This window comes from Pristiophorus japonicus, chromosome 22 (assembly GCF_044704955.1).
Source record: "Pristiophorus japonicus isolate sPriJap1 chromosome 22, sPriJap1.hap1, whole genome shotgun sequence".
Lineage (NCBI taxonomy): Eukaryota > Metazoa > Chordata > Chondrichthyes > Pristiophoridae > Pristiophorus > Pristiophorus japonicus.
This window is the reverse complement of record NC_091998.1, coordinates 51,662,378-51,734,466: the sequence shown is the minus strand read 5'-3', so window position 1 is coordinate 51,734,466 and position 72,089 is coordinate 51,662,378. Positions and strand designations below refer to the sequence as shown.

The 72,089-nt window shown below is 47.4% G+C and overlaps 1 protein-coding gene across 1 annotated transcript; it reads right to left on the bottom strand.

Annotated features, from left to right (window-relative positions):
• Positions 1-19,924: 19,924 nt before the first annotated feature.
• LOC139234763 (bone morphogenetic protein 10-like) lies at positions 19,925-29,406 on the bottom strand. Its single transcript, XM_070865454.1, has 2 exons — positions 28,944-29,406; positions 19,925-20,865 (listed from the first exon to the last, which is right to left on the bottom strand). Exons 1-2 carry the CDS (start codon positions 29,404-29,406, stop codon positions 19,925-19,927), a joined length of 1,404 nt encoding a protein of 467 aa, XP_070721555.1.
• Between the last annotated feature and the right edge of the window lie 42,683 nt (positions 29,407-72,089).

The following is a 72,089-nucleotide window of genomic DNA, read 5'->3' as shown; positions in this document are numbered from 1 at the left end:
TGGAGTTCAGTACGTGAAGAATAATTTCAGATGGACACGCAGGAAGCCTTGGAGTCAGAAGGTTGTGGGTTAAAATCCCACTGCAAAGACTTGAGCACAAAAATCTAGACTGACACTCCCAGTGCAGTGCTGATGGAGTGCCACACTGTTGGAGGTGCCGTCTTTCGGATGAGACATTAAACCGAGGCCCCGTCTGATCTCTCAGGTGGATGTAAAAGATCCCATCGGCACTATTTCGAAGAAGAGCAGGGGAGTTATCCCCCGTGTCCCGGCCAATATTTATCCCTCAATCAACATAACAAAAACAGATTATCTGGTCATTATCACATCGCTGTTTCTAGGAGTTTGCTGTGCGCAAATTGGGTGCCACGTTTCCCACATTACAACAGCGACTACACTTCAAAAAGTTATTCATTGGCTGTAAAGCACTTTGAGCCATCTGGTGGTCGTGAAAGGTGCTATATAAATGCAAGTCTTGCTTTAATCAGCTGGGTCTTTGTGAAGTAAATTTGATCTATAGCTGTTGTTCTTTCCCTCTGTTTTCCCTGGCATGTCCTGTCTCACCCCACCTGTGCTGTCGAGGCTGCTTTCGATCACTCAATCCCTGCAGGCAGTACACTCGAGGTTCACTCGCTGCCGACTGCCCTTGGGAGTATAAATGATCCAAACTGCTTTGTTCTACCTGCAAGAGGATATACTTGCCTTAGAGGCGGTGCAACAAAGGTTCACTAGATTGATTACTTGGATGAGAGGGCTGTCCTATGAGGAAAGATTGAGTAGAAAGGGCCTATATTCCCTGGAGTTAAGAAGAATGAGGGGTAATCTCATTGAAACGTATAAAATTCTTCGAGGCTTGACAGGGTAGATGCAGGGAGGATGTTTCCCCTGGACTGGAGAGTCTAGAACCAGGTGTCACAGTCTCAGGATAAGGGGTCGGCCATTTACGGGCCATATAGCCTACTCCTGCTCCTGTATCTAATGATCTCTGTCATGTTCATGACAGAGATTGATTGGTTTTTGTTGGGTAAAGATATCAAGGGCGATGGAGCAAAGGAGATGGGGTACAGATCAGCATGATCCAATTGAATGGTGGAACAGACTCAAGGCATTGAATGACCTACTCCTGTTCTACATAACTGGCTCGAAGGGTTGAATGGTCTCCTCCTGTTCCTCTGTAAAGGGCTTGAGGGGATGAATGGCCTCCTCTTGTTCCTGTGGTAACAGGCTTGCGGGGCTGAATGGGCCTCCTCCTGTTCCAATGTTCCATAATGATGTAAAATGTCCTACTTCAGAGAAAAAGATTTTATATATAGCTCTCCTCCCTCCTAAGCCACAGGTTGGAATCGAATTGAGGGGTGCAGATGGTTTATAGATAGAAGAATCAATATGTGGGAGCTTACACACTGGAATCTGATTGAAAGATATGGATCATTTATCTGTATCTTTTTTTTAAAGTGTCTGTACACATGCATTTCCTGTACACAAAATGTTATCAAGATTTTTTGTCACACTTTTACATCAACATTTATCATCGAAATTGCCATTTTCCTCAGTTCCCCCAGTGATACTTTTTCCAAGAGATTTTCATGCACTATCCATAATAACATACTGAACAAAATTTTAAAATACATATTGCCGAATGACATATTTAAATCCCCCCAATTGTATGACAGCCGTGGCTCAGTGGGCAGCACACTCGCCTCTGAGTCAGAAGGTTGCGGGTTCAAGTCCCACTTCAGGGACTTGAGCACAAAAATCTAGGTTGACACTCCCAGTGCAGTGCTGAGGGAGTGCTGCACAGTCAGAGGTGCTGTCTTTCGGATGAAACTTTAAACTGAGGCCCTGTCTGCTCTCTCAGGTGGATGTAAAAGATGCCATGGGACTATTTCTAAGAAGAGCAGGGGAGTTCTCCCCGGTGTCCTCGCCAATATTTATCCCTCAATCAACATAACAAAAAACGATTATTTGGTCATTATCACATTGCTGTTTGTGGGAGCTTGCTGTGCGCAAATTGGCTGCCGTGTTTCCCACATTACAACAGTGACTGCACTCCAAAATACTTCATTGGCTGTAAAACGCTTTGAGACGTCCGGTTAGGGTTAGGGTCGTGAAAGGTGCTATATAAATGAAAGTCTTTCTTTCTTGGTGTACTCTGGGCAACGTTCCCGCTAAGCTGTGCAGACGCACAGCAGTTTTTCCGCACATGCACGAAAATTTGCAAGTTAAAGAGACCCCCCCTTCAAAAAAAAATTAGAGGGAATCTTGACTCTGGGTCCTTAGCACAATGTGCGAGTAAATATGGGGACATCATTTCCATTGGGTTGTTGGTAAATAGTCTACAATCTTTAAGGAGGAAGCTTTCTTTCCAGCGTGCAATTGAATAGTGGGAACACCCATAAACAAACGGATAGCTGAGCAACATATACAGTGTCAAGAGCAATGGACAACATCTCAACATAAAAACAAATCCTGACCTTAAACAAACCTCAGATTATAGTTGGATCTGGTCGGAGAAAAACACACCACAACCAAAGCTCCATTGCCATCCAATTATAGAATTTCTATTTATTCTCGTGTTTTGTCAGATTCAAACACTGTCCCCCCACCCCTCCAGACAAACTCAGCTGTGCGTTTGAAATGATTGAGCCGTGTGCTGTTAGTGCTGCTATGCCTGAACCTTAACCCGGCTTGTGGGAACACCCGGCTACCAGCAAAATATTTACTTTGTACAGTTCTTTTCCTTAAAAGGGACACGGTGATCTGGAGAGAGAGAGCTTTGTGTTGGTGTTAATTCGGTACTGGCTCCTGACTGAGTGTTCAGGCTGGATTCGATGGAGCAGCTCCATCATGGATTTAACTGAAAAACGCTATTGTGCAGATATTTCTTCCTTCGATTGTTCCCAACGCCCCCAATTCTCCCAACGCCTCTCCTCTTTGTCAAGGGTCACGAAGCATAAAGTGTACCTGAACGCAGCAGAGTGTAGCGTGTACCTGGACACTGCATAATATAAAGTGTAGCTGGACACTGCAGAATATAGAGTGTACCTGGACACTGCAGAGTGTAGCGTGTACCTGGACACTGCAGAATATACAGTGTACCTGGACACTGCAGTGTAGCGTGTACCTGGACACTGCAGAATATAGAGTGTACATGGAGACTGCAGAGTGTAGAGTGTACCTGGACACTGCAGAGTGTGGAGTGTACCTGGACACTGCAGAGTGTAGCGTCTACCTGGACACTGCAGAGTGTAGCGTGTACCTGGACACTGCAGAATATAGAGTGTACCTGGACACTGCAGAGTGTAGAGTGTACCTGGACACTGCAGAGTGTAGAGTGTACCTGGACACTGCAGAGTGTAGCGTGAACCTGGACACTGCAGAGTGTAGAGTGTACCTGGACACTGCAGAATATAGAGTGTACCTGGACACTGCAGAGTGTAGCGTGTACCTGGACACTGCAGAGTGTAGCGTGTACCTGGACACAGCAGAATATAGAGTGTACCTGGACACTGCAGAGTGTAGAGTGTACCTGGACACTGCAGAGTGTAGAGTGTACCTGGACACTGCAGAGTGTAGCATGTACCTGGAAACTGCAGAATGTAGAGTGTACCTGGACACTGCAGAATATAGAGTGTACCTGGACACCAGAGTGTAGCGTGTACCTGGACACTGCAGAGTGTAGAGTGTACCTGGACACTGCAGAGTGTAGCGTGTACCTGGACACTGCAGAGTGTAGAGTGTACCTGGACACTGCAGAGAGTAGAGTGTACCTGGACACTGCAGAGAGTAGAGTGTACCTGGACACTGCAGAGAGCAGAGTGTACCTGGACACTGAAGATTGTAGAGTGTACCAGGACACTGCAGAGTGTAGCATGTACCTGGACACTGCAGAGTGTAGAGTATACCTGGACACTGCAGAATATAGAGTGTACGTGGACACTGCAGAGTGTAGAGTGTACCTGGACACTGCAGAATATAGAGTGTACCTGGACACTGCAGAGTGTAGAGTGTACCTGGACACTGCAGAGTGTAGAGTGTAGCTGGACACTGCAGAGTGTAGAGTGTACCTGGACACTGCAGAGTGTAGAGTGTACCTGGACACTGCAGAGTGTAGAGTGTACCTGGACACTGCAGGGTGTAGCGTGTACCTGGACACTGCAGAATATAGAGTGTACCTGAACACTGCAGAATATAGAATGTACCTGGACACTGCAGAGTGTAGCGTGTACCTGGACACTGCAGAGTGTAGAGTGTACCTGGACACTGCAGAGTATAGAGTGTACCTGGACACTGCAGAGTGTTGCGTGTACCTGGACACTGCAGAATATAGAGTGTACCTGGACACTGCAGAGTGTAGAGTGTACCTGGACACTGCAGAGTGTGGAGTGTACCTGGACACTGCAGAGTGTAGCGTGTACCTGGATACTTCAGAGTGTAGAGTGTACCTGGACACTGCAGAATATAGAGTGTACCTGGACACTGCAGAGTGTAGCGTGTAGCTGGACACTGCAGAGTGTGGAGTGTACCTGGACACTGCAGAGTGTAGCGTGTACCTGGACACTTCAGAGTGTAGAGTGTACCTGGACACTGCAGAATATAGAATGTACCTGGACACTGCAGAGTGTAGAGTGTACCTGGACACTGCAGAGTGTAGAGTTTACCTGGACACTGCAGAATATAGAGTGTACCTGGACACTGCAGAGTGTAGAGTGTACCTGGACACTGCCGAGTGTGGAGTATACCTGGACACTGCAGAGTGTAGAGTGTACCTGGACACTGCAGAGTATAGAGTGTACCTGGACACTGCAGAGTGTAGCGTGTACCTGGACACTGCAGAATATAGAGTGTACCTGGACACTGCAGAGTGTAGAGTGTACCTGGACACTGCCGAGTGTGGAGTATACCTGGACACTGCAGAGTGTAGAGTGTACCTGGACACTGCAGAATATAGAGTGTACCTGGACACTGCAGAGTGTAGAGTGTACCTGGACACTGCAGAGTGTGGAGTGTACCTGGACACTGCAGAGTGTAGCGTGTACCTGGACACTGCAGAATATAGAGTGTACCTGGACACTGCAGAGTGTAGCGTGTACCTGGACACTGCAGAATGTGGAGTGTACCTGGACACTGCAGAATATAGAGTGTACCTGGACACTGCAGAGTGTAGAGTGTACCTGGACACTGCAGAATGTAGCGTGTACCTGGACACTGCAGAATATAGAGTGTACCTGGACACTGCAGAGTGTAGCGTGTACCTGGACACTGCAGAGTATAGAGTGTACCTGGACACTGCAGAGTGTAGCGTGTACCTGGACACTGCAGAATATAGAGTGTACCTGGACACTGCAGAGTGTAGAGTGTACCTGGACACTGCCGAGTGTGGAGTATACCTGGACACTGCAGAGTGTAGAGTGTACCTGGACACTGCAGAATATAGAGTGTACCTGGACACTGCAGAGTGTAGAGTGTACCTGGACACTGCAGAGTGTGGAGTGTACCTGGACACTGCAGAGTGTAGCGTGTACCTGGACACTGCAGAATATAGAGTGTACCTGGACACTGCAGAGTGTAGCGTGTACCTGGACACTGCAGAATGTGGAGTGTACCTGGACACTGCAGAATATAGAGTGTACCTGGACACTGCAGAGTGTAGAGTGTACCTGGACACTGCAGAATGTAGCGTGTACCTGGACACTGCAGAATATAGAGTGTACCTGGGCACTGCAGAGTGTAGAGTGTACCTGGATACTGCAGAGTGTAGCGTGTACCTGGACACTGCAGAGTGTAGAGTGTACCTGGACACTGCAGAGTGTGGAGTGCACCTGGACACTGCAGAGTGTAGCATGTACCTGGACACTGCAGAGTGTAGAGTGTACCTGGACACTGCAGAGTGTAGCGTGTACCTGGACACTGCAGAGTGTAGAGTGTACCTGGACACTGCACATTGTAGAATGTACCTGGACACTGCAGATTGTGGAGTGTACCTGGACACTGCAGAGTGTAGAGTGTACCTGGACACTGCAGAGTGTAGAGTGTACCTGGACACTGCAGAGTGTAGCGTGTACCTGGACACTGCAGAGTGTAGAGTGTACCTGGACACTGCAGATTGTAGAGTGTACCTGGACACTGCAGATTGTGGAGTTTACCTGGACACTGCAGAGTTAGAGTGTACCTGGACACTGCAGGGTGTAGAGTGTACCTGGACACTGCAGAGAGCAGAGTGTACCTGGACACTGCAGAGTGTAGAGTGTACCTGGACACTGCAGAGTGTAGCGTGTACCTGGACACTGCAGAGTGTAGAGTGTACCTGGACACTGCAGAGAGCAGAGTGTACCTGGACACTGCAGATTGTGGAGTGTACCTGGACACTGCAGAATATAGAGTGTACCTGGACACCGCAGAGTGTAGAGTGTACCTGGACACTGCAGATTGTGGAGTGTACTTGGACACTGCAGAATATAGAGTGTACCTGGACACTGCAGAGTGTGGAGTGTACCTGGACACTGCAGATTGTGGAGTGTACCTGGACACTGCAGATTGTAGAATGTACCTGGGCACTGCAGAGTGTAGAGTGTACCTGGACACTGCAGAGAGTAGAGTGTACCTGGACACTGCAGAGTGTAGAGTGTACCTGGACACTGCAGAGTGTAGAGTTTACCTGGACACTGCAGATTGTAGCGTGTACCTGGACACTGCAGAGTGTAGAGTATACCTGGACATGCAGAGAGTAGAGTGTACCTGGACACTGCAGAGAGTAGAGTGTACCTGGACACTGCAGAGTGTAGAGTGTACCTGGACACTGCAGAGTGTAGAGTGTACCTGGACACTGCAGAGAGTAGAGTGTACCTGGACACTGCAGAGTGTAGAGTGTACCTGGACATTGCAGAGTGTAGAGTGTACCTGGACACTGCAGATTGTGGAGTGCACCTGGACACTGCAGAGAGTAGAGTGTACCTGCACACTGCAGAGTGTAGAGTGTACCTGGACACTGCAGAGAGTAGAGTGTACCTGGACACTGCAGATTGTAGAATGTACCTGGACACTGCAGATTGTAGAATGTACCTGGACACTGCAGAGTGTAGCGTGTACCTGGACACTGCAGAGTGTAGCGTGTACCTGGACACTGCAGATTGTGGAGTGTACCTGGACACTGCAGAGAGTAGAGTGTACCTGGACACTGCAGAATGTAGAGTGTACCTGGACACTGCAGAGAGTAGAGTGTACCTGGACATTGCAGATTGTAGAATGTACCTGGACACTGCAGATTGTAGAATGTACCTGGACACTGCAGAGTGTAGCGTGTACCTGGACACTGCAGAGTGTAGAGTGTACCTGGACACTGCAGATTGTGGAGTGTACCTGGACACTGCAGAGTGTAGAGTGTACCTGGACACTGCAGAGTGTAGAGTGTACCTGGACACTGCAGAGTGTAGAGTGTACCTGGACACTGCAGATTGTGGAGTGTACCTGGACACTGCAGAGAGCAGAGTGTACCTGGACACTGCAGAGAGTAGAGTGTACCTGGACACTGCAGATTGTAGAGTGTACCTGGACACTGCAGAGAGCAGAGTGTACCTGGACACTGCAGAGAGCAGAGTGTACCTGGACACTGCAGAGTGTGGAGTGTACCTGGACACTGCAGATTGTAGAGTGTACCTGGACACTGCAGAGAGCAGAGTGTACCTGGACACTGCAGAGTGTAGAGTGTACCTGGACACTGCAGAGAGTAGAGTGTACATGGACACTGCAGATTGTAGAGTGTACCTGGACACTGCAGAGAGCAGAGTGTACCTGGACACTGCAGAGAGCAGAGTGTACCTGGACACTGCAGAGAGTAGAGTGTACCTGGACACTGCAGATTGTAGAGTGTACCTGGACACTGCAGAGAGCAGAGTGTACCTGGACACTGCAGAGAGCAGAGTGTACCTGGACACTGCAGAGTGTGGAGTGTACCTGGACACTGCAGATTGTAGAGTGTACCTGGACACTGCAGAGAGCAGAGTGTACATGGACACTGCAGAGTGTAGATTGTACCTGGACACTGCAGAGAGTAGAGTGTACCTGGACACTGCAGATTGTAGAGTGTACCTGGACACTGCAGAGAGCAGAGTGTACCTGGACACTGCAGAGAGCAGAGTGTACCTGGACACTGCAGATTGTAGAGTGTACCTGGACACTGAAGAGAGCAGAGTGTACCTGGACACTGCAGAGAGCAGATTGTACCTGGACACTGCAGAGTGTGGAGTGTACCTGGACACTGCAGATTGTAGAGTGTACCTGGACACGGCAGAGAGCAGAGTGTACCTGGACACTGCAGAGTGTAGAGTGTACCTGGACACTGCAGAGAGTAGAGTGTACCTGGACACTGCAGATTGTAGAGTGTACCTGGACACTGCAGAGAGCAGAGTGTACCTGGACACTGCAGAGAGCAGAGTGTACCTGGACACTGCAGAGAGTAGAGTGTACCTGAACACTGCAGATTGTAGAGTGTACCTGGACACTGCAGAGAGCAGAGTGTACCTGGACACTGCAGAGAGCAGAGTGTACCTGGGCACTGCAGAGTGTGGAGTGTACCTGGACACTGCAGATTGTAGAGTGTACCTGGACACTGCAGAGAGCAGAGTGTACCTGGACATTGCAGAGTGTAGAGTGTACCTGGACACTGCAGAGAGTAGAGTGTACCTGGACACTGCAGATTGTAGAGTGTACCTGGACACTGCAGAGAGCAGAGTGTACCTGGACACTGCAGAGAGCAGAGTGTACCTGGACACTGCAGAGAGCAGAGTGTACCTGGACACTGCAGAGTGTAGAGTGTACCTGGACACTGCAGAGAGCAGAGTGTACCTGGACACTGCAGAGTGTAGAGTGTACCTGGACACTGCAGAGAGTAGAGTGTACCTGGACACTGCAGATTGTAGAGTGTACCTGGACACTGCAGAGAGCAGAGTGTACCTGGACACTGCAGAGAGCAGAGTGTACCTGGACACTGCAGAGTGTAGAGTGTACCTGGACACTGCAGAGTGTAGAGTGTACCTGGATACTGCAGAGTGTAGCGTGTACCTGGACACTGCAGAGTGTAGAGTGTACCTGGACACTGCAGAGAGTAGAGTGTACCTGGACACTGCAGAGAGCAGAGTGTACCTGGACACTGCAGAGTGTAGAGTGTACCTGGACACTGCAGAGTGTAGAGTGTACCTGGACACTGCAGAGAGCAGAGTGTACCTGGACACTGCAGAGTGTAGAGTGTACCTGGACACTGCAGAGAGTAGAGTGTACCTGGACACTGCAGATTGTAGAGTGTACCTGGACACTGCAGAGAGCAGAGTGTACCTGGACACTGCAGAGTGTAGAGTGTACCTGGACACTGCTGAGAGCAGAGTGTACCTGGACACTGCAGAGTGTAGAGTGTACCTGGACACTGCAGAGAGCAGAGTGTACCTGGACACTGCAGAGTGTAGAGTGTACCTGGACACTGCAGAGAGCAGAGTGTACCTGGACGCTGCAGAGAGCAGAGTGTAGAGATTAACATTGAACAGACAATGTACTGTGTGCCCCTTGCTAACACTCTACACTCGGCGGCGGGGGCAGGGGGAGAAATTTGGCTGCCCCTCTGTTGCGCTGTTAATCCAGGCGGAGCGGTAATTTTAGCGCCTTGAAAAAGTTCGCGCCTTCCGCCAAGCAATTTATCAGAATCGGTCGAAGAGCTGACAGGGACAATAAATCAGCCGTTGCACATCAGAACTGCCGGTGGCTGGGGGGATGGGGGCTGATAACGAAAGTTTGCTCGGTGCATTTTGCGAACCCATTGTGCATGAGCGGAACTGTGAGTCAGATCCCGGGAAAAGCCGAGTCTTAAAGGCACAGCAGAGTAACGCACGCATTAAAGTTTTCAAACTCACTTGTTTTCAAGCTGCCCTGATCTGTCTGTCTGCCGCTGCAAACTGTGAGGCTCACACACCGTGCTGTGTGTAAACGTTGCACTGACTGTGACCTCCGAGGGAAGCGCTTCCTCACCCCTTTAAGTAGCCGCCAGTTAACGACTCTGCAATCCCGGACCCACTGTTTTTCCAGACGGTGTTATTGGCGGGCGCTCAATGAGGCGGCCGCACCGAATTTACCGACCGGGGCGCGAGCGCGGGCGTTGCACCTGGAATACGCCAGGATCGGAGCAATTGTCAGCAGCCGGGCGCTACTGGTTTGTGCCCCCGGTGAGCCTCCAATGAATTTTCGGTCGGGGCGCTAAACGCTGCACTCCCGGTCGGTAACGTCTTACGCTCCCATTAACGCCCCCTCTGGCTGCTAACAGAGGCGTTAGACAACCGAAAATCCAGCCTTTGATCTTTAAACGTATAAATAACTGGGGAATTTCCTGTGGCTTTGAGTCTACTCCCAGTTTCAGGGAAGGGGGAGTTTTCGAGCCTGGAGCTGTCGGCTGCAGTTTTGGGGAGCAAGGTTGGTTTTGCATATAATCCACCAGCGACAGACGGGTGAATGATACTCCCTGCGTGGCATAAATGACATTTAATACCGATTCTCTCTCAGTAAGGGAGTCCCACTAGGGTCTGATTTACCGGACAGTATTGCACTGATGTGTGTGTCTCATACGTTTTGCAGAATGCTCACTTACTCAGCATTTCCACATTTTCCTTGCCCTTGGTATTGGATCATGTCAAGCATCGATTCAGAAGGACCATTAAGGTTGGAGTTAAAAATAAAGTCACCACAAATGTGTGACTGCATTTCCGAACTTCACAGACAAATACTTCGTGACTTTCTCACCCTACCCCCATCCTCTCGCCAACACCAGTGAGCAAGCAAGAGTTATCGGCCAATGTCAACATGGGAACGGCGCTGCCCAGACAATTGGGACGGCTTCCAGACAAGTTGGTGTGCGTTAACACTTCAGCTGAGGCAAGGCACAGGGAACAGCAACACCGCAGAGCTGGAGAGACTATATTGCAGCCTGGCGAGAGGAGCAAAAGCCACCACAGGACACAGGCGGAGGCAACAGTCAATAGCCAGGGGGCAGAGATTTAAAGTATCCTGCTACCAACTACTTTAAATCTCTGCCCCCTGGCAATTGACTGTTGCCTCTGCTACCAACTGAGAGGGGAGTTGAGGAGAATGTTTTTTCAGCCAGAGGGCGGTGGGGGGTCTGGAACTCAGTGCCTGTCAGGGTGGTAGAGGCAGAAACCCTCACCACATTTAAAACGGACTCGAATGTGCACTTCAAGGCTACGGATCAAGAGCTGGAAAGTGGGATTAGGCTGGATCATCACCATCATCATCATCATAGGCAGTCCCTCAGAATCGAGGAAGACTTGCTTCCATTCTGAAAATGAGTCCTTACGTGGCTCAACAGTCCAATACGAGAGTCACAGTCTCTGTTACAGGTGGGACAAATAGTGGTTGAGGGAAAGGGTGGGCGGGGAGTCTGGTTTGCCGCACGCTCCTTCCGCTGCCTGCGCTTGATTTCTGCATGCTCTCGGCGATGAGACCCGAGGTGTTCAGCGCCCTCCCGGATGCACTTCCTCCACTTAGGGCAGTCTTTGGCCAGGGACTCCCAGGTTCAGTGGGGATGTTGCACATTATCAAGGAGGCTTTGAGGGTGTCCTTGTAACGTTTCCTCTGCCCATCTGGGGCTCGCTTGCTGTGAAGGAGCTCCGAGTAGAGCGCTTGCTTTGGGCGTCTCATATCTGGCATATGAACAATGTGGTCTGCCCAGCGGAGCTGATCGAGTGTGGTCAGTGCTTCAATGCTGGGGATGTTGACCTGGTCGAGAACGCTAAGGTTAGGCTGGATTGCTCTTTGTCGGCCGGCACGGACAGGATGGGCTAAATCACCTCCTTCCGTGCCGTAGAATTCTATGATTCACAATGAACAGTCATGCGGGGTGAGAGGGGTTAACCCCCCCCCCCACCCACCCCCGCTCCACAGAACACGGGGAGAGGCAACAGTTCAGCAATAACATCCCTGGGGGGTTCTGGGCCACGATTGGGAGTGGATGAGGCGGGGGAGGGGCCGGAGAGGCTGAAAGCTTCCATTGAGGAGCCTTGGGGCAACAATCATAAGAACATAAGAAATAGGAGCAGGAGTCGGTCATATGGCTCCTCGAGCCTGCTCCACCATTTAATACGATCATGGCTAATCCAATCGTGAACTCACGTCCACTTCCCTGCCCGCTCCCCATAACCCCTTAATCCCCTTATCAGTTAAGAAACTGTCTAACTCTGTCTTACATTTATTCAATGTCCCGGCTTCCACAGCTCTCTGAGGCAGCGAATTCCACAGATTTACAACCCTCTGAGAGAAGAAATTCCTCCTCATCTCAGTTTTAAATGGGCGGCCCCTTATTTAAGATTATGCGCCCTAGTTCTAGTCTCCCCTATCAGTGGAAACAGCCTCCCTGCATCCACCTTGCCAAGCCCCCTCATAATCTTATACAGTTCGATAAGATCACCTCTCATTCTTCTGAATTCCAATGAGTAGAGGCCCAACCTATCAATCTTTCCTCATAAGTCAAGCCCCCACATCTCCGGAATCAACCGAGTGAACCTTCTCTGAACTGCATCCAAAGCAAGTATACCCTTCCGTTAATATGGAAACCAAAACTGTACGCAGTATTCCAAGTGTGGCCTCACCAATACCCTGTACAACTGTAGCAAGACTTCCCTGCTTTTATGCTCTATCCCCTTTGCAATAAAGACCAAGATCTATTGGCCTTCCTGATCACTTGCTGTACCTGCAGACTAACCTTTTGTGTTTCATGCACAAGTACCCCCAGGTCCCGCTGTACTGCAGCACTTTGCAATCTTTCTCCATTTAAATAATAACTTGCTCTTTGATTTGTTCTGCCAAAGTGCATGAGCTCACACTTTCCAACATTATACTCCATCTGCCAAATTTTTGCCCACTCACTTAGCCTGTCTATGTCCTTTTGCAGATTTTTTGTGTCCTCCTCACACATTGCTTTTCCTCCCATCTTTGCATCATCAGCAAACTTGGCTACGTTACACTCAGTCCCTTCTTCCAAGTCGTTAATATAGATTGTAAATAGTTGGGGTTCCAGCACTGATCCCTGCGGCACCCCACTAGTTACTGATTGCCAACCCGAGAATGAACCATTTATCCCGACTCTCTGTTTTTGAACCATTTATCCCGACTCTCTGTTTTTGAACCATTTATCCCGACTCTCTGTTTTTGAACCATTTATCCCGACTCTCTGTTTTTGAACCATTTATCCCGATTCTCTGTTTTAGCGGCCTTGGGGGTAACAGTCCTCAGAATCAAGGCAAGTGGTGCATTACCAGTGTTTCTGTGCCGGGAAGCTGCCTCTGCAGTATTTTGTGAATTCGTGGACTGAATAATTGGATATTAAAAAAAAGACAGAAAACATTTTAATTTTTCTTTTAAATGATTTTTAAAAATCAAAACAGTGCACATAACACAGATAATGATGCTTTCTATACACAGAATAAAGAGCTCTCATGTTACATCTTTGATAAATCATCCCAATGCACACAATTCACATTTAATAACTTACAGTTCATAATTAACAAGTCTTAAAAATAAAAACACAATAAATATTTGATGCTTTATAAACAGGCATTTCCTCACAGAGTGTGCTGGGTAACAGGCTGATTAAATGAGAATAGGTTAGAAATTACTGTTTGAGCTTAATGCATTTGTAGGATATCTCTTTGTACATGATTCTCACCAGGCATTGACCAGTTTAAAATAAATGTGATATGGCCACCAAATTTGTATTGTGTCCACTTTGTCCTCAATGAGCAGAGAAAAGGATTTGCATTTATATAGCGCCTTTTCCGGTCTCAGGACGTCCCTAAGCGCTTTACAGCCAATGAAGTACTTTTTGAAGTGTAGTCGCTGTTGTAATGTAAGAAGCGCAGCAGCCAATTTGCGCACAGCAAGCTCCCACAAACAGCAATGTGATAATGATCTGAATTTTGTGATGTTGATTGAGGGATAAACATTGGCCAGGGCACAGGGGATAACTCCCCTGCTCTTCTTCGAAATAGTGCCATGGGATCTTTTACATCCACCCGAGAGAGAAGACGGGGCCTCAGTTTAACACCTCATCTAAAAGACGGCACCTCCGACAGTGCGACGCTCCCTCAGCACTGCACTGGGAGTGTGAATCTCTTAGGTGTGGGGTGGGAAGAGTGCGGAAGTTGCACAGCATCGCGATGGATGACCCAGGAGCGTTCGGAACTGAGATCCATCTGTGGTTCCCAAGTTCAAGAAAGTACCACACACAGCTCTGTGAGCTGCTGTTGGCCATATCAGCGGACGACACATCACAGAGTCGGAATGGTTGCAGGTTCAAGTCCCGCTCCAGGGACTTGAGCACAAAAATCTCGGCTGACACGCCCAGTGCAGTGGCATACCTCTGTGCTCTATTGTAACGCTGGTGTTAACTCTGATAAAATAGTGGATAAAAAAGGTATTGTACAATTGCATTAAACATTTGTTCGCTGACTATCAGCAGCAGTCATTTCAAAGGCTATTGGTGTACCCCTGAATGAGTTTCACTGTGTGAGCAATTTCACCCCATGCAACATGCATCAATGCAAGGACAGTTTAGAAGCCAACATTCCAGGAGTTCCTTTAACTGCAGAAAATAACCATTGATTGAGCACAGAGGTTTGGAGTTTCCATTAAAATAGGCTCCACCATTTATTGTAATTGCATCTCTTCAAGGAATGCATCCAGAAGGAAAGAGTGTAGCAGAAATAATGTCTGCTAAAATCTGTGTAATTATATTCGCAAAGGTTGCAATTCCCATTGTAAATTGGGGCGTTCCTCCCACCCCCAATGCTCCCAGATTCATATTTTACAAATTTAAAGGATAAGTACCTGAAGAAAAAAAATGTGCAGGGCTACGGGGAAAGGGCCGGGGAGTGGGACCAGCTCAAGAGCTCTTGCAGAGAGCCGGCATGGGGGCTGTAACCATTTCACAATGCTGTGAAAAACCTCGAAAAAGTTTTTCTCCCCTTTGAAATGAGCATAAAACAACTCAACCTATGCCAGGAGTGCACCAATATTCCCGCTCAGCATCCAGCGAGTAGCGTAGAATGCCAAGGTTTGAAATAGACACAGTTGAGATTACTTCGGGCTGGCTGTTCAATGAAGGGCCTAGGGTCAACTCGCGCAATGCTGTGCAGAGGAGCTCTCCGCAAGCTCGTCTCTTATCACCCAGGGGAGATAGCTCTGGCCTACTTGTGCGGAATCGCTGCGGCTCAGTGCAGTTGGGACCAGGAGAGCTCACGTCAATAGCACTTCTCCAAGAATCTGACAACTTTGTAGTTCAGTATAAATAAAGTGACAGGGGCCCAATGCTTGTCAGCTCTCACGCCTCCTTATCTTGGGGCTTTAAGTTACCACATTGGCAGGGTTTGGGACGAGCATGTGACAGTACGGAATAGACTGAAAACTGGCTCAAGGGACTGTGCAGAAACAGCTGGATAAGGCGTTAAAAAGAGGTACTATCCAAATAAAAAAAAACAATATCCCAGCCGACTTAAGCAATCATATCTATTCAGCATATCCTTATAAGCATTCTCAAGACATTGCAATTAATACATTCAATGACTCTGGGCCACATTGAAGGCTGTTCTCTGGTTTGGGGAGGGGGCGCGGAGATGCAGAATGTCCATCCACTGCAAACGTCTTAATTTGCATCTGTCCACAGAGACGGGAATAATGCAACTTTAATACTAACGGTTTAAAGGAGCCCGTGTCACTGATTGGGGAGGACAGGAAGATACAGAGAACACTTTCCTCACACAATCAGCATTTTTGGGGACGGAATCGGATTTATCATGCAATGATGTGTTTTTCACACCTTTCCTTGATTCCGCACCCCCACAGTTCTTTTCCAAGATTGAGCCCTTTTAGTCTGATATTCAAATGAGATTATAGCCAAGATTAAAGTTTGGAGTTACAGTTTGGAGTAACACACTTTGACGAGCAAGGAAATAACAGACTTTACAAAAATTGCCGACCCCTTTTATTGCAATGACCAGGAGGCTATTTGGACAGAGCCCAACAGTTGTTGATTTTGAAGACAAATTGAATCTTTAAAAGAGAATAAAACTTCAATTAAAATGGTTCCTTTCAGATAAACACAGATTTCAAACATTATTCTGGCTTGAGTTTCAACATTCATAAACAAAAAAACTTGCATTTCTATAGCGCCTTTCACGACCATCGGACGTCTCAAAGCGCTTTACAGCCAATGAAGTACTTTTTGGAGTGTAGTCACTGTTGTAATGTAGGACACGCGGCAGCCAATTTGCGCACAGCAAGCTCCCACGAACAGCAATGACCCGATAATCTGCTTTTTTTTAAGCGATGTTGATTGAGGGATAAATATTGGTCCCAGGACACGGGGAGAACTCCCCCCTGCTCTTCTTCATAATAGTGCCGTGGGATCTTTTACACCCACCCGGGAGAGCAGACAGGGCCTCGGTTTAACATCTCATCCGAAAGACGGCACCTCCGACAGTGCAGCGCTCCCTTAGCACCGCACTGGGAGTGTCAGCCTGGTTTTATGTGCTCAAATACCTGCAGTGGGACTTAAACCTACAACCTTCTGACTCAGAGGCGAGGGTGTTGCCCACTAAACCAATGCAGACACATGAAATGCAGGAAATAGACAGTCACTTGCTGAAGGGAGGCGACTGAAGAGCTGAACAAAACAAAGGTGAGGGATCCTTGAATTAACAGCGGAGAAGGGGGATATTGGCTTAGTGCAGAGGCAGAGGAGAGAAGGATTTGCTTTCTCCGGTTCCAAGCGGTGGTCTAACCAATGGTACAAACTGCAGGTAATTATTCAGGGACACCGATATCCACCAGTGCCTCAGTCAAGATCATCACCACTTTTAAAGGAGTGAGGCTCACCATCACACTGCTTTTTTCTAAAAACAAACCAGAACCCACGTATAAAGTTCGCAACACAAAAAAAATAGATCTCTTTGTAAAACTTTAAACAAGGAATGGTGGTGGCAAGGAGTGGCTTGAAGGAGTCACTGAGCCCAGTTATGGAAGGGAGGGGGCACTGATGGCAGGAAACACCTTCAACCAATTTATCCCTCCAAACCTGGACCCGGATGGAACAACACTTGCGTAAAGAGTCACTTTCCTTCAATGGACAGAAATATGTTCAATGAAAACTGGGGGGCGGGGGGGGAATCATTCTTTTATTTTTTTCCGTTACTTTTAAAGGGGCACTGCCGGCGAGATTCTCTCTTTCGAAGAGATGCTGCGATATACCTTTAAAAGGTCGAGTGCTGGTGAGGGTCTCGCCCTTGAAAAGGCCTCACTGTCTCCTGAAGTTGGGCCAAATAATAGTAAAGTTGTCCCAAATAATGGTAAAGTTGTCCTTTAAGAATCAAAATATTACCGCTTTGTTTAATGCAGAGCAGTCGATGCACGGATAGGTGTTTTATCTTTACAAATATATACAAAAACAGCACAGATTAAGATCACAGAAACCCTTTCAGAGAATCAAATTAACTTACATGTGGCAGTCGAAGGGAAGTGGCTGTAATGTCCTCATAAACAGAACCTAACAGAAGAGAATACCGTCTGACTTTGAAGTTAGTCTCGGTAAATTAGAAGATGTGAGCGTTGTTACTTTTATACTGTATAATATTCCTCAAAGGTTTCATTGTCAGGCAAGGACGCCTTTGGGGTCCCTCAAGGATCTATCCTTGGCACATTCCTATTTCACAGCTGGTCCCTTGGCGACATCACGACATTTCCACATGTACTCTAACCACACCCAACTCTGCCTCACCGCCACCTCTCTCCACCCCCCACCCCCCTCCACTGCTTCTGTGCTGTCAAGCTGAGAGACTGATGTCCAGTCCTGGATGAGGCTAAATTTCCTCCAATTAATCATGGTGGGAGGGGATACTGAAGCCACTTTCTTCAGCCCCCCACCACGAACTCCGTTCTGTGCTCACTAATTCCACCCCCCTCCCTGCTCACCGTCTCAGGCTGAACCAGACTGTTCACAAACCTGCCCTGCTATTTGACCCCAAGCTGAGCTTCCCATCCCATATCCTCTCTGTCACAAATTCCACTTGCTTGCACCTCCCTACTAATCGCCCGTCTCCGCTCCTGCCTCAGTCCATCCTGCTGCTGAAGTTCTCATCCACACTTTCTACTATTCCAATGCTCTCCGAGCCAGCCTCCCACCTTCCACCCGACATAAACTTGAGCTCATTCAAGACTCAGCTGTCCGTATTCTACCTCGCATCAATTCCCATTTCACTCCTCACCCCTGTGCTCGCTGACTTGCACTGGCTCCCGGTCCAGCAACGCCTCCATTTTAAAATTCTCATCCGCTTGTTCAAATCTTTCCACGGCCTCACTCCTCCCTATCTCTGTAACCTCCTCCAGCCCTGTAATTGTACCGGAACACTGCATTCCTCCAACTCTGGCCTCTTGTGCATTCCTTTGCTCAGGCGCTTGGTGGCCATGCCTTCAGCGGCCTGGGCCCAAAGCTCTGGAACTCCCTCCCTAGACCTCTCCACCTCTCTACCTCTCTCTCCTCCTTTAAGACGCTCCTTAAAACCTACCTCTTTGACCAATGGTCACCTGTCCTAATGTCTTCTTCTTTAGCTCGGTATCAATTTTTGTCTGATTACGCTCCTGTGAAGCGCCTTGGGATATTTTACGACATTAAAAAGATATGATATGAAAGCAGATTGTTGCTGGGATCCATCTCATTATCTCTGTAGTCATACCTATATGTGTTGTCCTTTGTATGTTTGAGGAGCTGGCCTGGAACTAGGCAGGCATGTCTGTAGGTTATTACTCTCAGAGGGTTATAAATCTGTGGAATTCGCTGCCTCAGAGAGCTGTGGAAACTGGGACATCGAATGGATTTAAGACAGAGATAGTTTCTTAACTGATAAAGGATTAAAGGGTTATGTGGAGTGGGCAGGGGAGTGGACCTGAGTCCATTATCAGATCAGCCACGATCGTATTAAATGGCGGAGCAGGCTCGAGGGGCCATGTGGCCTACACCTGCTCCTATTTCTTATGTTCTTATGTTTGCACATATTGATTGTCACTGAGAGCAGTACTGGTTGGGGTATCAGGCTTAAAAAGTTAATGGAGACCTGTTAAGATTCGTGATTTCAAATCTGCAAGGCAATTGTCAGATTGAAGCAACCCAAACTGGACTTAATGCCACCCCATTGCCACACAGATGTGATCAGTAGCTGTTTTTCCAGCTGGTGCAGCTTTGCATCCCCTTCAGATCAACACAGGTTCCAAACCATGTGCGATTGCAAGGTAACTTGCTTCGTCCGTCACTAAGCATGGAAACGGGGACAATGACAAAGCAGCAGCAAGTAAAACAATTCAACAGTCCGTTTGCCGAGAGATCGGTGAGAGGTTGGGCAATTGGCTATTAGAATATGGAACACGAGTGAAACGTAACTTATCAGGACATTTAAAAATTCATTTCACATTTTAAAAATATTCAAGGGCATTGGGAAAAGTGCAGACACTTGTGATTGGAGGAGATGACTCCAATGTGGAGCACAGGTACAATGGGCCGTGGCCTTCTTCAATGTTGCAACTTCTGGGGAAAGCAACATATTCCCCAATATTCTTCCTGCTTCTTTGTAATTGTCTGTGGAACTTTCCCAGAGCATATTGAGAATTCCCATTGTAGCTAGTTTCTGTGACCTTATAAACAATTTTTCTTCCAGCAACTGAAACAGCAAACACCAGTGTCCATTATAAATCTAGAACTCAGCTGTACACAGATCCTTAAATAAGCATCTTAAATAGGCAGATCAAAAATGTACACATTTACAACCATATTCATTAAATACTTTGACATTAATATATATTAGAGTTATTTTCTGATCACTCTTCTGTACTATCTACAGCCGCACTCTGCCACAACCATACCGTCGTAATCAAACTTGTACGTGACCACGCCTGCATCATCCAGATAGAGCATGGCAATGGGGTCCAATTTTGTGGGGACACAGCAGGCTTTAGCTGCCATTTTGGGGTTGTGGATATTCACCAGAGTCTGAACAATGGCGTGTTTGGTTGGTGTGACTTGCTCAGTCAACGGGTAGAAGCAAGAGCCTTTGCACTCGTACGCCTCATATCCTGTTGGGGCTATGATCCAGGAATCCCAGCCGATCTCCTTAAATTCCACGTAGAGGGGGCTCCTTTTGCAGTAGTTCCCCCTGGCATTCCGTCGGATCCTCGAGGAGGTGTCATAGAGCATGTTTGACCGCCTTTGCAGCATGGCTTCTTCGTTGATGCCAACATTGCCAGCATCGATATTCCTGAAGGCCACATCTTGCTCGTGGTCAATCATCTGTTCCAACTCTTCAATGGCCTCTTTCTCGATGCTGTTTCTATCATCAGAGAACACTATCAGCAGAGGCACGTGTTTAGTCTCTGGTTTCATGTCAATGTCAAGCTCTCCATCTTCACGCTTTTCTTCTTCCATATTTTCAATGTGCACTTCAAGTCTGTGGGTGGTCCTCTCAGATTTTGACCACCTCAGGGTGGCTTCAGTCACATCAAAGGTCTCCCACCCACTGTCTCTGCCGTAAATTTGTCTCTTTGCCAATTTTACTTGACCAGAGTGGTCTTCTTTCGAGCTCCCTTCATCTTCCCCTTCATTCACTTCATAGATGATGACCTTCCTGTCCACTCCCTCGTATATTCTTCTGTCCGTGTCTACCAAGGTGTATAGTCGGAGTTCAGCCATGGTGATTTCTTCGTGGCGAGGCACCGATACATTGAAGAGCAGAGAATGTATCCTCACGCCATTGGTTTGGTTGGAGTCTGAAATGTCTGAAAAACCACAGAAAGAGTTAGCCAACAATTGAAACCATTACACGTGCCTCAAACTTGAGATCTGAATTTGATCAAGCTATTTAGAAACAAACTTTGGGCTGCAGGAGGTCATTGGATCTTTCACTTATTCAAGAACCCTTCAGTCAGTTAAATGTACAAACGGTATATTGTATATTCGATTATTGTGCCTAGTATGATATTTTGAGGAAAGCAACTTGTATTTATATAGCTACTTTAACATAGTGAAACATCCCAAGGTGCTTCACAGGAGTGTTAAAAGACAAAAAGAAAAATTTGACATTGAGCCACATAAGGAGAAATTAGGACAGATGACCAAAGCTTGGCAAAGAGGTAGGTTTTAAAGAGTGTCTTAAAAGAAGAGAGAGGTAGAGAGGTTTAGGGAGGGAATTTCAGCACTTAGGGCCTAGGCAACAGAAGGCACGGCCACCGATGGTTAAACGATTATAATCAGGTATGCTCAAGAGGGCAGAATTAGAGGAGCGCAGAGGGTCTGGAGGAGATTGCAGAGATAGGGAGATCAATTTAACTCTAGTCTATAGTCACCGATAACTGCAACAAAAATCACACATACTCACTGGACCACTGAAATTTGGGATTGTTGTAGACTTATGTCAGGAAGCATTCCTGATGCAAAGAGTGGTAAAAAAAGAAATAAAGACTTGCCTTTTATGACCACCAGATGTCCCAAAGCGCTTTACAACCAAACAAGTACTTTTGGAGTGTAGTCACTGTTGTAATGTGGGAAACACGGCAGCCAATTTGCGCACAGCAAGCTCCCACAAACAGCAATGTGATAATAACCAGATTCTCTGAGTTTTTTTTTAAGTGATATTTATTGCGTGTTAAATGTTGGCCAGGACACCGGGGAGAACTTCCCTACTTTTCTTCAAAATAGTGCCATGGGATCTTTTACGTCCACCTGAGACGGCAGGCAGGGCCTCAGTTTAGCGTCTCATATGAAAGGCGACACCTTCGACAGTGCAGCACTCCCTCAGCACTGCACTGGGAGTGTCAACCTTGAATGTTGTGTTCAGTTCTCTGGAGTGGGACTTGAACCCACAACCTTCTGACTCAGAGGAGAGGGTGCTTCCCACTGAGCCACAGCTGACACCAGTAGGGCAGTGGAGACAAAAATAATTCAAAAGACATTTCAATGCTGTGATTGAGAGGGGTTACTGCTGGTTTCTTAGGAAGGATGGGCCAAATGGCCGTTGTCCTCTGTATGTGCCTTTGTGGGTTAGCATTATGTTGGTCAGTCAAAGCCTGCTGTTCGATGTCAAGTTGAACTCCATCTATAATGTGGAAAGTTAGATGTAAATGGCTTTTAAATGGTGAGAGATTGGGAAGTGTTGGTGTCAGAGTGACCTGGGAGTCCTTTTACACAAATCACTGAAAGTTAACATACAGGTACAGCAAGCAATTAAGAAAGCAAATGATATGTTGGCAGTCAGTCGAGGAGGCGGGAGCTCGGAGCAGCGCGAGTCCGGGGTCGGCGAGAGGCCTATAAAGGCCAGCGGGAGTCGAGCAGTTCGAGCAGTCAGTCGAGGAGGCGGGAGCTCGGAGCAGCGCGAGTCCGGGGTGGGCGAGAGGCCTATAAAGGCCAGCGGGAGTCGAGCAGTTTGAGCAGTCAGTCGAGGAGGCGGGAGCTCGGAGCAGCGCGAGTCCGGGGTCGGCGAGAGGCGTGCCAGTGCAGCTACAGGGAGAAGGCAAAGAAAGAAACAAAGGTGACGTCACAGCCTAGGGGGTAAGTGATTGGCTGGTGATTGGTGAGTAGTTTTTCTTTTTCTTCTTATATCAGTCAGTAACTTTTAACATTGTTGTTGCCAATTTAAGGGTATCTAAGGGTTAAGTCATGGCAGGAGAGCTCGGTCGGGTGTTATGCTCCTCCTGTACCATGTGGGAACTCAGGGACACTTCCGGTGTCCCTGATGACTACGTGTGCAGGAAGTGTATCCACCTCCAGCTCCTGACGGACCGCGTTGCGGAATTGGAGCTGAGGGTGGATTCACTCTGGAGCATCCACGATGCTGAGAATGACGTGAGTATCACGTGTAGTGAGTTGGTCTTACCGCAGGTGAAGGGTCCACAGCCAGATAGGGAATGGAAGACCAGCAGGAAGAGTAGTGCAAGGAAGGTAGTGCAGGGGTCCCCTGTGATCATCCCCCTGCAAAACAGATACACTGTTTTGAGTACTGTTGAGGGGGATGACTCATCAGGGGAGGGCAGCAGCAGCCAAGTTCATGGCACCGTGGCTGTCTCTGCTGCACAGGAGGGCAAGAAAAAGAGTGGGACAGCAATAGTGATAGGGGATTCAATGGTGAGGGGAATAGATAGGCGTTTCTGCGGCCGCGACCGAGACTCCAGGATGGTATGTTGCCTCCCTGGTGCAAGGGTCAAGGATGTCTCGGAGCGGGTGCAGGACATTCTGAAATGGGAGGGAGAACAGCCAGTTGTCGTGGTGCACATTGGTACCAACGACATAGGTAAAAAAAAAGGGATGAGGTCCTACGAAACGAATTTAAGGAGCTAGGAGCTAAATTAAAAAGTAGGACCTCAAAAGTAGTAATCTCGGGATTGCTACCAGTGCCACGTGATAGTCAGAGTAGGAATCGCAGGATAGCGCAGATGAATACGTGGCTTGAGCAGTGGTGCAGCAGGGAGGGATTCAAATTCCTGGGGCATTGGGACCGGTTCTGGGGGAGGTGGGACCAGTACAAACCGGACGGTCTGCACCTGGGCAGGACCGGAACCAATGTCCTAGGGGGAGTGTTTGCTAGTGCTGTTGGGGAGGATTTAAACTAATATGGCAGGGGGATGGGAACCAATGCAGGGAGACATAGGGAAACAAAAAGGAGGCAAAAGCAAAAGACAGAAAGGAGATGAGGAAAAGTGGAGGGCGGAGAAACCCAAGGCAAAGAACAAAAAGGGCCACTGTACAGCAAAATTCTAAAAGGACAAAGGGTGTTAAAAAAAAAGCCTGAAGGCTTTGTGTCTTAATGCAAGGAGTATCCGCAATAAGGTGGATGAATTAATTGTGCAAATAGATGATAATAAATATGATGTGATTGGGATTACGGAGACGTGGCTCCAGGATGATCAGGGCTGGGAACTCAACATTCAGGGGTATTTAACATTCAGGAAGGATAGAATAAAAGGAAAAGGAGGTGGGGTAGCATTGTTGGTTAAAGAGGAGATTAATGCAATAGTTAGGAAAGACATTAGCTTGGATGATGTGGAATCTATATGGGTAGAGCTGCAGAACACCAAAGGGCAAAAAACGTTAGTAGGAGTTGTGTACAGACCTCCAAACAGTAATAGGGATGTTGGGGAGGGCATCAAACAGGAAATTAGGGGTGCATGCAATAAAGGTGTAGCAGTTATAATGGGTGACTTTAATATGCACATAGATTGGGCTAGCCAAACTGGAAGCAATATGGTGGAGGAGGATTTCCTGGAGTGCATAAGGGATGGTTTTCTAGACCAATATGTTGAGGAACCAACTAGGGGGGAGGCCATCTTAGACTGGGTGTTGTGTAATGAGAGAGGATTAATTAGCAATCTCATTGTGCGAGGCCCCTTGGGGAAGAGTGACCATAATATGGTGGAATTCTGCATTAGGATGGAGGATGAAACAGTAAATTCAGAGACCATGGTCCAGAACTTAAAGAAGGGTAACTTTGAAGGTATGAGGCGTGAATTGGCTAGGATAGATTGGTGAATGATACTTAGGGGGTTGACTGTGGATGGGCAATGGCAGACATTTAGAGACCGCATGAATGAATTACAACAATTGTACATTCCTGTCTGGCGTAAAAATAAAAAAGGGAAGGTGGCTCAACCATGGCTATCTAGGGAAATCAGGGATAGTATTAAAGCCAAGGAAGTGGCATACAAATTGGCCAGAAATAGCAGCGAACCTGGGGACTGGGAGAAATTTAGAACTCAGCAAAGGAGGACAAAGGGTTTGATTAGGGCAGGGAAAATGGAGTACGAGAAGAAGCTTGCAGGGAACATTAAGGTGGATTGCAAAAGTTTCTATAGGTATGTAAAGAGAAAAAGGTTAGTAAAGACAAACGTAGGTCCCCTGCAGTCAGAATCAGGGGAAGTCATAATGGGGAACAAAGAAATGGCAGACCAATTGAACAAGTACTTTGGTTCGGTATTCACTAAGGAGGATACAAACAACCTTCCGGATATAAAAGGGGTCAGAGGGTCTAGTAAGGAGGGGGAACTGAAGGAAATCTTTATTAGTCGGGAAATTGTGTTGGGGAAATTGATGGGATTGAAGGCCGATAAATCCCCAGGGCCTGATGGACTGCATCCCAGAGTACTTAAGGAGATGGCCTTGGAAATAGCGGATGCATTGACAGTCATTTTCCAACATTCCATTGACTCTGGATCAGTTCCTATGGAGTGGAGGGTAGCCAATGTAACCCCACTTTTTAAAAAAGGAGGGAGAGAGAAAATAGGGAATTATAGACCGGTCAGCCTGACCTCAGTAGTGGGTAAAATGATGGAATCAATTATTAAGGATGTCATAGCAGTGCATCTGGAAAATGGTGACATGATAGCTCCAAGTCAGTATGGATTTGTGAAAGGGAAATCATGCTTGACAAATCTTCTGGAATTTTTTGAGGATGTTTCCAGTAAAGTAGACAAAGGAGAACCAGTTGATGTGGTATATTTGGACTTTCAGAAGGCTTTCGACAAGGTCCCACACAAGAGATTAATGTGCAAAGTTAAAGCACATGGGATTGGGGGTAGTGTGCTGACGTGGATTGAGAACTGGTTGTCAGACAGGAAGCAAAGAGTAGGAGTAAACGGGTACTTTTCAGAATGGCAGGCAGTGACTAGTGGGGTGCCGCAAGGTCTGTGCTGGGGCCCCAGCTGTTTACATTGTACATTAATGATTTAGACGAGGGGATTAAATGCAGTATCTCCAAATTTGCGGATGACACTAAGTTGGGTGGCAGTGTGAGCTGCGAGGAGGATGCTATTAGGCTGCAGAGTGACTTGGATAGGTTAGGTGAGTGGGCAAATGCATGGCAGATGAAGTATAATGTGGATAAATGTGAGGTTATCCACTTTGGTGGTAAAAACAGAGAGACAGACTATTATCTGAATGGTGACAGATTAGGAAAAGGGAAGGTGCAACGAGACCTGGGTGTCATGGTACATCAGTCATTGAAGGTTAGCATGCAGGTACAGCAGGCGGTTAAGAAAGCAAATGGCATGTTGGCCTTCATAGCGAGGGGATTTGAATACAGGGGCAGGGAGGTGTTGCTACAGTTGTACAGGGCCTTGGTGAGGCCACACCTGGAGTATTGTGTACAGTTTTGGTCTCCTAACTTGAGGAAGGACATTCTTGCTATTGAGGAAGTGCAGCGAAGATTCACCAGACTGATTCCCGGGATGGCGGGACTGACCTATCAAGAAAGACTGGATCAACTGGGCTTGTATTCACTGGAGTTCAGAAGAATGAGAGGGGACCTCATAGAAACGTTTAAAATTCTGACGGGTTTAGACAGGTTAGATGCAGGAAGAATGTTCCCAATGTTGGGGAAGTCCAGAACCAGGGGTCACAGTCTGAGGATAAGGGGTAAGCCATTTAGGACCGAGATGAGGAGAAACTTCTTCACCCAGAGAGTGGTGAACCTGTGGAATTCTCTACCACAGAAAGTAGTTGAGGCCAATTCACTAAATATATTCAAAAGGGAGTTAGATGAAGTCCTTACTACTCGGGGGATCAAGGGTTATGGCGAGAAAGCAGGAAGGGGGTACTGAAGTTTCATGTTCAGCCATGAACTCATTGAATGGCGGTGCAGGCTAGAAGGGCTGAATGGCCTGCTCCTGCACCTATTTTCTATGTTTCTATGTTTCTATGTTTCTATGTTTATGACAGAGGATTTGAGTATAAGAGTAAAGATGTCTTACTTCAATTATATAGGGCCCTGGTGAGACCGCACTTGTAGTATTGGGTACAGTTTTGGTCTCCTTACCTAAGGAAGGATATACTTGCCATAGAGGGAGTGCAGTGAAGGTTCACCAGACTGATTCCTGGGATGGGAGGGATTGTCCTATGAGGAGAGATTGAGCAGACTAGGCTGATATTCTCTAGAATTTAGAAGAATGAGAGGTGATCTCATTGAAACATACAACATTCTTACAGGGCTTGACAGGGTAGATGTAGAGAGGATGTTTCCCCTGGCTGGGGCGTCTAGAACCAGGGGTCACAGTCTCAGAATGAGGGGTTGGCCATTTAGGACTGAGATGAGCAGAAATGTCTTCACTCAGATGGTGGTGAATCTTTGGAATCCTTTGCCCCAGAGGGCTGTAGAGGCTAGTCTTTGAGTATATTCAAGACAGAGATCAATAGATTTTTGGATATTGAGGGAATCAAGGGTATTGGGGATAGTGCAGGAAAGTGGAGTTGAGGTAGAAGATCAGCCATGATCTCATTGAATGGCGGAGCAGGCTCGAAGGGCCGAATGGCCTATTACTGTTCCTAGTTCTTATGTTCTTAAAGTTTGGCAATATATCGTCCCAGAGCTGGGCGCCACCTATCCTCAGTGTCGTTGTTTATCAGGTTGCCCAGCAACGTGGGTAGGATGCAGGACTGGGAGGAAAAGGAGCATTTGCCCCCCTTCAATCAAACAAATTATAATTTATAGTGTCGGTAGTTTCTGCTGCACAGTGTGCACATTGCATTCACTGTAGTCGCGGTTGGCTGCAATCCCTCCCTACTTCCTCAGTTCATTTCCCTCTCCTGACTGGTATACTTTCCCCATGAATCGTGCAAGGACAACATTGACTGGACACAAATCCCATTAGTGATGTTACTCAGCACACCAGACACCCCAAAGGCGTGCGTTCGGAAAGTGGCGACGCTCTGCAAGCCCATTCTCTGCGATCGCCCAAACCTTCGAAACAGGTCGAGAGGGCTGTTATTTTTTGTTGGAAAGCTGCCCTTGTTCCACGTCGCTGCAGAATTCGAGGTCCATAAATCTAATCCAGGGAATTGCGTGCATGTGTACATTGTGACTTTCCCCCCCCTCTCTCTCGCTCTCTCTCCCGGCTGGAATGGGAGGGGATTTCCCTGCTAGAAACACCAATATTTGCTTTAACAAGGTAAGAAACTCCAGCTGTATTATTCGCCGCATTGCCTTGCCCAGACCGAAAAATTTAGGCTGTTTGAAACCACTAACTTGTCTAAACACCGCCGCCTCGACACAAATAGCATTTCAATACAGTTTATGATTGTTTCAATATTTCTATCGATTAATTTATTTTTGCATTAAAACGGCAGAGGCGAGAGGGGTGAAGAGGTCCCCATCGATAACACCACTATATAACCGCTACTTGGGGGTTCCTAGAGACCAATGTTTCATTTTCCTGACCCAATATTAAGGCAGTTATCGACTTTACTCCAAAGGAGAGAGAGATTTAATTTCGAATATTAAAGACTTTTTTATCAGTACAACGGCAACAGCTAATCCGCCTCCAACTTCATTGTAAATGGAAATAATCTAATCGCTCTTGCCTTGCATCGTTCTTTCTACCCACTGTATCTTCCAGACTTAACATCAGAACTTTCCAAAAGTAAATGCAAAATCGATCTAATGTTAGGAAGCATTTTTTTCCATTTAAATGTTGAATTGCATTTTTTTGCAATATTGAAGTGGTGTAAGAAACAGACAGACAAACGCACCGCGAGTGCTCGCAGCGCCCATTGAAAGTCTTGATCAACTCTTGTGCACGGTTATTTTAGAAAAGTATTTTGCAAACACCTTGCGTTCGATGCAGGTATGGGAAAAGGCTGGGAGCGAGCAAGATGGGTTCAGATCTCAAGCTGGTTCCAGTTTTGCACCGTTGCAATCTGCGTTGCAAAAACGTGGGGGTTTCAGTTTTGGGAGAGACCTGACCTGTGAGCCCCAGTCTCTACCAATGACCCGATCTCAACAGTGCTTTCTTCCAGAGCCCAATCGAGAACAAGAGGCTTTGGACCTGGTGTGTGGGAGCGAACTGCACTATCTGCGGTCAAAAGAGTTGCCTACCTTCGTTCTTGAAGCTCCTCACGATGTTGGAACGCGGCATCGAGGTCTTGTCGTTTGCAAACCTGTTGTACAGGTCGATCATGTACTCAGGAGGCTCCACTTTCGCCGCGTCGATGGCTGGGCTTCCAGACACGTTCAAGCTCTTGAGCAACTCTCCTTTCATGTTCGCCAGCAGGGTGTTAAAATCGACAGGGTCTTCCTCTTGAACATCGTCCTCCAGGAGATACCTGTCCTGGTCTTCGGTTGCTTCTGCCCGGTTATCGATTGGACTGCTGACTGCCAGAGGCAGCACCGCGCTCAGGCAAGCAAAGAGCTTCAGTGGCAAGAAATTCATTATTGCTTCTACTGTGGGTGTGTGTGTGTTTTGTCTCCTCTCCTTGACCATAAACAATCTGGACTGTGTTTGACAGTTGCTCAAGCGCTGGTGTTTTATGCTCTTCAGGGAGGACCAGCCTGGTGTCATTCCAATGTAATGCTGACAATTTTTGGAAAACCTTCCCTTACGTCTGTGGTCTCTCACTGTCCAAGGGAGCCCGCTCCCAGTAATTGGCCAATGTTGTCTCACATGGCATTTTTTTTCCCCTTATCTATCTGCTTTATGCACTGCAACCAGTTTATGTTATCTTTCAATCCTCTCTCTTAATGAGCATTCTGTAAACATGCTCTCATTCAGTTCCTGGCTAATGGAGAAGACGATTCCCATGCTTTGGGGAGGCACTGCCCCCTTCCCATGTCAAGCCCTTCTTCCTAACATTTAACTCAAGGAGGTTAGATCAATTCTCTGCACAATTGTCATCTTCTGAAAGATTAACATCTGAAAAATCTTGAGCAGCTGGCAAATACTCTTCAAATTGTTTTTTTTTAATTCTCGAAAAAAAAAACAGGGGAACAATGAGTTCAATTTGTTAACCTTAAAGCCAGCAGCAACTGCCAGGACTGTGATAAGGAAGCAATGCCCTGTTTGAAACTTGTGCAGCTTCAAAACTCCCAACCAGCAACAATTTGAAAGCGCAGCTTGTTCCTAATGAGCGCTTTCGGAGCCAACATTTCCTGAATATTTACACGGTCAGGTCTGAACGATAACATGGGAAAGGCCCCATGTGAGGCACCGAAGAGGTGTCACCGAGGAAGGGATCCTTGGGAAATGATCAATTAGCAGCGAGATTGAAGGAAATACTTAACTTCATCTCAACAAAACAGTCCCTGATCACCACATACACTGCACATTTGGTGCAGAGTACAACAACAGCAGCTTGCATTTATTTAGCGCCTTTAACATGGTGAAACGTCCCAAGGTGCCTCACAGGAGTAATATAAGACAAAAGATTTGACACCGAGCCACAAAAGGAGAAAATAGGGCAGGTGACCAAAAGCTTGGTCAAAGAGATAGATTTTAAGGAGCGTCTTGAAGGAGGAAAGAGAGGCGGAGAGATTTAGGGAGGGAGTTCCAGAGCTTGGGGCCCAGGCAGCTGAAGGCATGGCCACCAATGGTTAAGCGATCATGATCAGATGTGCTCAAGAGGGCAGAATTAGAGGAGCGCAGACATCTCGGGGGGTTGTGGGGCTGGAGGAGATTACAGAGATAGGGAGGAGCGAGGCCATGGAGGGATAGAAGGATGAGAATTTTGAAATTGAGGCATTGCTCAAATAAGGAAAGCCAATGTAGGTCAGCGAGCGCAGGGGTGATGGGTGAGCGGGTCTTGGTGCGAGTTAGGACACGGGCAGCCGAGTTTTGGATCATGTTTACGTAGGGTAGAATGTGGGAGGCCAGTACAGTGTTTTAATAAATAGATGAAACACAAACACGGAAATTTAAGCAACAAACAGCGGGGTTTTTGCTGCAAAGTATCAGCCCAACAAATTCCTTGGGTAAAAACACGATTAAAAGTGATCCACCAGTGATAACTTATCAAAAAGAGAAATTGTCCGGATATCGTATAGTCATAGAATTTTAAAATATTATTTTTTTTTTTCTTGAATCTTGGTTGGGATGGGATGTTTAATGAACCGGATTCTGATTGCTATTTGTTCTTTTGATAATTGGCCAGCTTATCCTTGTCATTATTAAATCATAAAAGCATCAAAACAAGCTTCCATCCAAAGGAACTGGGTCTGGGCCAAGGTTGTATGGCTTCTGATTCTTAAAGCATATATTTGGATGGACATGCAACCATCACACTGGGTTATGCAGGAATGTTTTGAAAATGTAGACATGAGACACAAGCAGCTATCAAATTCTGCGCAAAGTGTATATGGTGTCACAGAGGAAGGAATCCTTGGGAAATTATGTATTAGCAGCGAGGTTTATGTAAAATTAAACAGAATATTGGATACCTGGGAGTTATCACACCGAGGGGTTTGGATAGTTTAGACATAGATTAATAGGTACTGGGAAGTGAGTTACAAGCTGTAATGTTGTGGAGGAGCTTGATATTACTTAATATTTGAGACCCAGGTTAGAATCTAATCAAGGAGTGCAGCTAGTTTATAGATAGAATGATGGATACCCGGGAGTGAGTCACAGGCTGAAATCTAATTGAGGGGTTCAGTTTATATATAGAATAATGGATACCTGAGAGTGAGTTACGGGCTGGAATCTAATCAAAGGGTTCAGAGGGTTTTAATATAGAATAATGGACATCCGGGAGTGAGTTACAGGCAGGAATCTAATCGAGGGGTTCAGGGGGTTTATATATAGAATAATGAATACCTGGGAGTGAGTTACAGGCTGGAATCTAATCGAAGGGTTCAGAGAGTATTAATATAGAATAATGGATACCCAGGAGTGAGTTACAGGCAGGAATCTAATCGAAGGGTTCAGGGGGTTTATATATAGAATAATGGATACCTGGGAGTGAGTTACAGGCTGGAATCTAATCGAGAGGTTCAGGGGGTTTATATATATAATGATGGATACCTAGGGGCAAATTACATGTTGGAATCTGATCAGTGTTTTGTTTACCATGTACAGTTATCAGCTGCTGATCCATGCCGTACGGTCGGGTTTGGTGCAGGTCGACGATCCGCTGGAAATGTATGTTTTCTGGACGATTCCTCCGGAACCGCCCATCTGCCATCCAGGTTCCGCCTAGCGTGGGATTGGTCGCGGAGGGATCCACCGGTGTGACGTCATGCTGCCCGCCCATGCCGGATGACGGGACCCGGTGGTAGCGGGTGGCAAAAAGGTAAGTGCCATCTGGGGGCCGCGAAGAAATGGGCGCAACCAAATTCGGCCCCTATGTCTGACCCCAAAAAACAGAATGGCCCCTCATTTGGAGCATGTTTCTCATGCACAAACGGATTGGAATGAATTTTGTTTCGTGGCAATTTATTCAAATTTAACACACTTGGTATGTCATACATATTTCAGCCAGGTTTTTCAATGCTGGGATGTTTAAATTTTTTTTAAACGTGATTTAAGTGTTGTGGTACCATTATTAAAGAAGCAGTAACAGGACATTTGGAAAAACATAATTCAGTCAGGCAGAGTCAGCATGGATTTATGAAGGGGAAGTCATGTTTGACAAATCTGCTGGAATTCTTTGAGGATGTAATGAACAAGGTAGACAAAGGGGAAACCAGTAGATGTGGTGTATTTGGACTTCCAGAAGGCATTTGACAAGGTGCCATCGAAAAGGTTATTGCACAAGATAAACGTTCACGGGTTTGGAGGTAATATATCAGCATGGATAGAGGATTGGCTAACTAACAGAAAACAGAGAGTTGAGATAAATGGTTCATTCTCGGGTTGGCAATCAGTAACTAGTGAGGTGCCTCAGGAATCAATGTTGGGACTCCAACTATATTAACGCTTTGGAAGAAGGGACTGAGTGTAACGTAGCCAAGTTTGCTGACGATACACAGATGGGAGGAAAAGCAATGTGTGAGGAGGACACAAAAAATCTGCAAAAGGACATAGACAGGCGAAGTGAGTGGGCAAAAATTTTGCAGATGGAATATAATGTTGGAAAGTGTGAGGTTATGCACTTTGGCAGAAAAAAATCAAAGAGCAAGTTATTATTAAAATGGAGAAAAATTGATAAGTGCTGCAGTATAGCGGGACCTGGGGGCCCTGGTGCATGAAACACAAAAGGATAGTATGAAGGTACAGCAAGTGATCAGGAAGGCAAATGGAATATTGGCCTTTATTGCAAAGGGGATGGAGTATAAAAGCAGGGAAGTCTTGCTAAAGTTATACAGGGTATTGGTGAGGCCACACCTGGAATACTGCATACAGTTTGTTTTCATATTTAAGAAAGGATATACTTGCTCTAGAGACAGTTCAGAGAAGGTTCACTAGGTTGATTCTGGGGATGAGGGGGTTGACTTATGAGGAAAAGTTGAGTAGGTTGGGTGTCTATTCATTGGAATTCAGAAGAATGAGAGGTGATCTTATCGAAATGTGTAAGATTATGAGGGGGCTTGACAAGGTGGATGCAGAGAGAATGTTTCCACTAATAGAGGAGACTAAAACTAGGGGGCATAATCTGAGAATAAGGTGCTGCCCCTTTAAAACTGAGATGAGGAGGAATTTCTTCTCTCAGAGAGTTGTAAATCTGTGGAATTCGCTGCCTCAGAAAGCTGTAGAAGCTGGGACATTGAATAAATGAGATAGACAGCTTCTTAACCGATAAGGGAATAAGGGGTTATGGGGAACGGGCAGGGAAGTGGACCTGAGTCCATGATCAGATCAGCCACGATTGTATTAAATGGTGGAGCAGGCTCGAGGGGCTGTATGGCCTACTCCTGCTCCTATTTCTTATGTTCTTATGTTCTTATAATTGGCATGTAAACCAGTGGCGTCGCACAATAGAAGCCAATTATTCTGGATTTGCAATTTGCCAACTGTTGCATTTCTTTATCACACGGCATGTGGCGATCTCAATTAATGGGAGAATCAGAGAGATTTACAGCACAGAAAGAGACCGCCATTCAGCCCATCGTGTCTGTGCCAGCAGCGTTGAGGTGCTGGGAGGATGAGGCAATCATCTCGAGCAATTGCTGTGCAAGGGAGTCTGGACAGTGAAAGTTCTCTGGGAATACGGGCAATTAAACTTCGTCTATTCAGGTGGGAAAGAGCCATAAAACATCAACTTGAAGCGTAGCAGGGAGATCATTCAGGCAGCACAGCACTTCCCATATAGAGACTGCTAAACATCAATGTGACCAAAGAACAAACTCAAACAAATCAAATCCTTCAGAAAAGTTGACGAAGGCAAATAAGCCCAATGGTAACAGAAAATGTCTACCCAGAGTAGGGTTCCCATCATACTGTAAACAGCGGAGATATGGGCAATAATAAAGAGAGCTGTAGGTGTGTGACAACATATCTCATAAGAAACATAAGAAATAGGAGCAGGAGTAGGCCATACATTCCCTCAAGCCTGCTCCGCCATTTAATATGATCATGGCTGATCTGATCATGGACTCAGGTCCACTTCCCTGCCCGCTCCACATAACCACTTATCGGTTAAGAAACTGTCTATCTCTGTCTTAAATTTATTCAATGACCCAGCTTCCACAGCTCTCTGAGGCAGCGAATTCCACAGATTTACAACCATCTGAGAGAAGAAATTTCTCCTCATCTCTGTTTTAAATGGGCGGCCCCTTATTCTAAGATCGTGCCCTCTAGTTCTAGTCTCCCCCATCAGTGGAAACATCCTCTCTGCATCCACCTTGTCAAGCCCCCTCATAATCTTATACATTTCAATAAGATCACCTCTCATTCTTCTGAATTCCAATGAGTAGAGGCCCAATCCCCTCAACCTTTCCTCATAAGTCAACCCCCTCATTTCCGGAATCAACCCAGTGAACCTTCTCTGAACTGCCTCCAAAGCAATATAGCCTTTCTTAAATATGGAAACCAAAACTGCACGCAGTATTCCAGGTGTGGCCTCACCCTCTTTAACTGTAGCAAGAATTATACTGTAAACAGCGGAGATATGGGCAATAATAAAGAGAGCTGTAGGTGTGTGACAACATATCTCAGGAGACTATCGAGCTTAGAATGGCAGCACAGTAAAGTTGGTCAGATGACAACTGTGCACAGGCGGGACAGCGTTGAAGGAAATGCTTAACACAGGGCAGCTGTGCCGGGAGTTGTTGAGAAATTAATGGCTTGTGTCGGCAAAAGTTGCTGAATATATGGCATGGTATAATTGGAAAGTATTGCACTTGATTTTAATGCTATGTTAGCAACCATATTTGTAGATTATATAATATAGTGAGTGATCATCATCATCATCATAGGCAGTCCCTCGGAATCGAGGAAGACTTGCTTCCACTCTAAAAATTAGTTCTTTGGTGACTGAACAGTCCAATATGGGAGCCACAGTCCCTGTCACAGGTGGGACAGATAGTCATTGAGTAAAAGGGTGGGTGGGACTGGTTTGCCTCACGCTCTTTCCGCTGCTGTTCTTGATTTCTGCATGCTCTCGGCGATGAGACTCGAGGTGCTCAGCGCCCTCCCGGATGCTCTTCCTCCACTTAGGGCGGTCTTTGGCCAGGGACTCCCAGATGTCGGTGGGGATGTTGCACTTTATCAGGGAGGCTTTGAGGGTGTTCTTGAAACGTCTCCTCTCCCCACCTTTGGCTCGTTTGCCATGAAGGAGTTCGGATCAGAGCGTTTGCTTTGGGAGTCTCGTGTCAGGCATGCGAACAATGTGGCCTGCCCAGCGGAGCTGATCGAGTGTGGTCAGTGCTTCAATGCTGGGGATGTTGGCCTGGTTGAGGATGCTAACGTTGGTGCCTCTGTCCTCCCAGGGGTGAGGAAGTATCGTGTTAGCATGTCGTTTTTCCTATTGAGAAAATCACATGGTTATTTGAACCAATCTGGAAACCAGGACATCTGTTATGCTTTACAGACACATTTCAAGGGTGAACCATGTTAAAAGTAAGACTTTTGATTTAAAAGCGAGATATTTATTAATTATTTCATAGCTAGATGTTGAATTAAGCTCATTTTTTATAAAAAAACTGCTTCACATAAATCTGTTTTGCAACTCATAAAACTCCCGTGAAGCACCTTGGGACATTTCACTACATTAAAGGTGCTATATAAATACAAGTTTTGTTGTTGTTTGCAACCATGCAGCCCCTGCAACTGTTGATGAAGGAAAAGGGGAATCATCCTAAAGGAAGATTGCAGAGCAGAGCGGGATTATCTGGGAAGAACCCCAATCCTCAAGCAGAGGCAGATGAGAATAGAATTGATAAGTATCCATAATAGAGGAAGACCCAAGTCTAGGTCGGCAAGGATTTGGTCACTTGTGGATGGAACCTGATGGGTATGAGCTCCAATTTTCAATGATGTACCAATGCTGCACTAGAAGTATCTTTTGTGGGTATTATTCAGTTAGAGGTTTATCAGAACTCTAATTCACTCTTTATCAAGATTCAAAAATTGAAGATAGGACATCAGTGAGCATATATCTGAATTCTATCTGAAGCCCATGGTTCATAGAATAGGTGGGTTTATCCCCATGCTCCGTGTACCTCAGATTACTCAATATTAACAGTCAGTGGAGGTTTCTCAAGCTGCTACTAAGCGAACACTCAAGTTGGAATTACAAGTTGCTGAAGCAGTGGGAATAGATTTAAGTGACCTTGTGACAGGTCTTCTTTTGAAATTGCCTCAATTAAACACCTCGCCAATTCCTCCAACTTGAACTTTAACCGAAGCCCAAATCTTGAAAAATCTACCCTTTCAGAACTCAGTAAGGAATGGATCAGCAGGGGAGTAAACAGCTGTAAATAGTCACTGAGGATTAGCAAAATAAGGAAGGATTGGGCAAAGTGACTGATCGTGGATGGTGGGACAGAACCACCGAGTGATTCGGAATGGTGGGATAGACCAGCCAGAGGATGGAAAATAGGATAGTCATACTGCAAGAAGAGAGACGGAAGTATAAAACACTTTCTTGGAAAATCATAGAATGGTTACAGCACGGAAGGAGGCCACGCGGCCCGTCGAGCCCGTGCCGGCTCTCTGCAAGAGCACTTCAGCCAGTCCCACTATCCTGCCCTTTCCCCGTAGCCCTGCAAAAAAAAATTCTCAGATACTTAGCCAATTCCCCCTTGAAAGCCATGATCGAATCTGCTTCCACCATCATCATCATAGGCAGTCCCTCAGAATCGAGAAAGACTTGCTTCCACTCTTAAAATGAGTCCTTAGGTGGCTGAACAGTCCAATACGAGAGCCACAGTCCCTGTCACAGGTGGGACAGATAATCGTTGATGGAAAGGGAGGGTGGGACAGGTTTGCCGCAGGTCCCTTCCGCTGCCTGCGCTTGATTTCTGTATGCTCTCGGCGATGAGATTCAAGGTGCTCAGCGTCCTCCCGGATGCACTTCCTCCACTTAGGGCGGTCTTTGGCCAGGGACTCCCAGGTGTCGGTGGGGATGTTGCACTTTATCAGGGAGGCTTTGAGGGAGGCCTCCACCACCCTTTTAGGCAGTGCATTCCAGATCATAACCACTCGCTGTGTAACATTTCTTTTTCTTATGTCGCCATTGATACTTTTGCCAATCACCTCAAATCTGTGTCCTCTGGTTCTCGTCCCTTCTGCCAATGGGAACAGTTTCTCTCCATCCACTCTGTCCAGACCCCTCATGATTTTGAGCACCAAAATAGGTGATGGAGCTGGAGGGTCAGAGGTGGAGGGAGAAACATTATTAGATTGACAACAGCTCATAAAGACATAATGACTGATCAGAGGCTGAGGGATAAACACTGAGGTGACTCGCAGGCTGATGAGTTGTCTTGTTTTTCTGCCCCACCAAACCTGACCAGTTGGAGGTTGGAAATTTCCATCGCGATGCTGAATAATTGGGTCAGTTATCTGAATGACCAATAAAGATGTATGAGCTGGCTGGGTCAATGATCTTTCTGGTTGCTGGACTCATGTCCTCACGTGTGGAGGAGATTTCAATATTTGCATTATGCACATAACTTCCTGTCCAGGGATTTCATGAGTTTGACCCTGATTTTCCCAAATCCACTTTCACTTGTTGGTATCACACACCCAGTGACTTGGACTTGAGCGGATTGGGCACAATTTCAAAATTTGAAGATGACAGAAAGCTCGGGAGGCTAGTGAACAGTGAGGATGATTGTGATTGACTTCAAGAGGACAGAGACAGCCTGGTGAAATGGGTGGTGTTGCTATTTTGTTGCCCAAAACTCACTGTGGGTTTGTAGACAGTTTACTCGGTGGGTATTTAGTCACTTCAGTCGCAACAATTTGGTGGGACTTTTGAGTATTGAAAGAAAGTCGTCGACAAACATTACGTTTAAGCCAAATAAACTTTATTGCCCAATTATTCGACTTGTTCCCTAGACACTCAAATTTAAATTTTGTCGGAAAAGTTTTATTTCTCAGAGTCCCTGTTCGGATGCCAATTTGTTGCTATATTTTCGCTGTGACTTTGTGAACTCAGGGTCAGATTGACTAGTAGTTTACCACAGTACTACAATAATTACGATGTTCTTGTCCACGCTCCAAAATAGCGACCAGGGTTTTGATGATGTGGATAGAGAACTGGTTGGCAGAGAGGAAGCAAAGAGTAGGAATAAACGGGTCCTTTTCAGAATGGCAGGCAGTGACTAGTGGGGTACCGCAAGGTTCAGTGCTGGGACCCCAGCTATTTACAATATACATTTAATGATTTAGACAAAGGAATTGAATGTAATATCTCCAAGTTTGTAGATGACACTAAGCTGGGTGGCAGTGTGAGCTGAGAAGAGGATGCTAAGAGGCTGCACGGTGACTTGGACAAGTTAGGTGAGTGGGCAAATACATGGCAGATGCGGTATAATGTAGATAAATGTGAGGTCATCCACTTTGGTGGTAAAAACAGGAAGGCAGATTATTATCTGAATGGTGACAGATTAGTAAAAGGGGAGGTGCCACGAGACCTGGGTGTCATGGTACATCAGTCATTGAAAGTTGGCATACAGGTACAACAAGCGGTGAAGAAGGCAAATGGCATGTTGGCCTTCATAGCGAGAGGATTTGAGTATAGGAGCAAGGAAGTGTTATTGCAGTTGTACAGGGCCTTGGTGAGGCCACACCTTGAATATTGTGTCCAGTTTTGGTCTCCTAATCTGAGGAAGGACATGCTTGCTATTGAGGGAGTGCAGCGAAGGTTCACTAGACTGATTCCCGGGATGACAGGACTGACATATGAAGAAAGACTGGATCGACTAGGCTTATATTCACTGGAATTTAGAAGAATAGAAACATAGAAACATAGAAAATAGGTGCAGGAGCAGGCCATTCAGCCCTTCTAGCCTGCACCGCCATTCAATGAGTTCATGGCTGAACATGAAACTTCAGTACCCACTTCCTGCTTTCACGCCATACCCCTTGATCCCCCGAGTAGTAAGGACTTCATCTAACTCCCTTTTGAATATATTTAGTGAATTGGCCTCAACTACTTTCTGTGGTAGAGAATTCCACAGGTTCACCACTCTCTGGGTGAAGAAGTTTCTCCTTATCTCGGTCCTAAATGGCTTACCCCTTATCCTTAGACTGTGACCCCTGGTTCTGGACTTCCCCAACATTGGGAACATTCTTCCTGCATCAACCTGTCCAAACCCGTCAGAATTTTAAACGTTTCTATGAGGTCCCCTCTCACTCTTCTGAACTCCAGTGAATACAAGCCCAGTTGATCCAGTCTTTCTTGATATGTCAGTCCCGCCATCCCGGGAATCAGTCTGGTGAACCTTCGCTGCACTCCCTCAATAGCAAGAATGTCCTTCCTCAAGTTAGGAGACCAAAACTGTACACAATACTCCAGGTGTGGCCTCACCAAGGCCCTGTACAACTGTAGCAACACCTCCCTCCCCCTGTACTCAAATCCCCTCGCTATGAAGGCCAACATACCATTTGCTTTCTTAACCGCCTGCTGTACCTGCATGCCAACCTTCAATGACTGATGTACCATGACACCCAGGTCTCGTTGCACCTTCCCTTTTCCTAATCTGTCACCATTCAGATAATAGTCTGTCTCTCTGTTTTTACCACCAAAGTGGATAACCTCACATTTATCCACATTATACTTCATCTGCCACGCATTTGCCCACTCACCTAACCTATCCAAGTCACTCTGTAGCCTCATAGCATCCTCCTCGCAGCTCACACTGCCACCCAACTTAGTGTCATCCGCAAATTTGGAGATACTACATTTAATCCCCTCGTCTAAATCATTAATGTACAATGTAAACAGCTGGGGCCCCAGCACAGAACCCTGCGGTACCCCACTAGTCACTGCCTGCCATTCCGAAAAGTACCCATTTACTCCTACTCTTTGCTTCCTGTCTGACAACCAGTTCTCAATCCACGTCAGCACACTACCCCCAATCCCATGTGCTTTCATTTTGCACATTAATCTCCTGTGTGGGACCTTGTCGAAAGCCTTCTGAAAGTCCAAATATACCACATCAACTGGTACTCCTTTGTCCACTTTATTGGAAACATCCTCAAAAAATTCCAGAAGATTTGTCAAGCATGATCTCCCTTTTACAAATACATGCTGACTTGGACCTATCATGTCACCATTTTCTAAATGCGCTGCTATGACATCCTTAATAATTGATTCCATCATTTTACCCACTACTGAGGTCAGGCTGACCAGTCTATAATTCCCTGCTTTCTCTCTCCCTCCTTTTTTAAAAAGTGGGGTTACATTGGCTACCCTCCACTCGATAGGAACTGATCCAGAGTCAATGGAATGTTGGAAAATGACTGTCAATGCATCCGCTATTTCCAAGGCCACCTCCTTAAGTACTCTGGGATGCAGTCCATCAGGCCCTGGGGATTTATCGGCCTTCAATCCCATCAATTTCCCCAACACAATTTCCCGACTAATAAAGATTTCCCTCAGTTCCTCCTCCTTAATAGACCCTCTGACCACTTTTATATCCGGAAGGTTGTTTGTGTCCTCCTTAGTGAATACTGAACCAAAGTACTTGTTCAATTGGTCTGCCATTTCTTTGTTCCCCGTTATGACTTCCCCTGATTCTGACTGCAGGGGACCTACGTTTGTCTTTACTAACCTTTTTCTCTTTACATACCTATAGAAACTTTTGCAATCCGCCTTAATGTTCCCTGCAAGCTTCTTCTCGTACACCATTTTCCCTGCCCGAATCAAACCCTTTGTACTCCTCTGCTGAGTTCTAAATTTCTCCCAGTCCCCAGGTTCGCTGTTATTTCTGGCCAATTTGTATGCCATTTCCTTGGCTTTAATACTATCCCTGATTTCCCTAGATAGCCACGGTTGAGCCACCTTCCCTTTTTTATTTTTACGCCAGACAGGAATGTACAATTGTTGTAATTCATCCATGCGGTCTCTAAATGTCTGCCATTGCCCATCCACAGTCAACCCCTTAAGTATCATTAGCCAATCTATCTTAGCCAATTCATGCCTCATACCTTCAAAGTTACCCTTCTTTAAGTTCTGGACCATGGTCTCTGAATTAACTGTTTCATTCTCCATCCTAATGCAGAATTCCACCATATTATGGTCACTCTTCCCCAAGGGGCCTCGCACAATGAGATTGCTAATTAATCCTCTCTCATTACACAACACCCAGTCTAAGATGGCCTCCCCCCTAGTTGGTTCCTCGACATATTGGTCTAGAAAACCATCCCTTATGCATTCCAGGAAATCCTCCTCCACCGTATTGCTTCCAGTTTGGCTAGCCCAATCTATGTGCATATTAAAGTCACCCATTATAACTGCTGCACCTTTATTGCATGCACTCCTAATTTCCTGTTTGATGCCCTCTCCAACATCACTACTACTGTTTGGAGGTCTGTACACAACTCCCACTAACGATTTTTGCCCTTTAGTGTTCTGCAGCTCTACCCATATAGATTCCACATCATCCAAGCTAATGTCTTTCCTAACTATTGCATTAATCTCCTCTTTAACCAGCAATGCTACCCCACCTCCTTTTCCTTTTATTCTATCCTTCCTGAATGTTGAATACCCCTGAATGTTGAGTTCCCAGCCCTGATCATCCTGGAGCCACGTCTCCGTAATCCCAATCACATCATATTTGTTAACATCTATTTGCACAGTTAATTCATCCACCTTATTGCGGATACTCCTTGCATTAAGACACAAAGCCTTCAGGCTTGCTTTTTTAACACCCTTTGTCCTTCTTGAATTTTGTTGTACAGTGGCCCTTTTTGTTCTTTGCCTTGGGTTTCTCTGCCCTCCACTTTTCCTCATCTCCTTTCTGTCTTTTGCTTTTGCCTCATTTTTTTCTCCCTCTGTCTCCCTGTATAGGTTCCCATCCCCCTGCAATATTAGTTTAACTCCTCCCCAACAGCACTAGCAAACACTCCCCCTAGGACATTGGTTCCGGACCTGCCCAGGTGCAGACCGTCCGGTTTGCACTGGTCCCACCTCCCCCAGAACCGGTTCCAATGCCCCAAGAATTTGAATCCCTCCCTGCTGCACCACTGCTCAAGCCATGTATTCATCTGCGCTATCCTGCGATTCCTACTCTGACTAGCACGTGGCACTGGTAGCAATCCCGAGATTACTACTTTTGAGGTCCTACTTTTTAATTTAGCTCCTAGCTCCTTAAATTCTTTTCGTAGGACCTCATCCCTTTTTTTACCTATGTCGTTGGTACCAATGTGCACCACGACAACTGGCTGTTCTCCCTCCCATTTCAGAATGTCCTGCACCCTCTCCGAGACATCCTTGACCCTTGCACCAGGGAGGCAACATACCATCCTGGAGTCTCGGTTGCGTCCGCAGAAACGCCTATCTATTCCCCTCACCATGAGAAGGGATCTCATGGAAACATATAAAATTCTGATGGGATTGGACAGGTTAGATGCAGGAAGAATGTTCCCGATGTTGGGGAAGTCCAGAACCAGGGGTTACAGTCTAAGGATAAGGGGTAAGCCATTTAGGACCGAGATGAGGAGAAACTTCTTCACTCAGAGAATTGTGAGCATGTGGAATTCTCTACCTCAGAAAGTTGTTGAGGCCAGTTTGTTAGATATATTCAAGAGGGAGTTAGATGTGGCCCTTACGGCTAAAGGGATCAAGGGGTATGGAGAGAAAGCAGGAATGGGGTACTGAAATACATGATCAGCCATGATCATATTGAATGGTGGTGCAGGCTCGAAGGGCCGAATGGCCTGATCCTGCACCTAATTTCTATGTTTCTATATTTCTATGTCACCCAGTTGCCCATTTCAAAATCGTCGTACACTTGGAGCAGCTCACGCTAGAGGTTGAAGTGATACGCCACTCTAGCTCTTTTGTAGCCCGACCTGCGGAGTTGTTCTCTCGCAGGTCAGGGTGCCACAAACATCGGCAAGACCCAGGTACAGAGGAGTGGGAAGGTCGGGGCAGATGAGCGGCGAGTGTTTGTGGCGAGATGCGGTGAATGTTTATGGCGGAGGAGTGGCGTGAGATCGTGGGCGGAGGTGCGACAGATGAGGGTAGGGGGCCCAGAAGAGCCGAGGGCCCAGGGGCAGCACCGGCCAGCCCACACTGCGATATGTGTGCCTGCTAGGTCTGTGCAGCAGAGCAGGTCTCCAGTCGTCTTGGGTAATCCTTGCCACTGGATAAAGGCCTAGCTCTGTCGAGCCCGTGTGGTGGCTGGTGTGCAACGGTCACCCCCCGTAAAAAAAATTCACGCACAGGCATCTTCCACCCTCTCAATTGGAGTTCAGGACTGGAACATCGGGTCCTTCATCGAAACATCTGTGACCTTGTGGAAGCAAGTCACCCTCTTACGAGGGACCGCCGATGATGATGACAACAATTGCGATTCAGGTCTTTGAGTGTCGAGAATAATTGAAACAATTCTCATCTATTCCAATGAAACACTTTTATAGCAAATAGTAAAATTCAAACAAGCAAACCACACAAGCCTCACACCTTGTGTACTATCTTACCCGTTTAAACAGCGGTGATCAGTCTTCGCTCTGGTGTCCCGCGTGACGTTCCTAACTTGAGGTCCCTGCTTCTCGAGGTGTTGCTCCAAGGCTCTCTCTGCTTGACCAGCCCTTTCTCTCTACTTTTATATCATTGTTAGACTTAGTCTACATGTCCCAACCTGCCCATGGGATGACTCATTTCTGAGGCCATAGCCTTCCAGAACATCGTGTGGTAGTCACAAGGCATCTCACGTTTTCTTTGACGCCCTATGATTAGATGAAGGTTGGCGGCCTTCGACTTTCCGTTTGTTTGCTTTTGATGTTAATGTGATTGTCGTGTCCGGTTCCGTTGTGACTTGTTGTCCCGTATATGCGACATATCTTGACCCTATAGTGGCTGCAGTATTTTCCACAGACGGACACGTGAAATTTAACGCAGAAAAGTGCGAAGTGATACATTTTGGTAGGAAGCACGAGGAGAGGCAATATAAACTCATGTGTACAATTCTAAAGGGGGTGCAGGAGCAGAGAGACCTGGGGGTATGTGTCATGTATCTTACATTATTATATATAACTGTATCCTAACATGCTATACATGACTGTAATAAGATATGACTTGTAACCACCAGCATACCTTACCACCAGGGGTGCACTTGCAAGAGGCAGGTATATAATAGCGAGGTCTCAGGCAAGTGCAGCATTCCAGAGCTGTGAAATAAAGGTGCAGGTCCAGAGTGACCTTGACTTTACTACATGCCTCGTGTGAATCTGTACTGAGGGGACAGGACTTTACAGTATGTGCACAAATCAGTGAAGATGGCAGGGCAGGTTGAGAAAGCATTAAAAGAAAAGCATACGGGATTCTGGGCTTCATAAATAGAGGCACAGAGTACAAAAGCAAGGAAGTTATGATGGACCTTCATAAAAACACTGTTTCGGCCTCAACTGGAGTATTGTGTCCAATTCTGGGCACCGCACTTTAGGAAGGATGTGAAGGTCTTAGAGAGGGGGCAGAATAGATTTACAAGACTGGTTCCAGGGATGAGGGCCTTCAGATAGAGGGGAGAAGCTGGGGTTGTTCTCCTTAGAGCAGAGAAGGTTGAGAGGAGATTTGATCGAGGTGTTCAAGATCATGAGGGGTCTGGACAGAGTAGATCGAGAGAAACTGTTCCCATTGGCGGAAGGGTCAGGAACCAGAGGACCAGAGGTAGAAACATAGAAAATAGGTGCAGGAGCAGGCCATTCGGCCCTTTGAGCCTACACCACCATTCAATATGATCATGGCTGATCATGCAACTTCAGTACCCCATTCCTGCTTTCTCTCCATAGCCTGATCCCTTTAGCCATAAGGGCCACATCTAACTCCCTTTTGAATATATCCAATGAACTGGACTCAACAACTTTCTGTGGGAGAGAGTTAATTGTGGTAGGTAATTCATTGCCCTCTGTTGCCTAGGCCCCAAGCTCAAGAATTCCTTCCCTAAACCTCTCGGCGTCTCTGCCTCTCTTTCCTCCTTTAAGGTGCTCCTGAAAACTTACCACTTTGTCCAAGCTTTTGCTCACCTGCCGGAGAGATATCTTTATGTGGTTCGGTGTCAAATTTTGTGTCTTATAACACAGCTGTGAAATGCCTTGGGACGTTTAACTACGTTAAAGGCGTTATAGAAACATAGAAAATAGGTGCAGGAGTAGGCCATTCGGCCCTTCTCGCCTGCACCGCCATTCAATGAGTTCATGGCTGAACATGAAACTTCAGTACCCCATTCCTGCTTTCTCACCATACCCCTTGATTCCCCTAGTAGTAAGGACTCCATCTAACTCCTTTTTGAATATATTTAGTGAATTGGCCTCAACAACTTTCTGTGGTAGAGAATTCCACAGGTTCACCACTCTCTGGGTGAAGAAGTTTCTTCTCATCTCGGTCCTAAATGGCTTACCCCTTATCCTTAGACTGTGTCCCCTCTGGACTTCCCCAACATTGGGAACATTCTTCCTGCATCTAACCTGTCTAACCCCGTCAGAATTTTAAATGTTTCTATGAGGTCCCCTCTCATTCTTCTGAACTCCAGTGAATACGAGCCCAGTTGATCCAGTCTTTCTTGATAGGTCAGTCCCGCCATCCCGGGAATCAGTCTGGTGAACCTTCGCTGCACTCCCTCAATAGCAAGAATGTCCTTCCTCAGGTTAGGAGACCAAAACTGTGCACAATACTCCAGGTGTGGCCTCACCAAGGCCCTGTACAACTGTAGTAACACCTCCCTGCCCCTGTACTCAAATCCCCTCGCTATGAAGGCCAACATGCCATTTGCTTTCTTAACCGCCTGCTGTACCTGCATGCCAACCTTCAATGACTGATGTACCATGACACCCAGGTCTCGTTGCACCTCCCCTTTTCCTAATCTGTCACCATTCAGATAATAGTCTGTCTCTCTGTTTTTACCACCTAAGTGGATAACCTCACATTTATCCACATTATACTTCATCTGCCATGCATTTGCCCACTCACCTAACCTATCCAAGTCGCTCTGCAGCCTCATAGCATCCTCCTCGCAGCTCACACTGTCACCCAACTTAGTGTCATCCGCAAATTTGGAGATACTACATTTAATCCCCTCGTCTAAATCATTAATATACAGTGTAAACAGCTGGGGCCCCAGCACAGAACCTTGCGGTACCCCACTAGTCACTGCCTGCCATTCTGAAAAGTCCCCATTTACTCCTACTCTTTGCTTCCTGTCTGACAACCAGTTCTCAATCCATGTCAGCACACTACCCCCAATCCCATGTGCTTTAACTTGTCGAAAGCCTTCTGAAAGTCCAAATATACCACATCAACTGGTTCTCCCTTGTCCACTCTACTGGAAACATCCTCAAAAAATTCCAGAAGATTTGTCAAGCATGATTTTCCTTTCACAAATCCATGCTGACTAGGACCTATCATATCACCTCTTTCCAAATGCACTGCTATGACATCCTTAATAATTGATTCCATCATTTTACCCACGACCGATGTCAGGCTGACCGGTCTATAATTCCCTGTTATCTCTCTCCCTCCTTTTTTAAAAAGTGAGGTTACATTGGCTACCCTCCACTCCATAGGAACTGATCCAGAGTTAATGGAATGTTGGAAAATGACTGTCAATGCATCCACTATTTCCAAGGCCACCTCCTTAAGTACTCTGGGATGCAGTCCATCAGGCCCTGGGGATTTATCGGCCTTCAATCCCATCAATTTCCCCAACACAATTTCCCGACTAATAAGGATTTCCCTCAGTTCCTCCTCCTTACTAGACCCTCTGACCCCTTTTATATAAATACAAGTTTTTGTTTGGTGTTGTAAGAAGTGTGTTAACACTGTACTTGTGGTGGGGGGGACAGAGAAAAAGCTTTATAAAAAGGAGCAGGGTTGGATCTAGGGTACTGAATTCTTGAAATGACGAATGGATAGGGCACCTTGCGTAGATAAAATGCCATTTGCCTGAAACCACACTCGGAAACTTGTCTTGGTGTTTTGTTGCCTGTCTGTTGGCACCTCTGTCAGTGACACTTGTTTCTTTATCTCGTGTCTGACACCTAGCAACTAGCTGATGGACCAGTCAGATCCACGCCAGCACAGAGTCTGGAAATAAGGCGGGGGGGGGGGGAATTTTCACACTAAAAGTGGTGCAAATACATTCTAAAAACCCAGGTAACGAGTCTGTCATGCGTGTGTGTGTGTGTGCGTCTGTGCAAATTCGGGTGGGCGGAAGATGTGCACTGTTCAGAGAAACAGGGACTTTCTGTCTCTCACACACGGGACCGTGCGACGCTTATTGGAATGCTGGCTGCTCCCTTGTCGTCTGACCCTGCAGATTGCGAGATTTAACAACGTGAGGATTAGGAGCAGGAGTTTGGCCCATACGACCCCTCAAGCCTGCTCCGCGCTTCAATAAGATCACCGCCAGTCTTCCACCTCACCGCCACCTTCCCACACGATCCCCATTTCTCTCGATTTCCTTTCTCGTTCATGGTTCTCAAAAGGAGGCGCTGCTCTGAAGACGTGCAAAAAGGCAAACTAGGGAAGTTTATCAAGCCCCCAAACCTCGAATTATTTCCGATCAGCAACCAACTCGGCCAATGGTTGCAGTCCTGCTTAGTGCTGAGAATCGGTAGCTCCCTCGATTGTTCAGTTAGCCAATGAGCTTCGAGGTGTGGCAAAGACAACAACAACTTGTATTTATATAGTGCCTTTAAAGTAGTAAATCGTCTCCAGGCGCTTCACAGAAGTATTATAAGACAAAAAATTTAACACCGAGCCACATAAGGAGAAATTAGGGGAGGTGACCAAAAGCTTGGTCAAAGAGGTAGGTTTAAAGGAGCATCTTAAAAGGAGGAAAGAGAGGCGGAGAGGTTTAGGCAGGGAGTTTCAGAGCTTGGGGCCCAGGCAACAGAAGGCACGGCCACTTTTATGTCTGTAATGCAGTTATGAATGACTCCACGAAGCAATGTGTTGTACTCAAACTGTAGTGACCTTGGTCCTTTATTTGTAACTCCAGAGTGAGACACAAGCATGGTGGGCAGCCTTTTATACTGGGCCCTGCACACCTATGCAGGTGACCCTCAGGTCTCCCACTGCAGTGCCCTCTAGTGGACAGCCTCTGCCACAGGGGCAGGAAGCCTTGGTCTCCATCAGTTGCATCGTCTAGTGGTGCCAACATAATATATACACAGTGTAGGCCTTATTGATAGTACATCAGGTAACAAGTCTCCATCTTATGCAAGTATACAGTGACTACACAGAGAGTATATCTATAGCCTGTATGTATAGCAGCCACCAATGACTGGGCAATTATAATCAGGGATGCTCAAGAGGGCAGAATTAGAGGAGCGCAGATATTTCTGGGGGTTGCGGGGCTGGAGATTACATAGATATGGAAGGGCGAGACCATGGAGGGATTTGAAAATAAGGATGAAAATTTTGAAATCGAGGTGTTGCCGAACCGAAAGCCAATGCGAGCACAGCGGTGATGGATGAGCGGAACTTGATGCGAGTTAAGACACTGGGCAGCCGAGTTTTGGATCACTTCTAGTTTATGTAGGGTAGACTGTGGGAGGCCAGCCAGGAGTGTGTTGGAATAGTCAAGTCCAGAGGTAACAAAGGCATGGATGAAGGTTTCAGCAGTGGATGAGCTGAGGCAAGGGCGGAGACGGGCGATGTTACGGAGGTGGAAATAGGCAGGTCTTAGTTATGCTGCGGATATGTGGTCGGAAGCTCATTTCAGGATCAAACATACAACAAGGTTGCGAACAGTGTGTTTCAGCCTCAGACTCATGTTAGGGAGAGGGATGGAGTCAGTGGCTAGGGAACCGAGTTTGCTTAATGTCTTCAGTGTAAAAGCAGATAGAAAGCTGTCGAGGTGAAAGAGAGGAAGGTGCAGGACTATGGGGAGAGAACAGGGCAATTGATTTAGCTTTGGATGGATGCACAGCAGAGCTGGCACAGATACAATGGGCCGAATGGCTTTCTTGAGTGATGTAAAACTCTCAGGCTCCAGGCAAGTCGAAAACACCTGTCAAAGCCCAATGACACGGAAGTCAGTTGAAAATAGGGAGCACTTTTATCGTGCGGAGGGAGAATGAGAGGACTAGCTGTGCTTTATTCTGTCGTGATCTCATTCACTCGTCCCAATTTTCCCCGTGGCTCAGTGGGCAGCACTCTCGCCTCTGAGTCAGAAGGTTGTGGGCTCAAATCCCACGCCAGGGACTTGAGCACATAAATCTGGGCTGACCCTCCAATGCAATGCTGAGGGAGTGCTGCACTGTCGGAGGTGCCGTCTTTTGGATGCGACGTTAAACCGAGGCTCCGTCTGGTCTCTCAGCTGGATGTAAAAGATCCCGTGGCCACTATTTCAAAGAAGAGCAGGGGAATTATCCCCGGTGTCCTGGCCAATATGTATCCCTCAATCAACATAACAAAAAAACAGATGATCTGGTCATTGTCACATTGCTGTTCGTGGGAGTTTGCTGTGAACATATTGGCTGTCGTGTTTCCTACATTACAACAGTGACTACACTCCAAAAGTATTTCATTGGCTGTAAAGTGCTTTGAGACGTCCGGTGGTCGTGAAAGGCACTATGGATCAATGCTGCGTTTGAAGCGGTGCCACCACAATGCAGCAACTTGCAAAGAAAAAACAACCTTTAAAAAACACTTAAAAGAATACATTTGGACTTCTTTGGCTAAGCTGTAGTCTTTGGCACTTACTGTAAAATTCAATCCAACAGCCGCATTTCCACGCGGGATTGGATGAGCTGCAATTCGAGGGATGTGGCTTTATCACAACAGACAGGAGCTAAAGTCCTGGCTGTGACCAACATGAGGAGGAGCGGGCGTTTCTGCCAGGTGATGCCCGCTGGTAGTGGTTGTCCTGTGAGGCTAGGATTGGTGCTCCTCCTGTGGTCAAATAGCATGTCGCCATTGACCCATTTTCTGGGTCACGCGGGAAGAATGGGCTCCGGGAGCAAGTTAAGGATTGGAGCTTGCAATCTTCAGAAATGTGGATAAGTAGGGAGGATAGTCGATTTCCCAGTAGTTACAGTGGAGGGAATGCAGCGTAGGTTTACCAGAATGATACCCAGACTTCAAGGGTTAAGTTACAAATTAGGGTTGTATTTCCTAGATATTAGAAGGTTAAGGGGTGATCTGATCGAAGTTTTCAAGATATGAAGGGGAATGGAAAAGGTAGAGAGAGACAAACTATTCCCACTGGTTGGGGATTCTGGGACTGGGGCGGGGGTGGGGCGGGGTGTGGAGGGGGAGGGGCAGAGTCTAAAAATTAGACATTTTCAGGAGTGAAATTAGGAAACATTACTACACACAAAGACAGTAGAAGTTTGGAACTCTCTTCCCGCAAATGCTAGATCAATTGTTAATTTTAAATTTGAGATTGATAGCTTTTTTGTTAACTAAAGATCTTAAGGGATATGGGGCAACGGCGGGTATATGGAGTTAGGTCACAGGTCAGCCATGATCTCATTGAATGGCAGAACAGGTTCGAGGGGCTGAATGGCCTCCTCCTGTTCCTGTGTTACAGCTTTGTGGAGACACTTTCCTTATATTCCTCCCTCTTTTCCCCATTGTGATGATTTATTATTCCTCTGCTTGGAATAGTATGGGCCGGATTTTCGGCGGCCTAACGCCTCAGTTAGTGGCCAGAGGGGGCGTTAATGCGAGCTTAGCGACCGGGCGCGCAGCTTTTAGTGTCCCGTCGAAAATTCATTGGAGGCTTATCGGGGGCGCAAACCAATAGCGCCTGGCTGCTAATGATTGCTCCGATCCTGACGTATTCCTGGTGCAACGCCCTCGCTCGCGCCCCGATCGGTAAATTCAGTGCGGCCGCCTCATTGAGCGCCCGCCAATAACAACGTCTGGGAAACCAGTCGGTGCAGGCTTGCAGAGTCGTTAACTGGCGGCTACTTAAAGGGATGAGGAAGCGCTTCCCTCGAAGGTCACAGTCAGTGCAAGGTTTACACACAGCACGGTGCGTGAGCCTCACAGTTTGCAGCGGCAGACAGACCTAACAGGACAGGGGGAAAACAAGTGATTTTGAAAACTTTAATGGATGTGTTACTATGCCACGCCTTTAAGACTCGGCTTTTCCCGGGATCTGATTCGGAGTTCCGCACAAGCGCAAAATATACCGACGAAACGTTCGTTATCGCGCCCTCCCCCAGCTCTGGTGTGCCACGGCTGATTTATCGCCATTGTCAGCTCTTCAACCGATTCTGACGAATTTCTGGGTGGGAGGCGCAAACGTTTGCAAGGCGCTAAAAGTACCGCCCTGCCTGGATTAACACCGCAACAGAGGCGCGGACAAATTTCTCCCTCTGTCTTTTATACCAGGAGCCATTTTTTTCCCCAGAAAATTTGACAGCCAAATGACACCATTGAGGACTCATAGTTCCTGTGTTAGGTCTACACCAATAGAAAATATAATGATGTCATAGGGCAGGGAAAGAGACAAAAGAGGCAATTAAACAGAGGGCAAAGTGAGTAATATAAAAAAGTAATACCTGGAACAATGAGGGCTTTGCTTCAGGTTCAATGCTGTATTTACTTCAGCTGGAAACATGTTGCTTACACACTTCTTTCTCTGGGAATTAGTCCAGTCTGGAAAAATTGTGCTCACATCCAGGCTATACCCGGGCCAAATTTTCCCATTTTTGGTCCTCATTTTCTACACTACTATCAGCGTTGCCTGGGCCTGAACATCTTGTGATCAAAGTTTCGTGATTCAGTTTCAGCTTTATCTGGTCATTATCACATTGCTGTTTGTGGGAGCTTGCTGTGCGCAAATTGGCTGCAGTGTTTCCCACATTACAACAGTGACTACACTTCAAATGTACTTCATTGGCATCATTATAGGCAGTCCCTCGAGGAAGACTTGCTTCCACTCTAAAAGTGAGTTCTCAGGTGATTGTACAGTCCAATACGAGAATTGCAGTCTCTGTCACAGGTGGGACAGCGGTTGAAGGAAAGGGCGGGTGGGACAGGTTTGCCGCACGTTCCTTCCGCTGCCTGCGCTTGTTTTCTGCATGCTCTTGACGATGAGACTCGAGGTGCTCATCGCCCTCCCATTTGCTGTTCTTCCACTTAGGGCAGTCTTTGGGTCAGGGACTCCCAGGTGTCGGTGGGGATGTTGCACTTTATCAAGGAAGTTTTGAGGGTGTCCTTGAAACATTTCCTCTGCCCACCTGGGGAATCGCTTGCTGTGTAGTAGTTCCGTATAGAGCGCTTGCTTTGGGAGTCTCGTGTCAGGCATGCGGACGATGTTGCCCCGCCCAACGGAATTGGTCGAGTGTGGTCAGTGCTTCGATGCTGGGTATGTTGGCCTGATCGAGGACGCTAACGTTGGTGCGTCTGTCCTCCCAGGGGATTTGCAGGATCTGCGGAGACATCATTGGTGGTATTTCTCCAGCGAGTTGAGGTGTCTGCTGTACATGGTCCATGTCTCTGAGCCGTACAGGAGGGCAGATTGGCTGTAAAGTTCTTTGGGATACCTGAAAGGAGGTATATAAATGCAAATATTTCTCTATGGGAGAGAGAAAGGGATCAGGTTAAGAATTCTGAGCTTGGCTGAATATAAATGTTGGAGGACTATCAACCTCCATCCAGGTGCTCTTCCTTGTCCTAAAATGTAACCTATGCAGATTATTCCTGACTCAGTAAAGGCACTGGTCCCTGGAGCCGTCAAATATAACTACCCCGACCCCAACCTCCTTACATCCGCCTTCATCTGCTATTGGTGTTTAGGGATCTAGATTGCAGATCAATATTTTGTCTTTTAAAAAAAAATCAGGCAGCGCATATTGTAATGTATGCACCGGTGAGTATGCTCACAGGTTTGTAGAGCCGTTGCATTGTGAGTGGCTTAGCCAGTCATGTGATACTCACAAGATGTCATCCACGATGAGGTATGAAGTTGTGAGCCTAGTGGATGAATTGGTAGTGTGATTGTTAAACCTTTTTTTAATATACCAACTAGTATTGCTATGAATTCTTAAGCAAAGAACCCATGAAGCAAATACTTTAAATATGTCATATTAATATTATAAATACATTAAATATATCATATTATTATTATAAATACATTAAATATATCATATTAATATTGGCAATATTAAAGGTCGTGGGTTCAAGTCCCACTCCAGGAACTTGAGCACATAATTCTAGACTGATACTCCCAGTGCGGTGCTGAGGGAGTGCCGCACTGCCGGAGGTGTCGTCTTTTGGATGAGATGTTAAACCAAAACCTCGTCTGCCCACTCAGCTGGACGGAAAAGATCCTGTAGCACTATTTCGAAGAAGAGCAGGGCGGGGAGTTATCCCCAGTGTCATGGGGCCAATATTTATCCTTCAATCAACATAACAAAAACTGATTATTTGGTCATTATCACGTTGCTGTTTATGGGAGCTTGCCGTGTGCAGGTTGGCTGCTGCATTTCCCACATTACAACAGTGACGACAGCCCAAAAGTACTTCATTGGCTGTAAAGCGCTTTGGGACGTCCGGTGGTCATGAATGGTGCTATGTAAATGCAAGTCTTTCTTTAATAGTGGATGTTGTAGAATCACAGTTGCCAACAGCGTTTGAAAGTTAAGAAAGTGTATTTTCTTTACTGTTCCTGTATTTGACTGTTGGGAAAATCTTCAACAAATACATTTGGTTCCCACATAAGTTTCTTTCACAGCTAGAGGGGGTTTAGTTTCCTCTTACGAGGCAGAGACATTAGTTTATTAAGCTCTTTAAAAAGAGTAATCCCAGAACGGAGAGGTTATACCGATGAGGAAAGATTGAACCAGCTGGGGCTCCATTCTCTACAAAAGAGAAGACTAAGGGGTAACCGGAGAGAGCTCTTTAAAATTATAAAAGGCTTTGATAGACTAGATATAGAGAAGATATTTCCACCTGCGGACGAGACGACAACTTGGGTCATAAATACAAGAGAGTGACTAATAAATCCAATAGGGAATTCAGGAGAAACGTCTTTACCCAGAGAGCGATTAGAATGTTGAACAAGTAGTAGCTGAGGGGATAGCATAGATGCATTTTAGTGGAAAACGAAAAACTTGGATTTATATAGCGTCTTTCACACCCAGTGGACATACCAAAGCGCTTTACTGCCAATAAAGTGCAGTCACTGTTGCAAAGTAGGAAATGTGGCAGCCAATTTGCGCACAGCAAGCTCCCACAAACAGCAATGTGATAATGACCCAGATAATCTGTTTTAGAGATGTTGATTGAGGGATAAATATTGGCCAAGAAACCAGGGAGAACTCCCCTGCTCTTTCTTTGAAATAGTGCCACAGGATCTTTTACATCCACCTGAGAGAGCAGACGGGGCCTCAGTTTAACGTCTCATCTGACAGACGGGACCTCCGACAGTGCGGCACTCGCCTGGAGTGTCAGCTGAGATTTTTGTGCTCAGGTCTCTGGAGTGGGACTTGAACCCACACCCTTCTGACTCAGAGCAGAGGGTGCTGCCCACTGAGCCATGGCTGACACACAACAGGGGCAACCACACAACGGAGAAAGGAATGGAAGGATTTGTTGATGGGGTGAGATGAAGAAGGGTTGGGAGGAGGCTGGTGTGGATCATGGACCCGTTGGCAAGAAAGGCTTGTTTTGTTGCTGTAAATATTTTGCGTGGAGGTCGTGATGCATCCTCATCAGGAGCAAAAAAACAAACATCAAAACTCACCCCATGATCCCCCACCCTCTGCCATACCTCGATCTGACTGGTGGCAGAAGCAAACCCTCGCTGAGTCACTCCGTGGCAGCCATGGGTGGTGCCCTCCCATCCTCACACACCATTGGTATCGGACCCAAAGGGGCAGGCTTTGGAAAGAGGTAGAAAAATAACAGGGCAAGGAGGGGATCAGCAGACACACACAGCAACATCATTTCTTCTTTTTTCTTTGAGCGCTGTGGCCCAAGTCCGACCAGTTAAGGTTTGGAGTTTGTGCTTGGCAACCAATCAGAACCCACAGAATTGTGGCATCGCCCCCTCAATTGGTCAGGGCCGTTGACTAGCTCCACCAGCCAGACGGGGTGGTACCAGTCGCTGTAAAATATTTACTCCACCTGCACATAGTTTACCGAACTGGTCAAGACGTCCAACTGAGGCAGGTGCACAGACGTGGGAACAAATAGTGTACCTCACCCAGTATCATTACTAGGTCATGCCACAAACTCCTCGAAACCTCAGGGCCCTGCCCAGCAAACTCAATAAATGCCGATTCTGTCAAGCAACATGTGTCGAAATGCTGACTGTGAATCTTCTGATCCACAGACTCTGTAAAAGGAAAAAAGACATGCATTTCTACAGCACCTTTCACGACCGCAGGAAATGAAGTATTTTTTGGCTGTTGTAATGTGGGAAACACGGCAGCCAATTTGCGCACAGCAAGCTCCCACAAACAACAACGTGATAATAACCAGATAAGCTTTTTTGTTTGGTTATGTTGATTGAGGGATAAATATTGGTCAGGATATCTGAAATATCGTGCCCCCTCTTCTCCAAAATAGTGCCATGGAGTACTTTACATTCACCTGAGAGAGCAGATGGTTTAACGTCTCGTCCAAAAGACAGCACCTCCAACAGTGCAGCACTGCACTGGGAGTGTCAGCCTAGATTTATGTGCTCAAGTCTCTGGAGGGGGATTTGAACCCACAACCTTCTGACTCAGAGGCAAAAGTACTACCCACTGAGCTACAGTTGACACTTCAATGAACTCAGCTCTTTCGTGTGTCTCTCTACCTTATCAGCACCATGCCAGTTGCTACTTTGAACCCCCTTGTGCTCCAAATACAACTCCCCATACACGTACTCTTTCTCTCCCTGCTCCCTCTCCCCGCGCTGAAACCGTCCCTCTTCACCGCGTCTTTTGTTCCAACTCATTCTTCAAATGTGGCTTCAAAAACCATGCACCCTCCGTGCTACAATCTACAGCCTTGCCTTATATCATCGCCCACTGACCCAGGTTCCTCAGTAAATGTGACCCAATGCTGTACCTGTATTGCTGCAGCTGTATTGCAGTAACTGCTCTTCATCACTAGGGGTCACTATTGGACAGTCTCAGTGTTCGCACTCACTTCAGGCTAGTTTCCAGCTTTATAAGAACATAAAAACATAAGAATTAGGAGCAGGAGTCGGCCATTCGGCTCCTCGAGCCTGCGCCGCCATTCAATAAGATCAAGGCTGATCTTCGACCTTAACTCCACTTGCCTGCACTGTCACCATATCCCTTAATATACAACCGTCTATCGATCTGTGCCTTGAATATATACTCAACGACTGAGCCTCCACAGCCTTCTGGGGGTAGAGAATTCCAAAGATTCACCACTCTCTGAGTGAAGAACATTCCAAGAGAGGTGACGACTAGAAGGGGAGAGTGCAGACAACCTGACCACCATGTCAGACACTTGGTGAATTATTCAAACATAGTTTGTAACTTGGAAAATATTAATCCTAAAATAACAGCGAGTACAGTCCTGTCTTTCTAAGCTGGCTGGAAGACGAGGTTAACCACCCTGACACGGGAAGCGGGGGTCCTCAACATTTTTCAACCTCAGTGTGCTGTAGGAAGCACTCGACGGGTAATGGGGAAAGGAAAAGGACCAGTTACAGGCCGCTGCCGTTAGTCTACATGGCCTGGTGTTTCATTCGCTCTTGGGCTATGAGCGTCGCTGGCAAGTGCAGCATTTATTGCCCATCCTTAATTGCCCCTTGAGAAGGTGGTGGTGAGCCGCCTTCTTGAACCGCTGCAGTCCGTGTGGTGAAGGTGCTCCCACAGTGCTGTTAGGGAGGGAGTTCCAGGATTCTGACCCAGCGACGATGAAGGAACGGCCGACATATTTCCAAGTCAGGGTGGTGTGTGACTTGGAGGGGAACGTGGAGGTGGTGGTGTTCCCATGCGCCTGCTGCCCTTATCTTTCTAAGATGTGGAGGTGGCGGGTTTGGGAGGTGCTGCCGAAGAAGCCTTGGCGAGTTGCTGCAGTGCATCTTGTCGATGGTACACACTGCAGCCACGGTGCGCCGGTGGTGGAGGGAGTGAATGTTGAAGGTGGTGGACAGGGTGCCAATCAAACGGACTGCTTTGCCCTGGATGGTGTCGAGCTTCTTGAGTGTTGTTGGAGCTGCCACTCATCCAGGCAAGTGGAGAGTATTCCATCACACTCCAGACTTGTGCCTTGTAGATGGTGGAAAGGCTTTGGGGAGTCAGGAGGTGAGACACTTGCCTCAGAATACCCAGCCTCTGACCTGCTCTTGTTGCCACAGTATTTATATGTCTGGTCCAGTTAAGTTTCTGGTTAATGGTGACCCCCTGGATGTTGATGGTGGGGGATTCGGCGATGGTTATGCCGTTGAATGTCAAGGGGCAGTGGTTAGACTCTCACTTGTTGGACATAGTCATTGCCTGGCACTTGTGTGGCACGAATGTTACTTGCCACTTATCAGCCCAAGCCTGAATGTTGTCGAGGTTTTGCTGCATGCGGGCATGGACTGCTCTATTATCTGAGGAGTTGCGAATGGAACTGAACACTGTACAGTCATCAGCAAACATCCCCACTTCTGACCTTATGATGGAGGGAAGGTCATTGATAAAGCAGCTGAAGATGGTTGGGCCGAGGGCACTGCCCTGAGGAACTCATCCAGCGATGTGCTGGGGCTGTGATGATTGACCTCCAACCACCATCTTCCTTCGTGCTGGGTATGATTCCAGCCAGTGGAGAGCTTTCCCCCTGATTCCCATTGACTGCTGTCTGAGGTGGACGTAAAAGATCCCATGGCACTCTTTCAAAGAGCAGGGGGAATTATCCCCCGTGTCCTGGGCCAATATTTATCCCTCAATCAACATCATTTAAAAACACAGATCATCGGGTCATTATCACATTGCTGTTTGTGGGAGCTCGCTGTGGGAAAATTGGCTGCCGCGTTTCCCACATTACAACAGTGACTACAGTTCAAAAGGGATGCCCTGAGGTATGAAAGGCACTATATAAATGACTTTCTATGACTTCCCTGAATGTTGGGTGTGAAGGGCCAGACCATCCATTGTGATCCATCTGACCAGTCACCGTGATATCAATATCATCATCATAGGCGGTCCTTCAAAAGAGGATGACTTGCTTCCACAAGAATTCAGAGATGGTTCAATGAAGGACCTGATATTCTAGTCCTGAACTCCAATTGAGGGGGTGGAAGATGCCTGTGCGTGGATTTTTTTAACGTGGGGTGACCGTTGCACACCAGCCACCACACGGGCTCGACGGAGCTGGGCCTTTATCCAGTGACAAGGATTAACCAGGATGACTGGAGACCTGCTCTGCTGCACGGACCTAATGCGCACACATATCGCAGTGTGGGTTGGTCCGTGCTGCCCCTGGGCCCTCGCCTCTTCTGGGCCCCGTACCCTCATTCGCCGCACCTCCGCACCATGTTCCAGGGCCCGGCGCTCCAGCTCTATTATAGCCCCGACCTGCAGTGTTGTTCTCACACAGGTCGGGGCGGCCCACGCATGAAGCACACACCAATACAAATCAGTGTCTGGAGACAGCATATACCTAAAAATCCACAAAATCAGTTCCTGAGCGGTTAACCACCAATGCAGTTCACATATTTCTTTTTTAACGACTGGTGCTGTACCCTTGAACAGCCACTAGATGCCATACACGACCATTAAAACCACATAGAATGAAATCGCAGCAACTGCTTTGTTCTGACAATTGCAACTAATTGCTGAACAAATGTCAAGAGCGGATTTTAGGGGCGTTTCGGTTGTACTGGCAAAAAAAACCCTCACCCTTTCCCCTCTCCTTTGTCAGTCATTTCTGAATTGCTTTAAAAATTGAGAAAGTGAAGTTGGAGGGGCAAGCCCTGTTGCAGGAGAAAGCCCACAATAACTCGATTTTAAAACTGTTTAGATCCTCCCATGGCCTCGTTTCCCCTCGAGCCCGACAACCCTCCAAGAACTCGACGTTCCTCCAACTCTGAACCTTATGAAAGTTTTCTTTTGCTGTAACTTTAATCTTTCTTGGCCCTCTGATGGTCTACGGTACAATAATGAAGTGGCACAATCTCCATCCAGAGCTCTGGATAGGCGCCTTCTTCTCTTAGGATGTCAACCCGAGCCTTGTTTGGGCAGAAATCCATCATTCAGGTGAATGAATGATAAAGGTCGCATCACTTTTCACTGCCAAGAATATATTTAATTTCCTTCACTTTCCTTTCTCGCTCCGCATATTGAAAACCTGAAATCATCTTTTCGGTCTTCCCTGAATTCTTCTTGCGCAAGTTGGCTGCCGCGTTTCCCACATCACAACAGTGACTACACTCTAAAAGTACTTCATTGGCTGTAAAGCGCTTTGAGATGTCTGGTGGTCATCAAAGGCGCTATATAAATACAATTCTTTCTTTTTTTTTCTTCACTGCTTCTGTGCCTTACCATACATTTATTGATCACTTCAGCACAGTACTTTGTACCAATCCTACATCGAGTTTTTCATTACTTCCTTCCCTGCGTACCCTATAGATCAATTTTACAGCCATCGTTTCAGCTGATCAACTATTAACATTTAGTACACCAAATTGATGATTATACCGGATCTTTTTCCTGATTCTCCTCACTGAGCAGAACACACATGTTGAAATTATCGCCTTGAAATCACAGTTGGTAACACTAATGGGCAAACACTTAAAACACATTCATGTGCCATTCCCCTTTCTGCTATGAACATGTTAGCTTCATATGAACCAAAGAAATAGGAGCAGGAGTCGGTCATTCGGCCCCTCGAGCCTGCTCCGCCATTCAATAAGATCGTGGCTGATCCGATCATGGACTCAGCTCCACTTCCCTGCCCGCTCTCCATAACCCTTGACTCCCTTATTGTTCAGAAATCTGTCTATCTCCACCTTAAATATATTCAATGACCCAGCCTCCACATCTCTCTGGGACAGAAAATTCCAAAGATTCACGACCCTCAGAGAAGAAATTCCTCCTAATTTCCATTTTAAATGGGCGACCCTTTATTCTGAAACTATGCCCCCTAGTTTCAGTACTAATACCCATTAATTTCCTTCTCCATTTTCTTTCCCAACTATTGATGTAAATGTAAATGTACAGTATTCGAATGTTATCCTTTTCCTCCAAATATTGGGCCCAAGTTTCCACACGCTCCTAGAACGGCGCAGTCCCGACCTGGACGCCCGTTTTTCGCGCCACAAAGTGCACCTAAAAAAATCCTCCGTATTCTCCACCTACCTGCAGGTCCTCTGGCCCTCGGCGCAGCCAGCACGAGCTGTAGGGGGCGGAGCCAGGTCCCTGCACTGAAAACAGTGCTGGGACCTCTGCACATGCGCGTTACAGTGGGCACGCAAGTGCAGTAGCTCCAGGTGCCCGAAGCACGCAGCCCCTAGCCCTGGCCGAATGGCCTCACTGGGGCTGCGTGAATAAGGCTCCTCCCACGGCCAGCTCCTGCTTCCCCCCCCCCGCACCCCCGACCAGACCCGACACCCGCTCCCACACCCCCCCCGCCCCTGCCTCCAGACCCGACCCGAACCGCCCCCCCCCCCCCCCGACTGGACCCGACCCGACCCCCCCCCCGACTGGACCCGACCCGACCCGACTCCCCCCACCCCCTGACTGGGCCCGACCCGACCCGCGCTCCTGCTCCTGCTCCCGCTCCCCCGCCCCCCCCGACTGGACCCAACCCACGCTCCTGCTCCCGCTCCCCCGCCCCCCCCGACTGGACCCAACCCACGCTCCTGCTCCTGCTCCCGCTCCCCCGCCCCCCCCGACTGGACCCAACCCGCGCTCCTGCTCCTGCTCCCCCGCCCCCCCGACTGGACCCGACCCGCGCTCCTGCTCCCGCTCCCCCGCCCCCCCCGACTGGACCCGACCCGCGCTCCTGCTCCCGCTCCCCCGCCCCCCCGATTGGACCCGACCCGCGCTCCTGCTCCCGCTCCCCCGCCCCCCCGACTGGACCCAACCCGACCCGCGCTCCTGCTCCCGCTCCCCCGCCCCCCCCGACTGGACCCGACCCGCGCTCCTGCTCCCGCTCCCCCGCCCCCCCGACTGGACCCGACCCGCGCTCCTGCTCCCGCTCCCCCGCCCCCCCGACTGGACCCGACCCGCGCTCCTGCTCCCGCTCCCCCGCCCCTCCAACTGGACCCGACCCGCGCTCCTGCTCCCGCTCCGCCCCCCCCCCCCCGACTGGACCTGACTCACGCTCCTGCTCCTGCTCCCCCGCCCCCCCCCGACTGGACCCGACCCGACCCGCGCTCCCGCCCCCCGACCCGACCTGCGCTCCTGCTCCCGCTCCCCCCCCCCCCCGACTGGATCCGACCTGACCTCCCCCTCCGCGACCTGACCTCCCCCTCCCTCTCTCTCCCTCCCTCCCTCTCTCCCTCCCCCCCTCTCTCTCCCTCCCCCCCCTCACCCCCCTCCCTCTCTCTCCCCCTTCCCTCCCTCTCTCTCCCCCTCTCCCCCTCCCTCTCCCCCCTTCCCTCTCTCTCCCCCCTCCCTCTCTCTCCCCTTCTCTTTCCCCCTCTCTCTCTCCCTCCCTCCCTCCCCCCCTCTCTCTCCCTCCCTCCCTCTCTCTCCCTCCCTCCATCCCTCTCTCTCTCTCCCTCCCCCCGACCCGAACCAAACCGAACCTCCCCGACCCGACCCGACCCGACCCGACGCCACCTACCTGTAAATCTGGTGCTGGGGCCGGCCCGTTCAGCCTTCGGTCCCGAAAGGCCTGCCTGAAGCACTTTCACACAGGTAGGAAGATGGTTTATTTAATCTTTTCTTTGCTTATAAATGTTTATTCAGGTTGGATTTATTTGTATAATATTTGTATAAGTATAAATAAGGATTTATTATAGAATTTAATGAGTTCCCTTCCCCCCCCCCTTTCCCCCCACCTCGTTCTGGACGCCTAATTTGTAACCTGCGCCTGATTTTTTAATGTGTAGAACAGGTTTTTTCAGTTCTACAAAAATCTTCACTTGCTCCATTCTACTTTAGTTTGGAGAACATTTTCACTGTGGAAACTTTGAAATCAGGCGTCAGTGGCCGGACACGCCCCCTTTTGAAGAAAAAAATTCTGTTCCAAAGTAGAACTGTTCTACCTGACTAGAACTGCAGAAAAAAAATGTAGAGAATTGCGATTTCTAAGATAGTCCGTTCTCCACCAGTTGCTCCTAAAAATCAGGCGCAAATCATGTGGAAACTTGGGCCCATTATTTCCAAACACAACTTGGCATCAATTCCAAACTTTCAGATCGGAGTTTAAATACCTGCGTCCAATTGATTTAGGAATATTGCAAACAGAAGTGGTTCCTTATTAGTCACAGTTGTCCTATTAGAATTACTATCGTTGAGCATTAGACCTGGTTTCTTGTTTTTTAGCCAATGTACTTTGTCTTTCATTCAACAAGCTCTCATTTCAACCACAAGTCTTCTTATCAAATGTGTTCCAATTACCCCTAAAATCTAATCTATTATCCATTGTTTTTCCATCCTCAAAATGTTTTATGACCCACCATTCATAAAGCAGTTGGCCAGAAATTACTGCTTTTCCTCTTGTTAAATGGCCTCAAGTTTTTTTTCCTTTGCAACAGGCTATTTTCGAACACTAACTACATCAAATCTCCTGGAACGACCCATGCACTTAACACGCTGTAAAATAATCTCAGTCCAGTTCTCCCAACTTGAATCCTCACTTCTTCAAATGTTCTTGGATGCATTCCATCTGGTCCTGTTGTTTCATGAATACCTTGCAACACTCCAGCAACCTTTCATCACCAATCCTGTTCTCCCCATGAACATGACTGCATCTCCGACACCTCCAATACCAGCGGTGGATAACCCAACTAACTACCTGTCTTATTCGCACAGGGTTCCAATGCATTCTGTGTTACCCATTACAATAAAACCACAAAATCTTTGTATTCCTTCCAGTATCATTGCAATTTGTTTCTTCTCATTTTCTTTGCAGTTTATGATTTTTGAACATTTTAAAATTTAGGTACAAATATTTTCCATTTTGCGTTTCCTACATATCTGTCTACTATTTTGGTACCGACTTTATTATTGATCTTGTACTTTGAAATGGTGTATACCTAATTTGTGTCATGCTGCTATATCCGCAAGTGCATTCCATTCCTTTTGTTTTGCTTCTGGTAATTTTATTTTCCATTTTGGTTCCCCATTTTCAACTTCGTGGTTTTAAAGTTGGTTTTCCTGAATCAGTCGCCATCGGTGGCCGTGTCTTCTGTTGCCTGGGCCCTAAGCTCTGGAATTTCCTCCCTAAACCTCTCCGGGGGGTTGTGGGGTTAGAGGAGATTACAGAGATAGGAAGGGGCGAGGGCCATGGAGGGATTTGAAAACAAGGATGAGAATTTTGAAATCGATGTGTTGCTTAACCGGGAGCCAATATAGGTCAGCGAGCAAAGGGGGTGATGGGTGAGCGGGACTTGGTGCGAGTTAGGGTACGGGCAACCAAGTTTTAGATCACCTTTAGTTACGTAGGGTAGAATGTGGGAGGCCAGCCAGGAGTATATTGGAATAGTCAAGTCTAGAGGTAACAAAGGCATGGATGAGGGCTTCAGCAACGGATAAGGTGAGGCAAGGGCAGAGATGGGCGATGTTAATGAGGTGGAAATAGGCGGTTTTAGTTATACTGTGGCTTTGTGATCGAAAGCTCATTTCAGGGTCAAATAAGACACCAAGGTTGCGAACAGTCTGGTTCAGCCTCAGACAGAAGTTGGGGAGAGGGATGGAGTCAGTGGCTAGGGAACAGAGTTTGTAGCTGGGACCTTAGGAAGAAAGATTTTAAACAGTCATATATACACATTATGCAATAGAATGGGATTAATCAGAGTTGTGTAATGGGGTCCCTCATTACTTCTGGGGTCTATGTTTCCAATAGCTAATGACCTACCCAGGTAGGGGTGCTCTCTACCTCAAAGGCCTGTGAATGGGTCAAAGTTATGGAGTTAGGTCGCAGATCAGCCATGATCTCACTGAATGGTGGACCAGGCTCGAGGGGCTGAATGGCCTCCTCCTGTCACAAGTAAGAGCAGCCAACACAGTGCACACTGAGGATTGAACCTGGAGCCTGTAATATATTTGCTTTGTGAGTTCTTTGCTTAAGAATTCATAGCAACACATTGCTATTAAGAAGTAGTTGGTTTATTAGCAAAGGTTTAACAATCACACGACACATTACCAGTTCATCCACCAGGCTCACAACCACCTGCCTCATCGTGGATCCCCCGAACCCAACTGGCTGGGGTTTTATTGAGTCTTGTGAACGTCACATGACTGGCTAAGCCACTCCCAACTCAACAGCCCTACAAACCTGTGAGCATACTCACAGGTGCACACATTACAGGGTGCTTGTATTCTTTATGGTTCAGCACCACACTGGGCAGTACATTTCCCCAGTGAACCAGCAGGGGAGTTTGACCTTCGTCTCACGGTTTAGAATGGGTTGATGCACCTCGCCTGCCTATGTCCAACCTTGGATACGTGCAAGCTTTCTTCAGCTGTCAGATATCTCCCTCGGAGAGAATATTACATAAGAGCACTTAAGAACATAAGAAATAGGAGCAGGAGTAAGCCAGACGGCCCCTCGTGCCTGCTCCGCCATTCAATAAGACCATGGCTGATCTTCGACCTCAGTTCCACTTTCCCGCCCGTTCCCCATATCGCTTGATTCCTTTAGAGCCCAAAAATCTATCTATCGATCTCTGCCTTGAATATACTCAACGACTGAGCATCCACAGCCCTCTGAGGTAGAGAATTCCAAAGATTCACAACCTTCTGGGTGAAGATTTTTCTCCAGCTCAGTCTTAAAAGGACAACCTCTTATCCTGAGACTGTGACCACTAGTTCTGAACTCTCCAGCCAGAGGAAACAGCCTCTCAGCATCTACCCTGTCAATCCCCCTCAGAATATTTAATGGTGCAATGAGATCACCTCTCATTCTTCTCATCTCCAGATATAGCTGATCAGCAACTCTTCCCCCTCAGACTTGGCAGGCTCAGCAGCTCTCCTTTTATCTGGGGTTTGATGTTTAGGCTCTTGCAGCATTCATAGTCTCCGTCGTCATCGCCTATTTTCCATTTTCTGTCAGAGAAGAGCGAATTAAAGCTGGCATTGTGCCCACATGCATGAACAAACGCAGACATCCTTTGGGGTGTCAGCTGTGGCTCAGTGGGTAGCACACTCGCCTCGGAGTCGAAAGATCGTGGGTTCCACTCCCACTCCAGGTACTTGAGCACATGAAGCTAAGCTGATTCTCCAGTGCAATACTGAAGGAGCGCCGCACTGTCGGAGGGGCAGTACTGAAGGAGCGCCGCACTGTCGGAGGGGCAGTACTGAGGGAGTGTCGGAGGGGCAGTACTGAAGGAACACAGCACTGTCGGAGGGACAGTACTGAGGGAGCGCCGCACTGTCGGAGGGGCAGTGCTGAGGGAGTGCTGTACTGTCGGAGGGGCAGTGCTGAGGGAGCACTGCACTGTTAGAGGGGCAGTACTGAGGGAGCGCCGCACTGTCGGAGGGGCAGTACTGAGGGAGCGCTGCACGTTGGAGGGGCAGTACTGAGGGAGCAGCGCACTGTCGGAGGAGCAGTACTGAGGGAGTGTCGGAGGGGCAGTACTGAAGGAACACAGCACTGTCGGAGGGACAGTACTGAGGGAGCGCCGCACTGTCGGAGGGGCAGTGCTGAGGGAGTGCTGTACTGTCGGAGGGGCAGTACTGAGGGAGCAGCGCACTGTCGGAGGGGCAGTACTGAGGGAGCGGCGCACTGTCAGAGGGGCAGTACTGGGGGAGTGCTGCACTGTCGGAGGGGCAGTACTGAGGGAGCGCTGCACTGTCGGAGATGCCATCTTTCAGATGAGACGTTAAACTGTGGCCCCATCTGCCCTCTTAGGTGGACGTTAAAGATCCCATGACACTATTTAGAAGAGCAGGGGAGTTCTCCCCGGTCTCCTGGCCAAAATTTATCCCTCATCCAACGTCACTAAAACGGTTTATCCGGTCATGATCACATTGCTGTGTGTGGGAGTTTGCTGTGCGCAAGTTGGCTGCCGTGTTTCCCACATTACAACAGTGACTACACGCCAAAAGTACTTGGCTGTAAAGCGCGTTGACACATCCGATGGTCATGAAAGGTGCTAGATTAATGCAAGTCTTTCTTTCTTTCACCGCAGGTCTGAATTACCGAAAGTTAATAATCATTCCATTGGCTACTGTACATGTTGGGATTAATTTGCTGCCTCAAGGGCCCGATTTTAACACCAGGTGGACTCCCCGCTGAGGTCTGAGTTAAAATTACAATCGGATCCCAATGATATCATTGGGCTGCAACATGCAGATGTAAAGAAGGACCCTGTTGGCTCCGGGCACCTGTCCTTGCTGCCTGTTCAGGAGAGCGGGTTAAAATTCCCGATGTTTCGATCATGGCGGCTTTCGGACAGGAGAGAGCCGGGGCGATTTTAACTGCCCACCCGCCAGGTTTCAGCTGAGCGAGCCGGGTTAAAATCTGCCCCTTGTGGATGGACTGCGCTTCTTCCTAATCTCTTGGTATCCAATTGAACCATCACGTAAGCACAAATAGGTTTGAAGTTAGAAATTGCACTGGACAATTCAATGGGAAGCCAAAGATGGTAGACTATTTTTAAATTATAATTTCGCCCGTCAAACACCTCTCCAAGAGCGTCAAAGATAAATTCTTTAAGAAGTCTTAATTGAAAGGCGACAAAGTACCGAATGTGGAGAGTTAAACCATTTACTAGCAAACCGAGCAAAAAAAGGCAGGAATTAATTACCTTGTAAAGCACATGTGGAATAAACAGCAAAGACACATTTTACATTCCGAGTTGTGTTTCATCCATATTCACATTGTTGCGAGACACACTGTGCTTTCACCCCGGGACCTTGGGCTCAATCCAAGCCAGATTGCTGGGATGAAAGTTTCCTTTGTGGCCGGTGAGGATTTGTTCTCGAGATGAGTTTGGGCAATTTCAATCCGTTACTTAGAATCATAGTACAGCACAGCACAGAAGGAGGCCATTCGGCCCATCGAGTCTGCACTGGCTCTTTCGAAGAGCCATCCAGTTAGTCCCACTCCCCCCGCTCTTTCCCCATCCCCGCAGTTTTTTCTCCAAGTATTTATCCAATTCCCTTTTGAAGGCTAGGATTGAATCTGTTTCCACCACTCTATCAGGCCGTGCATTTCAATTCCTAACCACTCGTTGCGTAAAAAAGTTTTCCCTTATGTCGCCTCTGGTTCTTTTGCCAATCGCCTTCAATCTGTGACCTCTGGTTATCGGCCCTTCAGCCATTGGAAAACAGTTACTCTTCACTTACACTATCTAAACCCTTATGATTTTGAAAACCTCTATCAAAGCTCCTCTCAACCTTCTCTGCTTCAAGAAGAACAACCCCGGCTGCAGTCTATCCACGTAACTGCAATCCTTCAGCCCTGGGACCAATCTAGTAAGTAACTGTTCTACTTGTGTGTGTGCATCCATGACACAAAAAATTGTCCAAAAGTCTGGCCAGCAAATTTCACTCAATGGACCACAGTGATGTTTCAGTGTGGGAACCTGTGCCCTTCTGAGATTGGGGTGAGGGCCGATTGTCAAGGGGCCGGAGAGAAGTATCTTTGCAGTAAATCTAGACAACTTCATACCCGACTGAAATATTCAATGCTGCCACTGAATGTAAAAACAAAAGAAAATTACAGCAAGAAACCCCCAGTAAAGATTATTGAGGTTTTAACACGGTTTGCATCCCCCATTCATTCTCCTTCCAAAAGATACGCTATGCTTCTTAAACATTGGCGTTTGTAGAGAAATTGTTATCGGGGAGGAACTGTGGCAGAGAACCAGACACAGAGGAATTTCATGAGTGAAAATTGACATATTTGATGGGTAACTCAATCAAGTTCACTCTTTATCCACCTGCGGGCCCAAAACTTCAGGGCATTTGTTTTGTACAGTTTTTATCCTTTCCTGTTGCACGGTTGGATTTTGCCAGTTTGTAGGTAAGCCGGAAGCAAAACATTTTTGTATTGGTGTGTAGATGTATAGATGTATTGGTGACGAATGGTCATTGACCTGAAACGTTGGGGGCGATTTTAACCCGACTCACACAGCAGAGACCTGGCGGGTAGGCAGTTAAAATTGTCCTGGCTCTCTCCTGTCCAAAGGTCGCCACGATCGGAACATCTGCAATTTTAGCCTGCTCTCCTGACCAGGCAGCAAGGACACTCGCCCGGAGCCAACAGGATCCCTCTCTACATCTTTTAGATGAGACGTTAAACCGGGGTCCCGTCTGCCTTCTCAGGTGGACGTAAAAGATCTCACGGCACTATTTCGAAGAAGAGCAAGGGAATTATCCCCGGTGTCCTGGGCCAATATTTATCCCTCAACCAACATCACTAAAAACAGATTATCAGGTCTTTATCACAACATTGCTGTTTATGGGAGCTTGCTGTGCGCAAATTGGCTGCCACGTTTCCTACATTACAACAGTGACTACACTTCAAAAGTGCTTCCTTGGCTGTAAAGCGATTTGAGACATGTGGTAGTCATGAAAGACGCTACATAAATCCAAGTCTTCTTTAGATATGCACGTTGCTGACACATGAAGAAAGACTGGATCGACTAGGCTTATATTTACTGGAATTTAGAAGAATGAGAGGGGATCTCATAGAAACATATAACATTCTGATGGGATTGGACAGCTTAGATGCAGGAAGAATGTTCCCGATGTTGGGGAAGTCCAGAACCAGGGGTCACAGTCTAAGGGTAAGGAGTAAGCCATTTAGGACCGAGATGAGGAGAAACTTCTTCACTCAGAGAATTGTGAACCTGTGGAATTCCCTACCACAGAAAGTTGTTGAGGCCAGTTCATTAGATATATTCAAAAGGGAGTTGGATGTGGCCCTCAGGGCTAAAGAGTTCAAGGGGTATGGAGAGAAAGCAGGAATGGGGTACTGAAGTTGCATGATCAGCCATGATCATATTGAATGGTAGTGCAGGCTCGAAGGGCCGAATGGTCTATTCCTGCACCTATTTTCTATGTTTCTATGTTTCTATATTGCGGCCCAATGACATCATTGAGACCCGACTGTAATTTTAACAGGGCCTGAGCGGGGAATCGATCTGGAATTAAAATCGGGGCCAGCTCGGTTTCTCTCTCTCTCTCTCTCCACAGATGCTGCCAATATTTACTGCTGAGTATTTACAACATTTTCTGTTTTCTTTCAGATGTATTGCTGAGACGGGAAACGACTTCAAGACACTGTGGAAGTGGCGACATGATGCTTGGACTGTGCAAGTGTGTGAACACTAAATGCCGAATATGTGGAAGCGGAGGATGGATGCTTTCGGAGGTCTTGATCCAAGGAGGATGTTGGCCATCAGTTGGGAAGATAGGATGTCCAACACTTGAGTCATGAGGAGTAGTATTTTCCATGGGGCAACAGTATGTTATGGTGAGAAGGTTGTAACGGGCAGGGTTTCAGTGTCATGTGAATGGATGTTATCATCATAACATCATCATAGGCAGTCACTCGGAATCAAGGAAGACTTGCTTCCACTCTAAAAATGAGTCCTTAGGTGGCTGAACAGTGCAATACGAGAGCCACAGTCCCTGTCACAGGTGGGACAGATAGTCATTGAGGGAAAGGGTGGGTGGGACTGGTTTGCCGCACGCTCCTTCCGCTGCCTGCGCTTGGTTTCTGCACACTCGCGGCGATGAGACTCGAGGTGCTCAGCGCCCTCCCGGATGCATTTCCTCCACTTAGGTCAGGGTCTCCCAGGTGTCAGTGGGGATGTTACACTTTATCAGGGAGGGTTTGAGGAGATAGTGGCCTGCCCTTGTGGGAGAAGGACGATAGAAGGACAGCTGCAGAAGCGGGCAGAGTGGAGAGTGCAGTGAAGAGGTCTTGTGGTATCTCTAGCCACCCAGTTAATGACAATTGAGTGATTGAAAATATCAAGGAGGCCTAGTTCTTTCTCCTCTGGGATTTGAATCCAGCCCAGACCAATCGCTTGAAAGACTCTTTTTTGTTGATGAATAATTCTATGTAAAATACCTTTGGACTAAGTGTGTTTCCAGATATTCGCATATGTCGGAGAAATTAGCATTGCACCTGGCCCTTTCCCTCAATGTGGATTCAAGCCCCTGGCTGTCCCTTCCCCCCCCTCCCGTCCCCCCAACTCCCCTCCCCCCCTCCACCCAACCAATGCTTCTGGCTCTTATCTGATTCCCCTGATGCTCTCAGATAAAAAGACTTGCATTTCTATCGCGGCTTTCATTACCTCAGGACATCCAAAAGCGCTTTACAGCCAATTAAGTACTTGTTGGAGTGTAGTCATTGCTGTAATGTAGCCGATCTGTGCACAGCAAGCTGCCACAAACAGCATCATGATAATGACCAGATAATCTCTTTCAGCGATGATTATTGAGGGATAACTATTGGCCCCAGGACACCAGTGAGAAACTCCCCTGCTCTTCTGCAAAATAGTGGCCGTGGTATCTTTTACATCCACCTGAGAGAGCAGTCGGGGCCTCGGTTTAACGTCTCATCCGAAAGACGGCACCTCCCTCAGCACCACATTGGGAGTGTCGGCCTGGAATTCTGTGCTTGAACTCTCAACCATGTGACTCGGAGTGCTACCCACTGAGCCACGACTCATTAATCTCGACCAATTAGTTGAAGTTTCATCATCATAGGCGGTCCCTCGAAATGAGGATGACTTGCTTCCACGCCAAAAAAAAGGACGAGTTCACAGGTGTTTCAATGAAGGACCCAAACTTCAACCTGAAGGGTGGAAGATGCTTCTGCGTGAATTTTTTTAACGTGGGGTGGCCGTTGCCCACCAGCCACCACACGGGCTTGACAGAGCTAGGGCTTGGTCCAGTGGCAAGGATTACCCAGGACGACTGGAGACCAGCTCTGCTGCATGGACCTAGTGCGCGCACATATCGCAGTGTGGGCTGGGCCCGAGCTGCCCCTGGGCCCCGAACTCACACCTCTCCTGGTTCCCGATCATGTCCCTCTACAGTCTCTCACCGCTGCGTTGTCGCTCCTGCTGTATCTGCCCATGCCCCATTCACCGACCTGGACCTTGATGACATCACTCTTCACAGCCGTCGCCCTCCTGTACCAGCTCACGCTGTACCTTGCAGTGGCATACCTCCACGCTGCCCATGGCCGCCGCTCACCGCTAATGTTCCCTCGCAGGTCGGGGCCTCCATGCTGCTCGTGGCTGCCGCTCGCTGCTCCTTTTATGGCCCCGACCTGCCGCTGAAGTTTAGTGAACTGTTGATACACTCAAGTGTCCCTGTCCTAACTTCTGAACGACAGTGCCAGCTGATCAAGGGCAACAATCCCACCATTATTATACAGGAAGTGAAATATCAGGCCAAAGAGTTAACACAGACAGAAAGTGTGATGATGGACTGAAAATAATCAGATTAACCCTGGGCCCCAGGATGCCAACCAGTGTCATAATTCAAAGTAACCGATGTGGGAATCAAGTTGAAGGAATGTCAGGAACAGGTACAAAAAATAATCAAAGAGGCTAATGGAATGCTGGTCTTTATATCCAGGGGACTAGAGTACAAGGGGGTAGAGGTTATATTGCAGCTGTACAAAGCCCTGGTCAGACTACACCTGGAGC

Excerpts from the sequence above, each read along its gene's own strand:
- LOC139234763 (XM_070865454.1), bottom strand. The coding sequence starts at position 29,406 with ATGACACCAGGCTGGTCCTCCCTGAAGAGCATAAAACACCAGCGCTTG. Across the intron at positions 20,866-28,943 it reads GAGGAGCTTCAAGAACGAAG|ACATTTCAGACTCCAACCAA; the intron begins GTAGGCAACTCT and ends GTGGTTTTTCAG.